We start from the raw sequence: 72089 nt of genomic DNA, 5'->3' as shown, positions 1-72089 counted from the left end.
CGGCTGTGAGGTGGAAAAGCTTGTTTCATTGAGTGGTATTACTAAAGGATGTGAATACTTCTTCTGTCTCTGTCAATCAGATTTGATTTGGGTTGATGGTCCAGCCCAGAGCTGAGGTCAAAGAATCTAAAGAGTTTTTTCTTTCAGGAGCCTGAACAGCCTCCATGATTTGTCCTCTGCAGAGCATCAGTATGCACCTGTAGTATCATATTAATGTGTCCCAGAGTTAATGAAATACCTGCAGACCAAACAAACCAGACAAGCTTTACGTGTGTTTTCCTGCAGCGTCTGAGTTTCATCTTTCGTTCAAACATGTGATCCGTTTTCTTTGGAACGGCCGACTCTCTCCGGTTACACAAACTCCTCTGAAACTCAACCTCAGCTTGTCTATTTACATATTTCACCACACTAAGTACATGTGTGTGTTGTTCTTTCTCTGGGCACAACAAAACAAGCGCTCCCTTCACTTCTCTGTGTCTGTTGACATACTTCCTCCTTTAAATTACCTGAGTGTGTGTGTGTGTGTTTCTCCTTTTCCTCCCTCCACAACACAAACCAAGCGCTCCCTCCCGGTGTACCTGTCAGGCCCCGGCCCCGGCTTGTTTACATACTTTGCGGCTCTAAGTACATGTGTATGTTTTCACAGTGTTTCCTTTCTTTGGGTACAACAAAACAAGCGCTCCTCTCTTGAACATGACAGCTCGCTCTAAAGCTAATGTCGCCCTCGGGGGGCCGAAGAGGAGGAGGAGGAGGAGGAGATGATTCATAACGACCTGCCATCCTGTCAACACACACACAGGCGCGCACACACACACACACACACTCAGCCTGCAGGGACAATAGGTGCTGTTGCTTTTAAGGGTGAGTCCAACCTGGATCGTCTTACCTTCCCTCTCCCTCTCTTCAAGTCATTTGTACTCCCCCCTCCTCCTCCCTCCTCCTCCTCCTCCCCCCTCCACCATCATTAACAGCTAAAGTTACTCCCCCCCACCCCCGTTCACTTCACCTCCCTCCCCTCGACCTGCAGATCCCTCCCCACCTCCCTCCGAGCTAAACACACTCATCACTGTCCTGAGTGTGTGTGTGTGTGTGTCTATAGGTATTTCTGTGTGTGTGTAACATTTGCTGTGTTTTTTTTCCTGGGAAAATCCCACAACTTCCCCAAAACCCTCAAAGTGAAACATGTTTTTAAAGGATCAGTCCGACATTTTTAATTAAATCTTTCTTCCCTGCTCAGTACTTGAGTACAGATTTGAGGTACTTGTACTTTGCTTGAGTATTTCCATTTTACGCCACCTCGTATTTGTTCTCCTCCACATCTCACAGGAAAATATTCTACTTCTAACTGCACTGCATTTGTCTGACAGCTTTAGTTACGGTCAGTTTATACTTTGCATGTCCACGTGGACGCCTGTGATGACGTCCAGGTGCAGCCCAAAATTTTGAGACATGTATACCTGCAGACACAGTCCATTTGCAGCGTATAGGACACGCCCCTGCATACCGTGGGTCGTATTTGATTGTAGCTTCGACTTCTCGCACAGTCAGTCATGTTTCGTCCTGATGATTGAACCAGTATCGATTCATGAAGGTGTTAAAACTGTCTGTAGTTATCATAACTGTTCCTGAGTCTCAGCTGTGTCGCTGTATTCACCAGCCTCCACTATAAATTTGGCTTTTTTTTCTGGTGTGTGATTAAAGCTCAGAGATCTTTATTAATGTTTCCCTGGAATATGTTTGGTGTCATTTGAAAGTGTGCATTCTTGGCTTTCATTGAGTTGTGAGTCTGTGTGACACATAACAGAGCTCTTCGTTGGGTTCCTCGCTGTCGCAGTTACGTACATTTTTACACAATGGTGTTTATTTTAGCACTGTGACAACTGGGAGCTTAAATAGTCAACATCTCCATCTGTGAGGCAACATTTATGCCATCTCGCTTGATTCAGGAAATCAGAGGAGCGGATATATTTCCAACATGAAAATCAGTGAAAACAAAAATACAAACGTCCAACATTTCACTCCTGAGACATACCTGCTCCTCTCTGTGCGGTGTGACGGCACATGTCTTCAGGTGATTCCCTCCTTTATTAATGGCTCAGACCAGCGACCTGCTGCCTCTCTAACCTCTCCTCTGCCTTCACCTTTCCCACCAGCACGCCCCCGGGACCCCCCTGCTCTGTAAACATCAGGTCGGTGGGAAAGTTTGGGTCATCTGTCTCACTTCCTGTCAGGTAAGATGAGACGAGGCGGCTGCAGTCCGCTGATCGATCGTCCTCTGCTGCAGATCACTGTCACACTTCTTCATCTTCGTCTTCGTCTTCTTCACCTGTCCACATGATATGAACTGCTTATATACATACATAAACCAGCAGTGCAGACGATGTAAATCGGGATAGATTTGACATCAGAAGAAGAATGGGCCTTCCTCATTCACCGACCATTAAAAACAAATTTCTTCTTAAAACTCACGTACGCAGTTTTCAAGAAGATTCTGACATTCGCCAATGTTTTCTTATCTGGGATTTGTTCTTAGGTACGAACAGAATCTGCACTTTTATACACATTTTGTGCTGATGTGTCTGTGAAAAGGAATTGGTTATTATATTTTCTTCAATTCTACAGTTGTATCATATTATAGGATTTATATTACAATATATAATATATAAAAAGCATCATGGCCTTTTAGAATGTAAACTACTCTAACACTTCAGTTCTCATCTTAAATTAATGGGAATCGTACCATCTAATAATTAGTGATTGATCATGTTAATAAATATAATGGTGGTTCGAGCTGGTCAGACGGAAAGTGACAAAGCAGCGTTAAAAACATGGTGTTAGATCAGTGGGGGCTCTAGCACGTTTTTATTCAAGTTTCTAACCAAAAACTGCATTTTACAAGATTACATTGAACACATCATGAGAATTTTATAATATACCTTATTAATACTCATTTTTACTGAATAGAGCTTGAACGCTGCTTAGAGGTAACAATAACTAGCTGCTAACTGCTAACAGTTAACTTTAGTGTTGTGTCCTACGCGAACGAATCATTCAAAAGAGTGAATCTGTTGAGTGAACATGCTGAATTGATTGATTCGTTCACTTCTCAGTTCAGTTGAGCTCAGCAGTGAGCGTGCAGGCCGGGAGTTGAACTGCCGATTCGGTCCGTGCAAACAATGAATCACTCGCGAGTTGCGAGGCAGCCAGGGTGCAGGGAGGGACTGCCTACCACGTGACGAATCACTCGGTGAACGAATCACTCGGTGAATGACGTAACCCGATCCCTGAGTGATTCAAATCTTTTCTTCTCAGCGATACACTTTCATAGAGACCGTTTTCTCCAAGCTAACGGCTAATGTAGCCAGGAGTCAAGCCACATGAACACCATCACACACCTCCCCATTGTTTTAACAGACTTAGTTTCCAGATAAACAAACTTAAAACATTAGGCTGGCCAGTGATGAGACTCACCAGTGCAGGGCAGACGCAGCAGCAGCTCAGCCGTGTATCAGTCCAGTGTGTCGGACTACGCAGTACACAGTCAGGGCTCCTCCCGCCAAGAACAATTCGGTGAACGAATCTTTTGAACAAATCTTTTTCATGAACTGATTCTAGAGATTCAGTAACATCTAAAGAACTGCTTTGCCCATCACTAGTTAACTTAACAAGCTCTCCTCCTGTTGATTTCATGCTCTTTCTCTCCACATCCACTCCTGTCAGTAGTGTCGTGGTAGTTGAGTGGGCACCAGAGAGCTTTTGTCGTTTTGACATGATAACGGTACAGCGTGTTTTGGGGTTCATGTAACGTCAGATAACTCGCCCATCTCCCCCACAGAGCAGGTAAAGTGTAACAGCTGTTGTGACCTTATGTCATATTTCAAAATAATAGCAGTAATAGTTTTAGTAAAAATAGTAAAAGAAAACATTTACATTTTTATTTCTCCCTCTATTTGTGGCGCTCCCTGTGGATGACGGTGCCCTTAGCATTCACCTACACTGCCTATGCCACGAGACAGCACTGTGTGAAATTGTCCACGTTCACCTTCTGTCCCCCTCACACACACACACACACACACACACACACACACAGTCAAACCTTGGAAAGCACCACCGTGCTCGTCTCCGTCCTCACTCCTGACAGTTGCTCTGCTGTGATGCGTGCAGTTCGCAGGTCAGGAGGTTTATAAATCTGTATTTTCGCATCATCCAGTCCTTCAAACAAGGTGTGCTTGTCTTTCTCCAGTCGCTCAGTATTATCTTGGCTGCATTAAGGAAGCCTGCAGGAGCCAATCCAAACTGTGGTATGCTGGTAGAAACAGATTTGTCTCAAAGAAGGCAGAAACATAACGTTCTTGGCACAGGCTGTTCCAACTACTCCTAGATTGCCCCGACCACTTGGATCCAAAATGGGGACGCACAGGGACACTCCCACATGAGGTGCAGCACGGTACCTATAGAACCTTCACATTTCCAGCACTTATCACTTTGAATCAGACCGAGTTTTTTCAGTCTGGCTGGAGTCCAGTAACACTTCAGAACTACTGATGGTTTTTGTTGTTGTTGTTTTAGTTTCCTGACACATATTTGAACCTTGTTTTAACACCAGGGAAGTCGCGATACATAAAAATAAAACCTGAATGCAACTTAAAGTGAGTCTGTGAACTTTAGGAGGAAAATATAACCAAATTTTCTGCAACAACAAACAACAAAACAATCATTGGTCGACAGTTACTTGGTTTGGTATGACCATGAGCTAATGGTGGCTAACGTTAGCAAATTTTAGGATGAAGATGTTGTGTAACTGGCATGACTGAGTCAGATCAAGCTGTAACATGAATGTTTTTATCCTGAACTTTAACTTTGCTTATTTAATGATTAAGATGTAATGTTACAGAGAAATACCAAACACAATAGAAACTTCAGATCCTGATTGTGTTTGCTTTTCTGTGTGCAGAGCGGCAGCTGTACTCATGTACAATAACGTCATACTCGTTCCTTTCACACGGCTGCAACACATCTACAGCTCTGTATTAAGTTCATATTTTCATTTCTGTTCCCCGCAGTGTGAACCGTCAGGTGTTTTTGTGTCTCTCAGGTCATGTTGGTGTCAGATCAGCCAGGTGCTGAGGATTAGTGTCGCCAAACTCTCTGTACCTTGAAGAGCAGCCGGAGCTTATCGCCAAAATGGGAGACGAACAAAAACAGATTAAAGCTTCAGTGTGGAGGTAAATATTTAATATGATGATATTTCTACCACGGTGGAGACAGAGAGACGGGCGGACGGGTGGACAGACAGACAGGACGGAGGTCAAACTGAGGGAGACAGTGATGATCAAAACTGTCATGATTTCTTCCCATGATACACTCTGAGTGATCATCAACACCTGAGAGGCCAAACGGAGTTTTGCTGAAAAAAGCATTTGCTGTTTTTCAAACATCCTCTCACTGTCTGTGAAAACTGACTTGACTGACTTGTCAAACAAGAGCTGTGAACTTCTGAAATGTCTTCAGTCTTTTTTGGGGGGACATTTTCCTTTTAATGGACAGGACAGCTAAGTGTGAAAGGGGGAGAGAGAGAGAAAGGGGATGACACGCAGCAAAGGGCCACAGGCCGGACTCGAACCCGGGCTGCTGCGGCAACAGCCTTACACATGGGGCGCCTGCCCTATCCACCAAGCCACTGATGCCCCATTGACTTCAGTCTTGAATGACTCAAAACCTAACTTGGACATGTTACTGAAGTTAACTCAAGATGGACTCATGAGGAGCAATTGGAGTCTTAACTTGGGCAAAATAAAAACTTGTCTCTCTTGGAATGGTCTCGAATATCTGTGACTCGTCTCGCATAACTTTAAACTTAACTTGAACTTGTCTCAACTAACTTGAAACTTAACTTGGGCTTGTCTCAAATAACTTGGACCTGTCTTGAAAAATCTGAAACTTAACTCGAACATGTATTCAATAACTTGAAACGTAACTCGGACATGTCTTCAAAAACGTAAAAGTTAACTTGGACTTGCCTTAAATACCTTTAAACTCGACCTGGCGTTTTTGGATTAACTTAACATTTAACTTGGACTTGTCTTGAATAACTTGAAACTTAATTTGGACATGTCATCAATAACATAAAACATAACAAACATAACAAAAACACTTAGACTTGTTTCAAATAACTGTTACACGTCCTGAATAACTAAACTTAACTTGAACTTGTCTTTGATAACTTAAACCTGTTTTAAAAAGCTTAACTTGGTCTTGTCTTGCATGATTTAACTAAACTAGGACTTGTGTAACTTGGACTTGTCTTTGACTCGTGTCCTGATCGTGTCTTCTATTGACTGCAGTACTTCGATACTGTCGTGTACTCCAGTCACAGACCTGAGTGCCTCTGACACGGCTGCCAAGTGAAGGTTTAAACAGAGATTAACTTTATCAGCCGACTGCTGTGGGCAAACACACACACACACACACACACACGCACACACATGGATATACACAGCTTATAAAAACACACACACAGTGAAAGACATACACAAACAGAGACACAGACTGGTACAGATTAACACACACACACTCAGCTGTTTTTGTTTAAAGTAGAAACTTTGTCTTTGAGTGTTTTTGTTCGCAGTGTGTTTCTGTTTGTGTGTTTTATACACAAATGATATCAGACGTGATGGAAGAATCTTTTTACATCAGGAAAAATAAAATACGGTGTCACCTGGAGGAGCAGCTGCCTCTCCCCCACAGGGCTGTAGGCTACACAGGAGTGTTAAAATGTGTTTGTCTTGTTGTGTTATTGGGAGCCAGAATAGAAGGAGTCATGGCTCAAAACCAGCCGCCACTGCCCGTCAACAAAAACAAAGACAACTATGGTTAAATGTGATAAGACCAAAGGACTGGACGGAGGCCATCATCAAAAATGCTCACATGTGCAGCGCACACTTCATATCAGGTTAGGGAAAAGGTATTTCCTGTTGTAGGGATGAATAACGTTATGTGTATTAAGGGTTATCATGTCCACCTCATCTGTCAGTCTGATCCAGAGAATTAACCCTGTGTTAATGTTAAGATCAGTCAGCCTTTTCAGGAGTATATGTGTCTTCACTGAGACAAAAGCTGAGCGAAAATCTACAAATAAAACCCAGAGTCAACACAGCTTCATCTGTGCCTCTGTTGCTCTTATATACAAACTGGAGTGGATCTAGCAGAGTGGCCACAGTGTTGTTCAGGTGGCTGCCGGGAATTTGTTCCATGGTTTTACACAAAATGGGAGTTATTGCAATAGGCTGTATATCACTGGGTAAACTTGCACCTGTATTTTTTGGCACTGGCCTGATTATTTAAAGTATCTATGATTAAGGCACTGAGCATGTGTCTACATGCTCAGTGCCTTAATCATAGATAAAGGCACTGAGCATGTGTCTACATCAATGACTCGTCTATGATGTGGGATTTATACCTATACCTAGCTTGCGTGCACCTCCCCAGAAATCTAACCACTCGTCACAGTGACGCAGACCTCCTGTCTGTTTCTGTAAGCTGAAACCATTTCCCTCAGTGGAGACAAAGCTTTGATTTACTTTAATTTCACAGATAAGAAACAATAACCTGTGAAGACAGTAAAGCCTCCACAAAAATATCATTTTAAGTCTTGTGTGTGATTTATCCTGGCTTCATATGAGCAGAGGAAATCTCTGCTCGTTGCTAGGCTAATTTATACAATGTAAAATGCCATAGGCTTGTGCTAATAACGTTAGCATGTTGTATTTGTTTGGAAAACGTGTTTAGTATGAGACAGTTGTTTTGTCAGTGAACCTTGTGAGTTGTAATGGAGCTGAATTTTGTAACGTTACCTTTGTTAAATGCTGCTGTTGTTCCTGGCTTTATATGAGTAGAGGAAATGTCTGCTAGCTGCTAGGCTAATTTATACAATGTAAAATGCCAGGGAACTGCCCATTGGTCCGACATCCCATTGTTCCAACCATATTAAACTCATTGTTCCGAAGTCCGTTCCGAAATCATCATGATGCCCTGTGGTTAAGGTCTGGTTAGGTTTAGGCACAAAAACCACTTGGTTAGGGTCAGGAAAAGATCATGGTGTGGGTTAAAATGAAAAAGAAAATGACAAACTCATAAGCTGTGAGCCTGCTCCGCCTCAAGCCGGTCGCGGCGCACCATACGCCCGCCGCGAGCCGTTCAGCACCGCGGACAGTCGGACTAATGGGATGTCGAACCAATGACATGGACCCAAATGCCATAGGCTGGCGCTAATAACGTTAGCATGTTGTATTTGTTTGGAAAACGTGTTTAGTATAAGACAGTTGTTTTGTCAGTGAACCTTGTGAGTTGTAATGGAGCTGAATTTTGTAACGTTACCTTTGTTAAATGTTGCTGTTGTCCCTGTCTTCATATGAGTAGAGGAAAAGTGAGCTAGCTTCTAGGCTAATTTATACAATGTAAAATACCATAGACTTGTGCTAATAATGTTAGCATGTTGTATTTGTGGGGAAAATGTGTCCAGATAAAGACAAGTGTTTGTCTGTGAATGCTGCGAGTTATAGTGAAGCTGATTTGTGTTTGAAACTGTCTCTATTAAGCCATGTTTAATGTGTGTTTAATGTACGTTTGAATCAACTAAACTTTACAGCACTTCAGAGAAACCCCACAGCTGAATGGTGTTTTGGAGGTGTAACTGCAGAGTGACACAGACACACCACCACACAATTATAAATGCTCACAACAGCGTAGGCCACATGTGTATGGTTTGCCACAAATGTATAAATCCCACTTGTAAAATATCTGACTCCCACTGAGCACCAAAAATACAGACATCTGGTGGACGACTGAAACAAGAGGGGAACAATCAGGTGTCCACATACTTTTGACCATGTTATCAACTTAATCTATTTACACACTGCACAGATGATTTAAACTTAATACAGAGATTTTTTTTCTTTTTGGTAAATTTGCTCATATTTCCGTAATTTTCCTGGAAAACGTCTTCCTTCATCAAACTTTCTCCTCGTGGGTCTTCACCTCCTCACCAGCAGACAAAGGGGACAAAACACACACTCACACACACATTCACACACACACACAAGATGGAGGGAAAGAAAGAAGTGAGGAGGGGGGACTTTTAGCTAAGAGGTCAAGGGTCAGGGGCCCTTAAACCAACACTTTGGCCCTCTAAAGCTCACAGCAATTACCTCTTCGACACACACACTCAGAACAGACTTGATTCACCGGCAGCACCAATTAATGGTGGAGGAGACGTCTGAAAGAGAGAGGCCACGGACACAATCACGGTCACTTATACGGAGGGGCCCCGGACCCCTCGCTCGCTTTCTCACCCGAAAACAGAGACAGAGAAAGAAAAGACGAAGGGGCGAATTAAGAGTGCAAATTAACTCTCTTTTTCCTTCTCCCTGTCTCTCCGAGCCGGTCGCTGTCCTTTCAAACGGATAATGAGGCCGTCTTAAACGCGGCGGATCAGACGCACAATGCCACACATCCACGCCATGTGACACACTCGTCTCACCTTCGCCGCGCTAACCGCCAGTAATTGGCTGCTTTGCATAGAAGAGGCTGGTGAACGTTCACACAGACGACTGTTTGTTCAACACACTGTTTTTATCAAACATCAGAGACCTGCAGGACATCTTTATCAGTTTGCATCATCCATTAGTCTTTAGATCGATTTCTGTCCTTCCAGGCTGCCGTTAGTTTCACCTCTTCTTTTGTGTGTGTGTGTGTGTGTGTGTGTGTGTGTGTGTGTCTCTGCTGGAATGTAACTGAGTACATTTACTCAAGTACTAAAGTATACATTTGAGCTACTTTCACTTTACTTGAGTTTTTTAATTTCGTGTCATTTTCTACTTCTCCTTCACGACTCTTCAGCGGGAAACACTTTTTACTCCACTATGATTATTTATTTAGTTACGAGTGATTTTACAAGTTAAACCTTTTGCACACAAACCATATGAAAATTTAACGATGCAGCTACAAAGATCAGTCGATTGATTAGAAAATTAATGAGCAACTTTTTTGATCACACGTCATTTTTGACACGAAAACATTTCATGGTTCCAGCTTCTCAAATGTGAAGATTTACTGCTTTTCTTTTTGATAATTTTAATTTAAATAATTAAATTTTCTGCATTGAGTATTTTACTTTCAATACTTAAATACATTTTGTTAATTGTACTTACATACTTTTACGTGAGTAACATTTTCAATACAGGACTTTTACTAGTAACAGTAAAAGAGTACTTTTACACAACCCGGTCTCCCTCTGAAGTCGTCCAAACAGCGACATACATTGATGTATATATTCATGCTTTTTTACACATTCACACTCTTATATTTGCACTGACACACACATGGTCGCACGAACTCGATGTGTCTGTTTCAGTATTAAAATGTGGGTAAATATCAGACACACACACTGACACACACACCCTTGGGGGCAGGGTGACACAGTGTGTGTCGGCAGTGTTAATGTATTCATGTGACTTCTGTCTGTGTGTAAATTTTAGATTTGCACTCCGTCCGTCCGTCCCTGCTGACACAAACAGATTTTACTCTGAAGATTCGTCAGGTTTAGTGACAGGATACAAAGAACACACAAAGCTTTTAATTTAGCAGATCGTCAACTTCCTGTTTGGGTGTTCTTGTTCTGGTTCTGTATGTTGAGTAAACTTTGGTGCTAACACTTTAGCATTCAGTATGATGAGTGCTAATCATGTCACAGCGCTGTTAACACTGCGGAGCCCAGAGATTAGGAGATCTTTATCTCATCACTGTGAGAAGAGGAAAATGTCTCAGGACCATGATGACACTTCCTGATTTAATTTGATTTAATTTCATGCCTCGATGGAGACACAAGGCCTTTTTACAACACAGAGTTCTCACTTTATTAAGAATTAAAACTTGGCAGGATGAACTCGGGAGTGATCGCAGAAAGTCATATATATAGAAACAGAGTCCAGTCAATACTTTCCTCCTCATGTCTTCAGAAACATCAGATTTTTGTATCTCGACAAATAGTAAATTAAAGCCAGTAGACCTTTTTAGGGCTGATGATGACATCATTTTATTACCTGGAGGCAAAACCTGCCTCTCCCCCACAGGGCTGTAGGCTACATAAGAGTGTTAAAATGTGTTTGTCTTGTTGTGTTATTGGGAGCAACTATGGTTAAATGTGATAAGACCAAAGGACTGGACGGAGGCCATCATCAAAAATGCTCACATGTGCAGCGCACACTTCATATCAGGTTAGGGAAAAAGTATTTCCTGTTGTAGGGATGAATAAGGTTATGTGTATTAAGGGTTATCATGTCCACCTCATCTGTCAGTCTGATCCAGAGAATTAACCCTGTGTTAATGTTAAGATCAGTCAGCCTTTTCAGGAGTATATGTGTCTTCACTGAGACAAAAGCTGAGCGAAAATCTACAAATAAAACCCAGAGTCAACACAGCTTCATCTGTGCCTCTGTTGCTCTTATATACAAACTGGAGTGGATCTAGCAGAGTGGCCACAGTGTTGTTCAGGTGGCTGCCGGGAATTTGTTCCATGGTTTTACACAAAATGGGAGTTATTGCAATAGGCTGTATATCACTGGGTAAACTTGCACCTGTATTTCCTGTTGTAGGGATGAATAACATTATGTGTATTAAAGGGAAATTTCGGTTTATTTCAACCTGTCTCCTATCGTCCTAAATTTGGTTCAAGTGACTAGTGACATACAGATAATAGTTAGCATGTTAGCCGTTAGCCTAGATACAGCCATAGCGTCAGACCTGTTAAAACGTAAGTGAACGGGCAACCTTCAAGTGCAAAGTTAGTCCACTAAACAAGCTTTAAGGATAAATGTCAGAGAACATATAGAAAACGACATGTAAACGTGTTGTCTTACCTTACCGGTGTGCTGCCATGTTTGTTTACCATTTAGCTCTGCTTTCCAAAGCACGGCTGAAATATCGCGAGAACAAGCAGCGATCTCATACCGTGCCTGAACAAGCGGCAACAGCTGGAAGGTAGAACCGGACAGTTGCCTGAACGGAGGAGGAGGAGAGAGAGGCGCAATAGGTAACGTTAGAGGACGAGAAAGGAGGAGTGGCTGCTGCAAGGCTGCGTAGCTCTGGAGATTGGTGGTGTACCTGTGAATGCTGTGCCCCAGTGCCCACAGAAGAGGAATGCCTCTGTTGCAAGGAATGGGACCAGTTGCAGCCTTATTTTCAAGGTCTGGATGTGACCGAGGACGAGACACCTCCACCTGGAGTAGTATCCAGCTGGGCTTTATCTAGAGCTTGCGAGATATATTTCAGCTGCGCTTTGGAAAGCAGAGCTAGATGGTAAACAAACATGGCAGCACACCGGTAAGGTAAGACAACACGTTTACATGTCGTTTTCTATATGTTCTCTGACATTTATCCTAACGATATGAGGCAGTCTTTGTGGAAAAAAAGCTTGTTTAGTGGACTAACTTTGCACTTGAAGGTTGCCCGTTCACTTACGTTTTAACAGGTCTGACGCTATGGCTGTATCTAGGCTAACGGCTAACATGCTAACTATTATCTGTATGTCACTAGTCACTTGAACCAAATTTAGGACGATAGGAGACAGGTTGAAATAAACCGAAATTTCCCTTTAAGGGTTTTCATGTCCACCTCATCAGAAACTGGGGAGGGATTAAGAGGAATATTGGATTTCTCTGGAACGCTAACTTTTTAGCACATTAGCTAACGTTAGCTTCCATAGCAAAACAGACAAGTATGGTCCTCCTTTGTAAGATTGGCTTCCTGTGACATCATCCATCCACTGAGTGAGAGCATACGGGTCGGCCAGTCTGGTCCCGTTGGTCAGTGTTTACTTATTCCAGTAACACTGGCGGTCCCGGAGAGTGAGTGACCTGACATGGTGCGTTGGTAAATTCAGTCTGACGCTCTACACTAAAATGAGAGCCCTGTTGGTGGAAGAAACGGAGCGTTATATTTCTACATGAATGAATCAACGGTTACGTTAATCACACATTCACTCCGCTCGGCGCTCTGCTGCTCCGTCTCCACAGACAGAGTGTCCAGAGTGCGCTCTGTCACTCTGAGAGTGCGCTGCTCTGGATAACTGAATGGAGCAAACATTCATGATCAACAGAGGATGAATCGTCTTGATTTCCTGAGTATATATACCAAGATACATCCAACACATATACACTAATGCCTTTTGTTGTGAAGGATTTTAAATCTGTAATCAGATTCTGCCGTTGTTTCAAACTGACACCACCCAGCAGCGTATCATCGGGAAAGGATAGCTTTTCTCGTCAGTGTCTGATGCACAAATCACTGACCAAGTATTTGACGACTCTGGAATGAAAAGCCAGTCAAAAAAATCACTGATAAATTGGTGAGAACCCAACTCGATTCTAGCCCAGGACAAAAACGAGAAATTACAGACAGGTCCTGCCCAAACCGAGCAAGCTGGGCCCAAAAGCTGAGCTCAATCAGAGAATCTAGAGCTCTTACCTGCAGTAGAAGTGCTCCTCACACACTCTCCTCCCTACAATCAGTCACTGTATTCAAAGCAGATGAGTTGTGTTAAAGGTATAAATGGCAAATGTTTAGAAGTAAAACGTTCATTAGTGGCTCAAAAATACACCTGTTTAAAGAGTAGAAGTTCAGATGAATAATACATGAGAAGTATGTGTTCCTTCAAAAAATGAACTTTGCTAATCATGTGTGTTAGTTGTAATGAGTCACTATCCACCCCTGGGAGCAGTTAAATAACTTTGTCTCTTGGCTGCCCCAGAAGATCAGGATCTTTGCCAACTCTATGTTAAATGATGGTGCATTTTTCAGTATATCTGAGCGTGTTGGATGACAGTGAGTCGTCCACAGTTAGTTGTTTTCAGGGATAAAGTTGGAGAAAAGTTCTTTGTGTAGTATCAGGATGTTTTTCCCGTGTTCTCACTTTGTGTTTGTTTACTTGTTTTTTGTTAGGAAGCTTTAAAGCTGCAGCTCAGCAGTAGTTTATTGTGGCAGTGGTGTGAATATTAGTTGTTCTCACACTTGGCTCTTACATTTTCTCAGAACGTGTGTGTTGTAGTTGTAAGACAGAATATGAACCCCCTCAGCTGATAGATCGGTCTTAATATTTATCACCAGATCTAAATGAGACACAGTTTGTCTGTCTGTTGGTAATCACTCTTCTTCTTCTTCTCCTCTGGCTCGTATCATTAAAGTTTTGGAGCAGAGAGCGGGTCGACCTCCGACTGATCCCTCCGAGTGTTTGGAGTCAAACTTCAGCTCCGTCTGATCTATCGGCCGCAGTGTTTAGGACCAAACCTTCACCGAATCACTCAGCACACACACAATGGATCACACACCGGGGACGACGGGTGTGTGTGTGTGCGTCAGCCATATTCGTCTTCTCCGTCAGCAGCCAATTGGTCAGCTCATTAGAGGATCATACATCAGAGCTGGCCTGACCTCGCTCCTCGCTCTCTCTGTGACTCAGTTCAGGGTTTGAACTGGCGGTACATTCACACAAGTGCTGAGGTACGACTTCATGGCTCTGAGTATTTCCATTTTCTGTACTTGATACTTCGACTCATCTCAGAGACAAATACTGTACTTAATATTCTATAATCCTGCTGATACTATTGTAGCCAAGTGGAACCGACGCTGTGGGAAAGTTCGGACCTGTATCTGGTGCACTGGCAGTAATGAGGTGATAAAGGGCACCTGCTGGCGTGCTGTGGTTGTTCTCCAGTCGTCTTTGGCCCCTCCATGTCAGGCTGGTGCGTTGTGTGCGGCAGGTAAACACGTTGTTGCTGTGAGTAGATCCCAGTGTAGATGTGCGCCGGTCTGTGTCGTTGTCTAGTGTGGAAACAGGCGCCTCATGCTGACTGAAGTTACCCGCGTACCCTGGTGAGAGTTCAGTGTCTGGGACGTGTTCAGGTAACGGCATGTAGTGAGGATCTGCTGCTGTGAGAGCTTCCCCAGCAGTTTTCAGACAAGTAATCAGGGGGATAACCACACAGGGGATTGTTGTGTAGCCACGAGTGGGCCGCTGCTTCAGTGTGTTCTTTTGGTTCTTCTGGTTTCGATTTGGTTTTGATCTGGTTTGATCTGGTTTTGATTTGTTTTTTATTTGGTTTTGATCTGGTTTTTATTTGGTTTTTATTTGGTTTGATTTGGTTTTGATCTGGTTTTGATTTGGTTTTGATTTGGTTTTGATCTGGTTTTGATTTGGTTTTGATCTGGTTTTGATTTGGTTTTGATTTGATTTTGATCTGGTTTTGATTTGGTTTTGATTTGATTTTGATCTGGTTTTGATTTGGTTTTGATCTGGTTTTGATTTGGTTTTGATCTGGTTTCAATTTGGCTTTGGTTTGGTTTGTATTCAATTTAGTTTTGATTTGGTTTCAATTTGGTTTCGACTTGGTTTTGATTTGGTTTTGTCCACCCCAGTTATCTTGATCACCTAAGGTGAAGTTTGTAAACTTGTCTTGCACTATGCTGATGTACTTCTTAGCCTTGTTAACCCACAAATAATGCATGATGTATTATTTAAAGGCTTCGGAGGAAGAAGTAGTCAGATCTTTACTTCAGTGAAAGCAGTGATACCACAGAGTAAAAATATTCTGTATGTTAAGTCCTGCATTCTGAATCTTACTAAAGTGAAAGTACAAAAGTAATATCATCAAAAAATACTTGCAGAATGTCCCATTACAGAATAAAATTAATAAAATACATTTTATAGTCAGATTATAATTATTGATGCATTAATGTTGCAGCTGGTGGAGGTGGAGCTCATCTTAATAACACAAAATGACAAAAGCCTGTAAATAAAGAGAGCTCAAAGTTCAAAGTTACTTCACACTGCTGCAGTTAAATTAACCACTAAATAAATAACCATTGCGATAATAGAAGTGCTGGTCTCATTCAAGGAGGAAGAGCAGGTTCGGCCGTCATGCTCCTCTGAGTCCTCTGAGTCCTCTGAGTCCTCTGAGTCCTCTGATCTGGGACACAGCTGCTGCTTCAATGTAAATGTTGTGCAAATTTTAACCAAATCTCCAAAGAAAGAAAAGAACTTGTGTAAAATGTAAATCAGTGTTTCTACAAACGAATGCAATGTGAATGTTCTCGAGTGGATGTGAAAAGATGATGAGACGTCCAGTAACTCCGCTGAGACTCAGTTATGTCACATTCATGAATTCATTTGTGGTTTTATTTAACCGCTGTTATTTCAGCTTTTTCTTTGATGGAGATCTGGAACCAGTGCATACTGGCATGACGGGCATAACGCGGAACACAACAGCGTCTGCCTCTAATGTGACATCTAACATACACGTTAACAACGCTTTATAAACAAGAACATTGTAGCCTGCAATACTACATGCTAACAGCAGTTGGGGGTAATGTGTTGCAAAAGGCAACAGTTACCATAAAACATGTTATTTCTAGCTATGTTGTTTGTATTTCGTTCTTATCGATGTGTCCACCATGTTGTTTCCCAGGCTTCTTCAGTTGCCGTAGTTACTATCCTGTACATGCATGACGGACTTGTCTGCAGGGGAGGGGCTTTGGAGGCAGAACTGAAAGGAGGAGGAAGCAAAGTCCCTCTTGTCTCAGTCTCACCAACTGCAGCTTTAAAGTAAGGTGTTAACCGATTCTGTTTTGCTTCCACGCTGGTGATAACCATGGCCGAAAGCATTGAGTTTCTGGGTTGTCCGTTTCATTGTTGTGAATGTGATATCTCAAGAACAGCGTTAGGCAATTTCTTCAAATTTGGCACAAACATCCACTTGGACTTAATGATGAACTGATAAGAATTTGATGGTCAAAGGTCAAGGCCTCTGTGACCTTGCCTCCATCTCATCGTCGTGAACATAATATCTCAAGAGGGCCTTGAGGGAATTCAAATTTGGCAAAAACGTGCACTTGGACTCGAGGATGAACTGATTAGATTTTGGTGGTCAAAGATCAAATGTCAAGAGTTCTGTGACCTCATCTGTCTCATTCTCATGAACGTGATATCTCAAGAACACATTGAGGGATTATTTTCAAATTTGGCCCTTAAAGGGATAGTTCAGGTTTTTGGACATGAAGTTGTGTGAAACGCTGACCATCTGTAGCTCTGATGTGACGGTGTCACTACTGTCAACGAGCCTCCTGCTCTGAGAAATGGCCCGTAGCTTACCGGAGAAAAAGTAGTTCTGAAGATGTACGGGGGACACGAACCAAAAGGTTTTAAGCTACAAAAAAGTATGCATGTGTTTTGTTAGACTATTTCAATAATTTTAAAACATCCCCGCATTACGTCAGACCTTGCTATCAATTGGGACTATTTTCTGGCCAGTATCACTCCGCCGTGCAGGCCCGCAAGACAGCACGCCAACAGAAATCAATTAGACAGTTCATCACCGCGCTGTGCAGGTGCGCAGGATAGCAACGGCTAACGAAAACTTCATCAGCTGTTTCCAACAGAGAACCAGTAGGCTATTATTAGTGAGGAAGAAGATGTACTAGCCCTATATATACCTACTACTACAGCACGAACACCGGCTCAGGCTCACAACACACCCTCATCAGCTGCTGTAGGTAAACAGAGGAATATCAAAATGGTGCAAACTTGTGATTTCCCCAGCTGTGGGAATAAAAACATCGCCGGCTCCCAACTCCATCGGTTTCCTGTTACAGATGTAACCCGTAGGCAACTTGGGGTTGTGTCAATTGGGATGAACCTTGCTACCAAGCCGGCGAGGGTGAAGCAACTGCGCGTATGTCAGGCTCACTTCAGCTGCCCACAGATCCCAACGGACAGAGAAAACGCAACTTCCGCACTGCTGTGCCCAAAGAGAGATATATTACCTAATTACCAGTCTATATAACGATGTCTGTAACTGATTGTCTGTAAAACAAAATGTCTGATTGAACTAATAGCCTGTTGTGTTGTGGAGAGAACATTATACGCAGCCTCGTTTTACCGTCGGCATTTAGTTTATTATATTAGGCTAACTGCTAAATCTGTGACATGAGTAATGAATCACATAGAAATGTGAATTCATATGTGATTACGACCAGTCTCTGCTTTGTTCTGGTGGTGGGTTAGCCAAAGTTGCCTACGGGTTACATCTGTAACAGGAAACCGATGGAATTGGGAGCTGGTGATGTTTTTATTCCCACAGCTGGGGAAATCACAAGTTTGCACCATTTTGATATTCCTCTGTTTACCTACAGCAGCTGACGAGGGTGTGTCGTGAGCCTGAGCCGGTGTTTGCGCTGTAGTAGTAGGTATATATGGGGCTAGTACATCTTCTTCCTCACTAATAATACAAAAAACAGCCGATGAAGTTTTCGTTATCCGTTGCTATCCTGCGCACCTGCACGGCGTGGTGATGAACTGTCTAATTGATTTCTGTTGGCGTGCTGTCTTGCGGGCCTGCACGGCGGAGTGATACTGGCCAGAAAATAGTCCCAATTGATAGCAAGGTCTGACATAATGCGGGGATGTTTTAAAATTATTGTAACAGTCTAACAAAACACATGCATACTTTTTTGTAGCTTAAAACCTTTTGGTTACGTGTCCCCGGTACATCTTCAGAACTACTTTTTCTCCGGTAAGCTACAGGCCATTTCTCAGAGCAGGAGGCTCGTTGACAGTAGTGACACTGTCACATCAGAGCTACAGATGGTCAGCGTTTCACACAACTTCATGTCCAAAAACCTGAACTATCACTTTAACGATAACTTGATTTTGATGGTCAAATGTGAAGGTCATTGTGACCTCACAAAAACATGTTTTTGACACATTTTGATAAAGGAAAAAAAAGTCAGTTAACATCACATAATGTGTGTTTATTAATCTGGTGGAAGAATTTTTCAGTCACAGGTGAAACAACAAAGATATGATGGGTTGTAGTGTGATTTGCTGAGCCCGCTCCAAAGACTCCAATAGAACTGATGCCAGAGTCTGTCTCTAATGTAAATTCAAACTTTGTTACTGACATCATGTCCTTTCCTTCTTTGGGGTAATGTATGAATTGTTAATAGCGTTTTTTTCTTGAACTGTCCATGGTGAGTCTGACAGTTTTATAGGAGTGTGAATCTGTGCAGAGCAGAAACAGATAAAATGCTGCAGTGTAAAAAAACATCAGAGACCTTTGGCTCATTAGAGTAAAGTATCACGAGTAAAGAATCACGACTTCCACTGCAGAACAGACTCTTTCTGTCACTGTACACACACACACACACACACACACTCATATATATATTTCCTCCAAAATATACCCACTTAACTCACCCTGACAGCCCCCCCTCACGTCCCCGCTGCTGTTGCTATTGTCCTAATACTCACAAGCCAATTTCAGCAAACCCAGTTAACAGCCTGCAGAACTTCAGCGAGCTGATAGACTGACAGCTCTCTGACAAAAGGCACACAGGAGAAAATCCCCCCGCCGCTAATATCTGCTGTCAGCCCGGACGCATCTAAAACGCCGCTAATGCGTCGCCCTTCTACCGCCGTGCCCCCACCAACCTCCACCCCCTCCACCACCACCACCGCCACCGCCACCTCGCTGCAGCCGACAGACAGAAAAAGAGAGAGTGATATGAATACTCTGAGCATAACAATGCTAAAAAAAAAAATCTGCTCTCTAATGGCGGCGGCAAATAGCGAAACATATTTAGTCTGACAAAAGGAGCTTCTGTGTGACGGGATGTTCAATCTCTCCAGGTGTCAGTGCCTTCACACAGGAGGGGAAATGGGTGCCAGACGGAGAGACATCCAAACCCCAGAAGTGCATCCTAAGTAGGCGTCGTGTTGCAGAGAGAGCGGAGTGATCGTGATAGTAATAGCAGCATGATGATGATGATGATGATGGTGATGATGATAGCGCTGCTATTTGGCCTTGATGGGACGCCGTTTTCTTGCAGCCACACAAACAGTTTGTGTCGCTGCTTCCACTGTTTGGCTGCGTCTCTGAGAGCAAAGCTTGGGAAACAAAAGGAGGTGTTTTACTGTGGCGGGGTGGCAGTTTGAAGGAGGGTTAAAACTCTTTTTTTTTTCCTTTTTTTTTTTTTTTGCAGTTTACGGTCACATTTACCAAATGAATCGTGTGCAGTTTGTCCAGAACGTGCAGCTGATGATTGATAAGCTGAAAGGTCAAAATGTCCTCAAGCAGGTGAAACTATCAGACCGAACGCCCACTGAGAGATTTTCATCTGAAGTTAAGTGAAGAATTTAATTTACACTCTGACTCCAGAAGAGCACATTTTAGGAGTTCGTGAGGATAAACCAGGAATGTAAAGGATAATGATGCCAATGATGAAACCAGGAATGTCCAGGGGGCACCTAGGGCACCTAGGGCACCCTAATCAGATGCCCAAACCACCTCAACTGACCCCTTTCAACAAGAAGGAGCAGCGGCTCTACTCTGAGCTCCCTCCAGATGTCCAGGCTCCTCACCGTATCTCTAAGGCTGAGCCCAGACACCCTACAGGGGAAACTCATTTCACCTGCTTGTACCTACAATCTCATTCTTTTGGTCACTACCCAGAGCTCATGGCCATAGATGAGGGTTGGAATCGAAAGCTTTGCCTTCTGGCTCAGCTCCCTCTTCACCACAACAGACCCTCATCACTGCCGACGCCACACTAAATCGGCGATCCATCTCACACTCCATTCTACCTTGACTTGTGAACAAGACCCCGAGATACTTGAGCTCCTTTGCTTGAGGCAGTAATTCTCTCCCAATCCAGAGGGGGCAGTTCAACGTTTTCCAGCAGAAAGTTGGGAAATCAAATGGTTTATTAAAGCTAGTATGAATATTACTTGTAAAAAGTAATTTATTAACAAATCAGTCACCAAATCATTTTTTTCATCCAGCTCCAACAGACAGCCCGGCAGCCAACCTCATGCACCGAGAGAGTTGCAAAGCTCGTTTTACGGCTCCCGAGGATTAAGACACCTTTCATCTTCTGAAAGTGGAGATGAAACGCTGAACAACATGACTTTGGTTCGTTTGGTTTTTACCTCAGGCCTGAATCAAACTTGATGTCCTCCAGTATATTTCATCTTTTTGCTTGCAGGGTGTAGCCATCCTATAACAAGCTAGCTGGTGAGGTCACTGGGTAAGTTGTTTACTATGTCTGCTGAGTATAACACTGCTATTCAGACTACTTAAACTCATGTTTTAGCTTAATAAGTGCTGATACCTTGGAGTTTTGAGACTTTTGATGAGATACAACGAACCACGGACAAAGTTAAAAACTAGTTGCTGATACTTTTTGAGCCAATAAGACCAAATATAGCAATAAGACCTGTTCACACGGAGTCGAACGACAACACTGAACGTGAAGAGCTGCCTGAACTTGACAAATATTACATTCAATGTTCACTTGCTGCAGCAGACAAACCACAAAAAACACTTCTCCGCACCTAATGTGTGCTCTATCACCATCTCCATCAAGCTGTCAGACCACATCATCAACAGAAGACGCTTATGACATTATATTGTTATGCTGCAGTTAGCATAGCTAACATTAGTTCAACCCAGTGGTGACATCCGCAAGCCATCTTGTATCATGATCAACATCATTCCCAACTAGAAGCTGAGACAAATGTCGGCATTTTCTGCATCGTGAAACATCAGTGAATCAAACAAACTGTATGACTCACCGCCCAACTTGAATGTGTCCCATTTCCTCTGTGTGTCGGATTAGATAGCTAGTAGCTCCTAAATAAGCATTTCAGTCTGTGTTAATTAGTTTCTCACTCATATTCACAAATTTAATACACTGTTTAACCCTCTTTTTCTTGAAAAGCGCCTGGACAAACCCTCAGAAAAACATGTGTAACGTGTTTATTTTCTGTGATATTGTTATCTACTTTAAATTTGGACTATGTGAGGCTTCGTGATATGGCCTGGTTGTGTTTTCCAGCTAGTAACTCCCAGTTGTAGTCATCTGCTATGTCTTTTTTCAAAAAAATATCCATGCGAAGAATATATATATCCACAAACCATAAGAATACAATATATCCAAAAACTGCCATTGCCTTGTTTCAAACGTTCTGTTTGTAAGCAAACCGACCGGCTAGGATCCCGAAATGGAGACGAGCTCCTGGCCTTTCCATTGACACCTCACTTGAGACAATAGGAGCTTCCAGTGCTGTTGCTGTGGCCTCGATAGCCAACCAGGACCTGAGCTGAAGGGACGTAGGTCACTGAAATTTGCTGTACATTAAGCGTATTTAAAGAACAAGTAATTGGGCCACCTCACCCGATTCTGACTATGTGAGGCTTCATGATATGGCTCCATTGTGTTTTCTAGCTAACACCTCCCAGTTCTAGTCATCTGCAGCATCTTTTTTCAAGAAAATATTCAGGTGAAGATTAAAAATAATCTTTTATTTTAGCATGTTGAAACTTCTATAACTGAAAGACAGAAGCATTTACAGTGAAAAAAACCTCTGCGTTACCTTTCAAATGAGACCATGAATGTACGTGAACTAATAAATGGAACAAGAACAGCTTTCAGTTGACGATGGGTTTGACTTGGATCAGCGTTTTAGGTGAGTTCAGGTGCATCTTGTGGGCTGTGTAAGAACACCAACACTGTAAAAACACTTTAGTGCGGTAGCTTTGATGTGAGTGAGTAGAAGTTACTCTGTCTGCCCTGCATCTGTACTGCATCATCATCATCACCACAGCAGTAACCATGGTAACCATCTCCCAACCTGCATGAGCTGCACAGCCTCGGTCCTTACCTACAGACCCACCTGAGAAAACACACACACTCACACACATACACAGGCTTTCAGTACACACTAATACACACTGCGATACACACACCAAACACACACTCTGCTCCCTGTACATCCACCAGCTGGTTTCCTCTCTGCCAAGTCTTGTCAGTGTGTGTGTGTGTGTGTGTGTGTGTGCGTGTGTGCGTGTGTGCGTGAGTGTGCGCATCAGAGCCGGCAGCCTTTTCTTTGTTTAGTTGAAATGACAGCAACAGCTTCTCCCTGTCTGCTGGTGTAGGACGTCAAACACACACACACACACACTGAAACACAAACACACATACAATAATAATCAGGTCGAGAGAGACAGTGAGTCAGAGAGTCAGACAGCAGACTAACACACGTGTGTGCGTGTGTTTATATTTTGTTTATTTTCAAGATCAAGTTCATGTGTTTGTGTTTCTGTTATTGTTTATCCCTGTGTGTGTGTGTGTGTGTGTGTGTGTGTGTGTGTGTGCGCGCGCGGCTAAATGACAGTTTGGCCCCTGCCTGCCTGAGTACCCCCATCACCGCCACCACCACCACATCAGTTGCCTGTTGTCAGCCTGGATACTGTTACCATGGAAACCAGGGACTGGATGATGGAGGGTAGAGAGGAGTTGATTGGCGTCTCTGTGTCTGTGTGTAAACTGTTGAGCAGTTTGATTTATAAGAAGGATAGTTCCGGTCCTTCATTGTGATTGGCTGTGCCGCGTTCGAAGCTCAGTAAACGCACAGCTGTGACCGCATCACAGTTTCAGTATTACTGCGCCAATTAGTCACCGATCATTCATAGTCATTGATCATCCGCCAGGACGATACACAACACTGTCATTCAGTAAATGCACAAAAAACCAAACCCGTTCTTATTCTCAAGTACTGATACTGCTCCACCGCTTAGTCATAGATTTACGTGTCAGACATCGACAAAAAACAGGCATCATTTCCTAACAGTAAGACACGCCACTGGACGCCGTCAGATTGAAACGCCACTGGACAACAACATAATTGAAGCTCTTGGAAAGTCTCTATAAGGCGGGTGGGAGGGGTCTTGTGTGGGTCCAACAACACTGGACTTTCACCTACGAGCCTGGTGTTTGTTTCTTGTGTGAATGTAGCCAAACCTTGATGTTTTTTCTAAACCTAACGACATGCATTTGTTGCCTAATGAAATAAATATAAATTTGTGGTGTTTTAGCAGCGTTGTCAGGTCAGACTTTGACAGAAACTTTGTGGGGTCATGTCGAGTCAGACCTGATTTTTGGGCCTAATCAGAGCTTTATTGCAGATACCAAGTTTCCAGCTGCCTGAAAGAAAAAGAAGCACCACCTGTCTTTGGACCATTACGTGATGATGATGAAGCAAGACCCAGAGCAAGACGCAGCCTCCAGATCCCTGACCACATCTGGCCACGTGTTTACAGAGGTGGGACCAAGTCATTGTTTTGCAAGTCCCAATCCTAAACTTGAGTATTTATTTGTCAAAACAACTTTCTTAAAAAGTTACTTAGCTGTTAAGCTGACGTTAGCTAAGCATTAGCTTGCTAACTATGTTATATTAGCCTTGGCGTACTGTTCTCTGTTCTACTTCAAATGTTGAACGAAGTTTGAAGTTGTGTCTTTCTCTGTCTGCCGGATGGCGTCAGTTTGAAACACCACGACATAATCATAAATAAAAAAACAGGATTCCACTTTACATTCACACAGGAAGTGAACACCAGCTTCCCAAGTTAAAGTCAGTGGTTGTCGGACCCACCACACCTCCCGCCCACCTTACTCTGACTTTTCACCCCCTTAACTTACATTGTTGTCCAGCCGCGTTTCCTCCTGACGCCTTCATTCGCTGTTACGCACTAAGGGGCCGTAGTCATGCCACATGTTTTGGGCCTTCAGATTCATTGGTTTCAATGTAGACATGCGACAGGTGCGCTTACACGCCAGAGCGATGTCACCAAGGCATGCACATGTTCCTGAATGCTTATTTTTCAGGGTGCCATGGCTGCACCCTGAGATAAACTGAGATCAGAGAATCAGAATCAGAATATCTTTATTGTCATTGTAACAGGTACAACGAAATTTCAGTGCATTCCTTGACAGTGCAAAATGAGCTAATAAATAAATAGTAAAAAAAAAAGAGAAGACAAGGAACTCATAAAAACAATTTAAATAAAGAACTAAAGAAATAAACTGAGATCAACTTTTGGAAGGCAGAGGTGCACACTGCATGTCATGTGACCAGCAACAGCCAATCACAGATACCTTTTCCCTATTTTTGTTAATACAGTCTGTGTTAAATATGGAAAATTGTATTGTTTTGGTGCAGGGTTGCCAGAGCTTTATATCTGTCCCATGGAGGATAGGCCTTGTGGAAGATCAGCTCTGCACTCAGGATTTCAGGTAAATAGGCTACGATACGGTGCTCGTTAAGGTTGCTTAGCAACTATAGACGCAAACTGCCGCCATACTCTTGAAAGTTCGTGCAACAAAGGCAGAAGAGTAGCACTCAGCGCCTGACCTTGCATTTTCCGGGAGGTCACAGATGCGGCATGTGTACGACCTCTTATGGCGCCTGGCTTTGGACGATGCTGACGAAAGGACAGATCTTTTCAGTGTCTGCTGTGGAAGTCACTGCCAAGTGACGTTATATGACGACTTTAGAATGAGAAAAGGTTGCCGAAGTTGGTGCGTCAGAGCGGCAACATCAAAGTAGTTTGACATGCCTGATAAAGCTTTAGGTGCTTGTTCAACAGCAGGACTTCAGATGCTTTGAGAGAAGAACAAGAAAGCCGAACCTCCCGACTTTATTTCTGTTGCTCAGACTGCTGAAGCTTCATATTATCTTCAGATGAACATATTTTTAGACAGAACAAGGGCTGAGGATTTTGTCCTAGATCTTTTTACAGTGTAGTCCTGTGATGAGGGCGTCTCTTCCTCCAGTGTGGACAGATGGAACGATCACAGACACTAATCACTTCCTGGAATCACATATGGACCAGTGATCATTGTATTTAGACAGAGCTGAAACTGAAGCGTTAACGGACTCGATTACAGACAAAAAGCAGATTTCTGCAGTGTATCTCTTTTTATCTCTCTCCACCTCCTGCCTCCCAGCAGTCGTCACTCAACAGTCGCCCAACAAACACACACACAAACAAACACAAACACACACAAACAAACACACACATATAATTTCTTCCGCTACATCAGTGCTGTCTTGTCTGGGTCTTTGTGTGAAAGTCTCCTTCTCTTTCTGTCCCTCGCCGGTCTCAACAATAGCATGTTGTCTAAACACACACACACACACACACACACACACACACACAGCGCAAGTGTGTATGTGTGTGTGTTTGTGTTTGTGTTACTTCCAAAGGCATCATGGGAAAAAACAGAGACAAAAAAAGTAAGGATGAAGGACAAGAGAGGAGAAAGAACAAGAAACAAGAAAAGACGAGCTCACGGGGGGAAATGGCGGTCTGTGAAAATTCACACACACACACACACACACACACACACACACACACACAAACAACAGTGGCAAGATTTAATACGGCGTTGAGGGTATTGAGGGTGTGGAGGTGTGATTTGGGGGGAGTGGGAAACGCCACCGCCGCCTCCTCCTTCGCCTCCGGTGAATTGGATCATCAACCACATCCCAAGACGATCTCACCACACACACACACACACACACACATACACACACACACACACACAGTTATTAGGTGGAGCAGGTACAGCTGGGACTTGGATTTAAAGACAACACCACCTGGCCTGATGGTAGTCTGACAGTGATTAACACACACACTCGCCACACAAAGACACAAAGGCACAGATGCGTGTATACACTTTCACTTCACATGTACACAATGATTCACTTCACTTGCACACACATCACAGATTCAAACACTCCACACATTCTTCTTCCTGTTCTGCTGCTGTGACGGCACAGACGGCCATTTGTTGTCTGGTATCTCGTTTTTATGTTAGAGTCATGATTGATGAGTGTGACAGAAAATAAAAGAAGTGTGTGAGATCTTGTTTCAGTCAGATGTTTCAGATCTGTACATTCAGTGTAGAAAAAAGGGTCAAGGATGTGTTAAGCTTAGCCGAACACAAAGACAGGAAACGGAGGGGAAACAGCTAGTTTAGCTTTGTCAGACTGAAAGAATTGAAAAAGTCAGTCTTTGAAAACCTTAAAGCTGAAATATCTCTTATTTTCAGTTACAATAATCACACAAGACTCTGTAAATTCCAGGTGAAAGTACCGAGCATGAAAGACAAATTTTGAACAGTAGAGCGAAGTTTTGCTAAAGTCAGCTGGTGCTAATTTTTCTGTTGTTTTAGACCTGGTTTGGTCCATTGTTCCTTGGTATTTTAGCCTTAGTTTGGTAAGATATTTTCTTTTGTCCTAGCCCTGGTTTGCTCCTTTATTCTTCTGTGGTTTATCCCTGTTTGTTCCAATATTCTCTGGTATTTTAACCTTGGTTTGGCTCAGTAATTACTTCCATTGTAGTCCTAGTTTGGTCCAATATTCTCTGGTGTTTTGGTCCTGGTTTGGTCCAGTATTCTCCTGTATTCAGCCCTATATTGGTTCAGTAATCACTTCAATCTAAACCATGGTTTAGTACAATGTGCCTTGGGATTTTAGCCTTACTTTGGTCAAATATTTTCTTTTGTTTTAAGCCTGGTTTGGCCTTTAATTCTTTGGCAGTTTATCCCTGGTCTTGTCCAGTATTTTCTGGTATTCAGGCCCTGGTTTGGTTTAGAAATCACTTCTATTGTAGTCCTAGTTTAGTCCAATATTCTTTGGTGTTTTAGCTCTTGTTTGATCCACTTTTCCCAGGTGTGTTAGCCCTAGTTTGGTACAATATTTGATAGTGTTTTAGTTCTTGTTTGGTCAAATATTTTCTTGTGTTTTAGCTCTGGTTCAGTCCAACATTCTTAGGCCCAATACTCTCCGATGTTCCAATCCCTGCTTGAATAATCTGAGGTGGGGCGTCATTGGCTTAGTGGGTACAGCAGGTGCCGCATGTACAAGGCTTTTGCCGCAGTGGCCTGGGTTCAACTCCAGCTTGTGGCCCTTTGCTGTGTCAATCCCTCTCTATCAGTTAAAGGCAAAACTGCCCAAAAAATATCTTTAAAAAAAAAGAATAGAATATAGAATATTGTAGTCCAAGTTTGATTCCATATTCATTGGTATTTTACCCCATATCCTCTTGGATGTTTCATTCTTTTTTCGTCCAATATTTTGTGGTATTTTACCCCTAATACTCTCTGGTGTTTTATGTTTTTTTTGGTCCAATATATTCTGTGGTGTTTTGTAATGTTTCCACCATCTGAGGATAAGGAGGGCATCAGACAGAGTGACTGAGCGCAGGGTGAATGGTGTCAGAAACACATTTAAGCTAACAGATGCAGTCTGGCGTCTTTATTTTTAGAACTGATGCTAAATCAGTGATTCTAGATGGTTTTCTGTCCACAAGTCACCAAAGAAAGAATAAAAACACAGTCACCTGTTTGTCCACTCCTTGTCTCTTGTTTGGTTTCATGGGTCATATTTCTGAAGAGGAAATTACTCACCACCTTTTACTTCAACAACAAACTCCTAACTTAAACACGCAGTAACATGATCCAGCAGATTACCAGCAGAGTAATATAATACTTTAGTTATGTTTGCCGCTGTCTGTGTTAACTGGAATTTCTAGTTGATGAGGAACTTTAAAAATTCCCGATCCGACCAGGTCTGACATACAGCATAATAATAATTACTGTCTGAAAGGTCCTACGTGTTGTTAGTGTTTCATTTGGAAATAAACACCATTATGTCTGTGTGCTTACAAGTGCTGACAGAGCTTTGACAGCTTTTATACCACAGTCTTACACAACAGAGAGTGTTAAGTACAAGAGTTATCCCTGGCTTAGTTGAATGCTCTTCATGTTTTAACTCTGGTTTAGTACAGTATTCTTTGGTGTTTTAGCCCTAGTTTACTGTAGTGTTCTTGGGTGTTTTAGAGCAATTTTAGTCCTGGTTTGGCCCAATATTCTTAGGTGTTTAGCCTTAGTTTGATCCAATATTCATTGCTGTTTTAGCCCTGGATTGGTACAGTATTCTTTGGTGTTTAAGTCTTGGTTCAGTCCAGCATTCATTGATGTCTTAGCCCTGGTTTGGTACAATGCTCTTTGGTGTTGTAGCCCTGGATTGGTCCAGCATTCTTTGGTGTTTTAGACCTGGTTTGGTCCAATATTCTTTGGAGTCTTAACCTCAGTTTGATATGGTGGTCTTTTGCATTTTTGCCCTCGTTTAGTCCAGTGGTCTTTGGTGTTTTATCCCTGGATTGTTGTTTTAACTCTGGTTTAGTACAGTGTTCTTCTGTATTTTAGCCCTAGTTTACTCCTGTATTTAACGGTGTTTTACCCCAAGGTTATTCTGCTATTCTTTGGTGTTTTAGCACATGTTTTGTCCTACTTTTCTTGGCATGCTAGCCCTTGTTTGGTCCACTATTGTTTGGTGTTTTAGCCCTGGGTTGGTGCAATGTTCTGTGGTGTTGTAGCCCTGGTTTGGTCCAATATTCCTAGGTCTTTCAGCCTTTGTTTGGTCCAGTTTTCTTTGACATTTCAGCCTTGTATTGGACCAGCATTGTTTGGCGTTTTACCCTTAGTTTTGGCTGGTGTTCTTTGGCATTTTGCTCTGGTTTAGTCCAGTATTCTTTGGTGTTTTATCCCTGGTTTGGTCCAATGTTTTACGGTGTTTTAGTTCTTGTTTGGTCAAATATTTTCTTGTGTTTTAGCTCTGGTTCAGTCCAACATTCTTAGGCCCAATACTCTCTGATGTTTCAACCCTGCGTGAATATTCTGTTGTGTTTTAGCCTGATCTCTCCTATTTTAGCCCAGGTTTGGTCCAATGTTTTTTGTTGTTTTTTTAACCCTGGTTTAGTATAGTATGCTTCTGTCTTTTACTCCTAGTTTGATCTAATATCTCATGGTGTTTTCTAGTTTGTTCCAATACTCTTTGGTGTTTTAGCCCTGGTTTGGGTCCACTGTTTTTTGGTGTTTTAACCTTGGTTTAGTACAGTATTCTAATGCGTTTTAGCCCTAGTTTATTTCTGTTTTCTTTAGTGTTTAAGCAAAGGTTTAGTCCTACTTTTCTTGGCATGTTAGCCCTTGTGTGGTCCAGTTTTATTTGGTGTTTTAGCCCTGGATTGGTCAGGTGTTCTTTGGCATTTTTGCCCTGGTTAAGTTCAGTATTCTTTGGTGTTTAATCCCTGGATTGGTCTATTATTCTTTGATGTTTTAGCCTTAGTACATAGTATATATTAAGTCAGTGAGCCAGGCCTGCTGCTTACATCAGAGCAGACATAGACGTTGGTGTTTGAGGCTATACTAGGCGATTCTACAGTGACCAGCAGTTATATGAAATTACCGAGATTATTTATTTTCTTTCTTTCTATTAATCTTATCCTTTAAGCGGCCCAAAAATATAACTGGACTAAATGTTGGATCAAATATTTAGATATTTTGTGGAGGAAATGAGGAAAAGGGAAAGAGGACATAAACAAAGAGACAAAGAGATAAACAGTGACAGACTGTTGGAGAGTTGCTGAATTCCCCTGATCGCTGACACACCAACACACACACAAAGTCGACACACAAAGAAACAGTGATTTGATGTTTAATATGAAGAACACATAAACCCCAGAGACACCAGGAGCTGAGGGGATTTGATGCAGAAGTCTTTGTGTCTGTAAACTCAGTGAGGCTGTTGGGAAAACAGAAAGCCCAGAGCTCAGACTGACACACACATACACACACGATAAATACAGGAGAAGAAACTAGAAAGACCAGAATAGAGAAGGATCAGACTGAACTCAGTGTATTTAGATTTCCTGTGAAAACAGCAGTTGTTGAGATATCTGAACTCTGAACCAATGTGATGGACAGACAGATGGATGCATTAAATCCAGCAGCATTTTATGGGCGATTTAAAGTACCAGTTTTCATCAGTGGTGGAAGAAGATTTCAGATCCTTTACTGAAGTCAAAGTACTGATACCACACTGTGGAAATACTCCACTAGAAGTAATAAGCCCCGCTTTCAAAATGTTGCTTAAGTAAAAGTATGTAAGTATATTAAACAGAATGTAAAGTAAAAGTGTTCATTGTGCAATGAAATGTTCCAAACTGTCAGTGTTTTAATAGGTGATGTTTTCATGACTCCATGCCGGCCGTAGCCTAAGGCATTATGTTTTTGGGTTGTCCATCCTTTCATCTAGCCATGTTCGTATCTTAAAGGGATAGTGCACCCAAAAAAGAGTCCTCACAACACTTGCGGAGATCCGAGGGGGGAGTGTCGGGGCTTCAGGACACTTGGATCACTACGGACGAGCAGTATGGAGATATTTTGTGGTTTCAATTATGTGTTTTTGGACGTTTGAATCTGGGGCGCCGTCAGCCTCCATTAGGTGGAGTTGTGTTGCTACCTCCTCTCCCCTTGGATCTCTGCAAGTGATGTGAGGACTCTAAAACTTCACCTGAGCCTCCCTCGGCATATGGGTGAGTAGATAATGGCTGAATTTTCATTTTTGGGTGCACTATCCCTTTAAGACTACCTTCAGGAAATTTCTTCAAATTTGGCACAAACGTTCCCTTGGACTCAGTGATGTTCTGATTAGGTTTTGGTAGTCAAAGGGCAACTTGAGCTTGCGTCAATCTCATTCTCGTTAATGTGGTATCTCACGAATGTCTTGAGGGAATATCTTCGAATTTGGCACAAACCTTCCCTTGCACTCAACGATGAACTGATCATGTCACATCTCATTCTTGTGAATGCAATACCTACAGAACACCTCAAGGGAATTTCTTCAAATTCGACACAAACGTCCACTCGGACTGAAGAATAAACTGACTAGAATTTGGTGGTTAAAGGTCAAAGGTCACTGAGACCTTACAAAGCATGGTTTTGGCCATAACCCCAGAAAGAAAACCCTAATTATAACCAAACTTCACAAAAATGTCTAACAGGATAAAATAATGAAGCGATGAAATTTTATATCCAAAAGGTCAAAGGTCAACTTCACTGTGACATCATCATGTTCTGCATTAAACACTTTTCTGTCCATTACTCAGCGTCATATCTCAGGAACAGAAGGGGAGACATTTGGTCAGATACTGATTGTATAGATCTTCTGTGTGTGAAGCATTAGAGCTTAGATTGGGCCCAAAAAATTCAGCCCGACCCGGCCCGACCCCGTGCACGTTATGTCCGGGACTGGCCTGGCCCGTCCAATTAACTGTAATTATGGGCCCGAGCCCGATTTAAACCCAACATTTTTCAATAAGTTGGCTGTTATAATTAACGCTAAGGACACACCGAGCGCGTTAGTGACGCGGAAGTCCTGCGAGTGTACTCGCAGGCGCTTGACTGTCCACAGAGGCAGCACATTTCTCCTGCGCTCTCCACGCTGGTTAAACATCGACTCCACTCGTCTGTTCCCGTCAGTACTCGTTTTTTCACTTCAACGGGTAATTTTAAACATGGGTAAGTCCATATTTTAATTGTTTTTTATAACATAACAAGTTAATGACAATTTGTCATTGCATGTCCATGTATTGAGCGTGTTGGGTAAACACTGAATGAATAGGGCATATTTTTTGGAGGCACGGAAAGCCGCTGTCCCTCCCACTTACCTCTACCCCCCCCCTCTCTCTCTCTCTCTTTCTGTATGTGTGAATTGCAACCCCCAACCTGTAGCCATTTCTCTCTCTCTCATATCTGACTCTCTCTCTCTCTCTCATATCTGACTCTCTCTCTCTCTCTCATATCTGACCGGGCCCGGCCTGGGCCCGTCAAAGGGGTGAGGGGTCCCGGCCCGACCCGGCTTGGGCCCGCGGGCCGGGTCAGGCCAGGCTCGGGCAGAGAATCTAAGCTCTATGAAGCATCCATGTTTCCACTGACATGGATGGAGACTGTAACTGTAACTTACCTTGTTCGTGGAGGCATACAACCACGAGGTGGTAATAGTTTTAAGGAAACCTTGGCTCAGACTTTAAGGATAAGCTCAACTCAAGGTGTTTTCACTGGACAGGAAGGGGATTTAAAAACAGTCATCTAAAAAGTATCGGACAGACGTAGTGGAGTAAAAGGTACAATATTTACCTCTGAGATGTCGCGTAGTACAACTATTACATAGCAGAAAATGGAAATACTCAAACAGCTACCTCGAATTTGTACAAATACATTACTTGAGTAAATGTACTTTCAAATGTTTTCATTGACTAAAAATAAAAGGGATGAAGTTGATAAGTAGGACTAAAACTTTCATGGACTTTTGGTCTCAGAGCCATAACTAAAGTGAAAACTGGCTGACATAATTACAACCCGTCACCTTCCTTTACGAGTCAAACTTTGGGTTTGTTGACTTCCTGATCCAGCGGAGCTGCTTCAGCATCAGGCTGGTTGTACTGGGCAGCTCCCAGTCTCAGCCCAACCTTTACTGGATAAACAAAGGCGTATGAAAACAATAATACAATAATATTGATTTGAGGAAAGATGTCAGCTCTGAGCGTGATGCTGACAGTGATGCTGCTCTGTTTGTTTCAGCTGAACAAAGCAGAGAGCAGCAGCATCAGCTGGCTGATTAGCATGGAAAACAAAAGCACACACACTGCAGTCATTCTCTTTATTAACGTGCTGTTGTCTTGTTGTAATGACACCTAGACACAAACAGGAGGACGCTTTCTCACACTGTGACAATGACAGACAGCCGCACACACACAGGATTACACTGATATATGAGGCCGATAACAGGTTTTTACCCTGCCAGCTCTGATGGCTCTGACACTTTGGTCCAGAGTGAGACATCAACACAACCTGACAAAGACGGGACAAAGTTTACAGCTGGTACGTGACAGACTTCATTTCAGTTTTATGTTTTAGCCATTTGGTTATTGGAGCCACATTTTCATTGTGCCTTTTTCATCTCTTTGTCTTCTAAGTACTTTGGAAGGATTAATATACAACACATTCTCAGTCTGACCTCGTCACATTGACATTGGTCATGGACTTTCCACGTCCACATACGACATGCAAGGTACCCTGGGTGCATTGGTTGTTGACGTTCTGGGACATCCTGTCAAGCTCTGCCTGTTACATGCATTGTCTTCTGTTAACACATACTTCATAGGAAATTTACATTGGTACAACACCGCAAATTGACATTTTTTTTTCCTTCAACAACAATCACACGTGGTTAAGTTCAGTAAAAAAGAACAGGGTTTGGCTTTAGATTACGTTACAGATCAGAAGCACAGAGAGTTGTTGACTAGAGATGATACGCCGTCTCATGGCGGTCACTTCCTGTCAACGTTATGGATCAGAAGCACAGAGAGTTGTTGACTAGAGATGATACGCCGTCTCATGGTGGTCACTTCCTGTCAACGTTACAGATCAGAAGCACAGAGAGTTGTTGACTAGAGATGATACGCCGTCTCATGGTGGTCACTTCCTGTCAACGTTACAGATCAGAAGCACAGAGAGTTGTTGACTAGAGATGATACGCCGTCTCATGGTGGTCACTTCCTGTTTCAACTCGTCTTGTTGCGAATCTTTGGTCTGAACTTGGCGTTAGACAGCATGCTGGCGTTCCGGAAGCAATAGAGACTCGACCGTTGCCTTCCTCCTGTGTTTTTAAAGGAAATCAAGCCAATTTGCTCAAGTTTTAAAGGATTAAAAATCATCAATAAAATAAATACAAAATACAACCATTTATATTTATATGCCCCTCCCCTAACCCAAATTAAAAACATAAGTTCCTCCCTAGTGCTTAAAAATGTATTTGACACACCCCCTGTTTTTGCACCACCTCCTCCCCTCTCATAACTAACAAACAGTCCCTTACTGAATACAGCTGTAACAAACACTAATGTCTGAATGACAGAGAGCTGTTACCCTAACAGATGAATTATGTGATGTGTGATTCCACATCAGAAAAAATCTGAAGAGAGACAAGAAAAAATTAAAATGCAAAACAAATAAATAAGAAATGTTGTTTCTGACAGTAAATGTGTTTTCCTTTCGTCATCTCTTCACACAGACTCCTGCTGCGTTTGTGTAGGGGTGTGTGTGTGTGTGTGTGTGTGTGTGTGTGTGTGTGAATGTAAATGAAATAGCACCTTCACAACGTAAAGACACAACACTTGCATGGACTCTGATTACTGAGGTAAATACACAGCATGGGTGAGGTAACTCGCTGCACAGTGTGTGTGTGTGTGTGTGTGTGTGTGTGTCAGTGTGTATGTGTGTGTGTGTGTGTGTTGCAGTTGAAGGAGGGAACAAAGACAATGACAAATCTAGTTGAAGTCTCTCTCGCCGTGGGATTGTTTTAGTGGAGCAGGGGTTTGTGGGTAAACACTGATGCTGTTGGGAGTTAAATATGTTGTTAAAACACACTGAGAGATGTAGATTTATTGTGAAGCACCTTTTACACTCCCTCTTAAGGCGGGAATTTTACGCCACCTCACTGGGAATGAGTGTTCTCACCTTTAAAGAGGGATTTATGCTTATGCATCAGCTCTACACACGTGGCCTACACTTTTGTGAGCATTTATACTTGTGCAGTGGTGTGTCTGTGTCACGCTGCTGTTACACCTCCAAAACACTAGTCTGTGCTGGGGTTTCTGTGAAGTGCTGTAAAGTTTAGTTGATTCAAAACACACATTAAACACACATTAAACATGGCTTAATAGAGACAGTTTCAAACACAAGTACACAAATCAGCTTCACTATAACTCGCAGCATTCACAGACAAACACTTGTCTTTATCTGGATACATTTTCCCCACAAATACAACATGCTAACGTTATTAGCACAAGTCTATGGCATTTTACATTGTATAAATTAGCCTAGCAGCTAGCAGACTTTTCCTCTACTCATATGAAGCCAGGGACAACAGCAACATTTAACAAAGGTAACGTTACAAAATTCAGCTCCATTACAGCTCACAAGGTTCACTGACAAAACAACTGTCTTATACTAAACATGTTTTCCAAACAAATACAACATGCTAACGTTATTAGCACAAGTCTATGGCATTTTACATTGTATAAATTAGCCTAGTGACTCCTCTGCTCATATGAAGCCAGGATAAATCACACACAAGACTCAAAATGTTATTTTTGTGGAGGCTTTATTGTCTTCACAGTTTATTGTTTCTTATCTGTGAAGTTAAATCAAATAAATGTTTTGTTTCCACTGAGGGAAATGATTTCAACTTACAGAAACAGACAGGTCTGCGTTGCCGCAACGTGTAGTTACATGTTTTTGGGGAGGTGTACGTCAGGCTACGGTGTAGGCTATGGCAGAGGGTACAGCATAGGGTACGGCAAAGAGTATAGGTGTAGGCTCTACTTGGACACAGATGTATAAATCCCACTTAAGCCAGCATGGGAGGTAATAACTAGTTAGCTAGTAAATGTTAAATGTTGTGGAAATATCCTCTCAGTGCTGGTCGGAGGTTTGGAGGTTGTTTCGGGGCTTTAATGAATTAGGTTTGAACTCCTCCAGGAGACGCTGCCTCGGTGGTTTCTCTGTGTTTGTGGCTTTACAGGAACACAAAGATGTGAAAATGCCATCACATCATAATAATGACTTCATGTTAATGTGGCTTTCTGCAGAGATGTGATACATTTAATAAAACCAGCAGCAGCAGCAGCAGCAGCTGGACGTGACAGTTTCTCACATTGAGCTTCTCTTTCTGTAGGAACACAGATGTGAAAAAGACGACACGTCTACATGTTAAACTGGATTTAATGTGTCGATGACCACTGCATACAACTGGACTGCAATATTCATCTTTTACACATACAGCTGGATTCATTATCTGACTGCTGGAGGATCTCTTTTCCCAAAATGTTTTAGTTTATTTGTTACTTTTTTTTTTTCATTGCTCTTTCTCTAAAAAAAAATCCCAATATGGATAACTTTTTATTTTAAATAAAAAGAGTTTAGTAAGTGACAAAAAGGTAAAAAAAAAAAAAAAAAGTAAATAAATAAAAAGTAAAAATATTAATGAAGATAATGAAAAAAAAACATTTTATCCTTTTAAATACTTTGAGTTAATAATACACTGAAATAATACATAAATAAATTAAAAAAATTAAGTCATTTAATAGAAGATAATAAAATCACATCAAAGTTTCCCAATCAGGACATCTTTTTCAATTTAAATAAAAAAACGTGACAGCAACAGTAAAGTAAGTGATAAAGAGTGGAAAAAAATCTGAGTGAAAATTATTTTAAAAACAATGTATTTTTAAAAAGTATAATTCAATATTACACTGAAATAACACATGAATAAATTAAAAAAATATTTCTAATTTAATTAATAATAAATTAAACAATGTATTCATGAAAAAGATTTAATGATACGTTGATATAATACATTAATAAATTAAATAAGTTACTTAGAATTTAATTGATTTAATGGAAGATCACAAAGTACAGTAAACAAAATCACATCAAAGAAAGTTTCTTAATTAAGACAAATTTCTGAATCATGACAGTGCAGCTTTAGTGACAACAGAACAATTTACACACAATTTATTTTTTAAAAAATCAATTAAATCATACACTGGTAGCTGGAGAGGTGCCAGTTGGCCTCCTTGACACTGCCAAGGCTCCCTTGAGCAAGGCACCGAACCCCCAACTGCTCAGAGCACCTGTTCATGGGCATTCCCCTCACTCTGACATCTCTCCATTTAATGCATGTATGCAGTAGGTCCTGTTTTTGCATGTGTCCATCTCAGCCTGGCGCTGTGCCTCAGAATAAGTTGCATCAACAAAAATTTAGAATATCAATCAAATTAAAGAAAAAAAAGTGCTCTTTATTATTTAAGATGCAACAGAGTTTTTAGCTTAATTTTAATACCAAAAATTAGTTTTCCATTTCATTGTTTGGGAAATTCTCATCTCTGTTAATAAGATGTTGAGTCCTTCACTTTAATGTTAATACTGAAACACAAGTCCTCAGTTTTTATTCCCTTCAAGGGTCCAAATATTATTTTTGGAAGGAACAATGTCGCGGAGGCCTTTCAAGATTCACCGGATATTTTAATTCCTTCCCTGCCTCTCTCTTGTCCTCTTCTCACCCAGATGAAAAACTGGAGGCAACAACGATGACGGCGATGGCAGTATGACACGTTCCCTCGCCCAGCAATAAATCTCTCAGCTGTGTAACACGATCCCGGCGGTGTGATACCTGCTCCAACTCAAATACAGACCTGTTGTCTGAGACCGAGGATGAACACAGGAATAACTGGCCCGGACAGACAAACTGCTGTCTGTGTTTGTTTGAGACGCTGACAGAGTGCTGAATCACTGAGGAGGAAGAAGTAAGAAGACAACCAACATTTTGTCTGCTTGACACTTCAACACAACATGTCACAACATGACGACAAACACAGAGACAGAACTACAACCAAGTCAGTTACCACTTTATTAGGTACCTAGCTAAAACTACTGCAGTCTAACACAACGGTCCTGTGCTTTACAGTTTCATTCTTTTGGTCACTTCTCAAAGTTCATGAGCATAGGTAAAGGTCTGAATGGCAAATCAAGAGCTTCGCAATCCGCATTCTTTATGTTAACAGACCGGCACAGCGCCAAAAACACTGCTGATGCTGCACCAGTCCTCCTGTCCATCTCACACTCCATGTTACCCTCACTCGTGAAAAAGACCTTGGCCCATGGCCTAAGACTTGTAGTTACTGACACTCATCCGACCCTCTTCACACACAGCTTCAAAATAGCCCCAGGAGTGCATGATGAAGCGATCAGAACCACATCATCTGCATAGAGTAGATATTCTGATGCCCCCAAACCAGACACTCTCCTCTTCCTGGCTGCATCCTGAGATCCTGTCCATATCAAAAACATAATCAGTGACAAGGGACAACCCTGGCAGAGGCCGACACCCACTGAAAATGTATTTGACTTTGTACCAAATAGACACAGCTTGTACATTGGTTATACAAGGACAAGATGACTCATAGCAACAGCCCCAGTACCTCTTAATCCCACAGTAGCCCTTATGTTGTGTTCACACCATGTCATTCATGTCGCGTATTCCTAGAGTTTGAACACAAGAATACTTTGTGTTGACTTGCTACATACCCGCAAATAACTCATGTCATACTTGGGTGAAGTCACTGAATCAATGAATGAACTTCGGCTGGTACATGTCGGCACAAATCGGTTACTGAAGTTCAGATTTAACAACTCTAGTGAAAAAGCGTATGACACGAAATCACGCTATTCATTTAATTCGCGTATTTCGCATCATTCGTGTCACATCCATCACGCCAACCAGCAGGAATTCGCGTCTAATCGCATCTTTACATTGACTTTACATGTAATGCTCTCATGCAAATTGTGTTATTCACACCTGGTGTGAATACAACATTACAGCACTTTTAGAAGGACTTCTCCATGTCCACAAAGCACATGTAGTGGGGATCGGCAAACTGTGTAAGAAGATGCCACTGGGTCCGCATTGAATATCTCTCAAATATCCAACTTAAAACAAACTTTTGCAAGATGTGGCAGCTTTCTTTCAAAAACATGGGAAAAAGGAAATCAGCAATTTAACAAGAAGTGGCTGAGAAATAAGAAGAAATACGAAGAAATAACTTAAAGTTAAAGAAAATTCCCTGAAAATAAGCAGAAAAAGAGAAGTTAAAAAAAAAACAAGCAAATGACCTGAAAAAGTGCAAAAAAATAATAAACATATATTTACTATTTCTATATTATTGTTTAAACATGTAGCTAAATATATTTTACAATAATATTAAATAATTGACATAGTTTTTTAAAAGAAATTCATGCTGAACTTTCCAAGGCTTAAATGCTGTTGAAAGGTGTCCCAATTTTAAAAGGGACTGGTTTAAAAGGGTTAAACGTCACAAGGTTATGAGTTCTAAATTTGTTTTGCACTGTGTTAGATAATGGATCTCTGTGTGTGTGTGTCAGTTGCGTGAGTTTACTTGATGATCAATGTGTGAGTTGGCAGCTGTACCAAGTATCATGCACTGGTGCATGCAGAGCTGTGAATTGCGAGCTCAAAGTTTTTGTGCAGTAAAGCAAAACTACTTATCAAACATTTTAAAGAAGAGATGTGACTGTGTTTATTGTTGTCTTAGTAAGGTTCATGATAGAAATACACAAGTACACAGACACACAGTGAGGGAGTTCGTTGTTTGATGATGATGATGTTGACGATGATGATGATGATGATGGTGGTGGTGTTTTCTAGTGTCACTCCCTGCTCTCCAAAATGAACCACTCCCAGACCCACAACAGCATGCACACCTGAGGACAGGTGAGACTTTGACCATTATATTCACCCTGTGTTGCTGAGTTTTTGGCACCACAAATGTGTTGGGTTGTTACAACCCGTGTTGCTACAAAATTGTTGTGACAGACTATGATATGACCTTTTTGAATTTTTTGGCATTATTCTGCATTATTCTATGTTAACTTTTTATGGCATACTACTTTATACCTTTATAATGAAATTCTTCGGTCATACTATACAGTGATTTTTACTGTGATTTTCATTTTGGACTGACTTTACTTGCTATGATTGTGTTTTACGTTTTTGTGGTAAATTATATTATGAGATTAAAGATTAAATTTTTGTGACATACTACACTATGACTGAAAGTTCAAGACGTAGTATACAATTACTATTTTACAAAGATTCGATGACATACTATACTTTGACATTTATAATGACGTTATTGACGACATACTAAACTTTGATGTTTTTTTGACGTTTATGACGACATATTATACTTTGACAAATTTTTCACATTTTTGACGACATACTATACAATGACATTTTTCATGACATTTTGACTACATACTATACTATGACAAATTTTTCACAATTTGACAACATACTATACTATGATGATTTTTATAATATCTTTGATGACATACTAGCTATACCATGACAAATTTTTAACGACATAGCATACTATGACATTTTTCTGACATTTTTGATGACATACTATACTATGACGTTTTTCATGACGTTTTGACTACATACTATACTATGGCAAATTTAACACATTTTTGATGACACACTATACTATGATGTTTTCCATAACATTTTTGACGACACACTATACTATGACGTTTTTCATAACATTTTTGACGACATTTTATAGTAGTATATTTTTCTGACACTTTTGATGGCATACTGCACTGTGACGTTTTTCATGACATTTTGACGACATACTATACTATGACAAATTTTTCACAATTTGACGACATACTATACTATGATGATTTTTATAATATCTTTGATGACATACTATACTTTGACGTTTTTCATGACGTTTTGACTACATACTATACTATGGCAAATTTAACACATTTTTGACAACATACTATACTATGATGATTTTTATATCTTTGACGACATACTATACTGTGACAAATTCTTGACGACATAGCATACTATGATATTTTTATGACATTTCTGATGACATATTATACTATGACATATTTTTTCATGTTTTTGACGACATACGATGCTGTGATGTTTTTTTATACCATTTTTGACAACATTTCATACTAGTACATTTTTCCAACACTTTTGATGGCATACTGCACTGACGTTTTTGATGACATTTTTGATGACATACTATACTATGACGTTTTTCATGATGTTTTGACTACATACTATACTATGGCAAATTTAACACATTTTTGATGACATACTATACTATCATGTTTTCCATAACATTTTTGACAACACACTATACTATGACGTTTTTCGTGACGTATTGACGACGTACTATACTATGACAAATTTTTCACATTTTTGACGACATACCATACTATGACAAATTTTTCACATTTTTGATAACATACTATACTATGATGATTTTTATATATCTTTGACGACATATTATACTATGACAAATTTTTCACATTTTTGACGACATACCATACTATGACAAATTTTTCACATTTTTGATAACATACTATACTATGATGATTTTTATATATCTTTGACGACATATTATACTATGACAAATTTTTCACATTTTTGATGACATGCTATCCTATGATGATTTTTATATATCTTTGACGACATATTATACTATGACAAATTTTTCACATTTTTGATGACATGCTATCCTATGATGATTTTCATGATGTTTTGACTACATACTATACTATAACAAATTTTTCACGTTTTTGACGACATACTATGCTATGATGTTTTTTATACCATTTTTTATACTAGTACATTTTTCTGACACTTTTGATGGCATACTGCACTGTGACGTTTTTGATGACATTTTTGATGACATACTATACTATGACAAATTTTTCACATTTTTGATGACATACTATACTATGATGATTTTTATATCTTTGACGATATACTATACTATGACAAATTTTTGACGACATAGCATACTATGACATTTTTGATGACATATTATACTATGACAAATTTTTTCACGTTTTGATGACATACTATGCTATGATGTTTTTTATACCATTTTTGACAACATTTTATACTAGTACATTTTTCTGACATTTTGATGGCATACTGCACTGTGACGTTTTTGATGACATTTTTGATGACATACTATACTATGACAAATTTTTGACGACATACTATACTATGACATATTTATGACAGTTTTGACGACATACTATACTATGACAAATGTTTCACATTTTTGACAATATCTATACTATGATGGTTTTATAACATTCTTGACGACATACTATAGTATGATTTTTTTTTGATGATTGGACGACATACTATATTATGACTTGTTTCATGACATTTTAATACATTCTGTATTATAACTTAATGATTCTTTTAGGACACTACTGCTGCCGATGATGATGATGATGATGATGATGATGACGACGACGACGACGACGACAGTGGTGGTGGTGATGATGACGATGACATTTTCCAGTCTTGCTTCCTCTTCTCCAAAGTGAACCTCTCCCAGACCCACAACAACGTACACCTGGGGATATGTTAAACTTTGACCAATGGAATAACTGTGTTGCTACGAGATGTGTTGTGTTGCTAAGACAGGTGATCGAAATACACGTTGCTATGAGACATGTTGCTATGAGAATTTTTTCTACATTATGTGTTGCCATGAGATGCCATGCAGGTGTTTATGGATCACCTGAATAAACTGGCCTCAACCTCACCTGACCCCTCACCTGACCACTCTGTGTTTATTATTTTGTTTTGCATTTGGTTCCCATGACAACCAGTTGACCATTTCATGAACAGGCCAGCACAGCCCGTCAACCTCCAAGCCTCAGCCAATCAGCAGCGGGATCAGAAGAACCAATTGTGACACGTTAAACATCCTGTTAGCTTATCCTTGTGTGAAGACTGAGGCCTGCTGCTGTGACACGTTTGTTTCTGATGTTTTTAAAATCTTGAAACAATAATTATTATGTTCTTTCAGTGTCTTCTACATCATTATTTCATCCCTCAGTCAGCCGCAGTGAGTGATATAAGTCCCAATAATCTCTTCTGAACAGCTGTAGTCATGACAAACAAAAATAAAAAACACATCAAAGAAACAAATGTCTTGTGGAAACTTGGACTGATTTTGAAGCATCACAGTATTTATTTTTTAACCTTCATGTTGTCGTTGGTGTTTTGTGATGATTAACATGTTTCAGCATTTGTACTCAGCATTAATAACTAATCAAATTTATTGGAAGATTCTCCAGTTGATTCTGAGAGATGCTATTAATTTTGTGATCACAGTGATGTTTGTTCATGATTCTCCTTACATTACAATTCTGGAATAAGAGTGTGAAGAGAACTCATCCCATGACTTTATACGCAGTCTTGGTTGTTGTTGACTGTTGTTGAACACTGAATGTCCCACAGGAAAAAGACTGATTCATGTTTTCATTGAGATATGACATTGTGTCTTTATTGTCATGTTTCTAATAAAGTTCTGGTTGGGACGCACTTCAATGTGATTGTGTTATTTCCTACTTAAACAAGCAGATAATTTTAAACAACATACTAAACTATGACGTTTTTATGATGATAATGACATCATACTATACTATAATGACTTTTTGACAATATACTATACTATGATGATTTTTTGACGATTTTGACAACATACTATACTGTGATGATTTTTTAACATTTTTGACGACATACTATACTATGACAATTTTTTACGTTTTTGACGACATACTATACTATGATGATTTTTTGAAGTTTTTGACGACATACTAAACTATGATGTTTTTATGATGATAATGATGACATACTATACAATAATGACTTTTTGATGTTTTTAACAACATACTATACTATGATGATTTTTTGACGTTTTTGTCGACATACTATACTATGACGATTTTTTGACAATTTTGATGACATACTATACTATGATGATTTTTTAACATTTTTGATGACATACTATACTATAATGACTTTTTGATGTTTTTAACGACATGCTATACTATGATGATTTTTTGAAGTTTTTGTCAACATGCTATACTATAATGACTTTTTGATGTTTTTAACGACATACTATACTATGATGATTTTTTTGACGTTTTTGACAACATACTATGATGATTTAATGACGATTTTGATGATATGCTACACTATGATGATTTAATGACGATTTTGACGACATACTATACTATGATGATTTTTTAACATTTTTGATGACATACTATACTATGATGATTTTTTGACGATTTTGACGACATACTATACTATGATGATTTTTTGACGTTTTTGACGACATACTATACTATGATGAATTTTGGAGTTTTGGACGACATACTATACTATGATGATTTTTTAACATTTCTGACGACATACTATACTATGATGATTTTTTGACGATTTTGATGACATACTATACTATGATGATTTTTTGACATTTTTGATGACATACTATACTATGATGATTTTTTGACGATTTTGACGACATACTATACTATGATGATTTTTTGACGATTTTGTCAACATACTCTAGTATGATGACTTTTTGACGTTTTTGACGACATATTATACTATGATGATTTTTTTGACGTTTTTGACGACCTGTTATACTATGGCCATTTTTGGACATTTTTGACGACATACTATACTGTAAAGATTTTTTGAAGTTTTTGACAACATACTAAACTATGACGTTTTTATGATGATATACTATACTATGGCGATTTTTGCACATTTTTGACGACATACTATACTATGATGATTTTTTAACATTTTTGACGACCTATTATACTATGACCATTTTTGGACATTTTGACGACATACTATACTATGGCCATTTTTGGACATTTTTTACGACATACTATACTGTAAAGATTTTTTGATGATTTTGACGACATACTATACTATGATGATTTTTTAAACATTTTTGACGACATACTATACTATGATGATTTTTTGACGTTTTTGACGACATACTATACTATGATGATTTTTTTGACGCTTTTGACGACATACTATGCTATGATGATTTTTTTAACATTTTTGATGACATACTATACTATGATGATTTTTTAACATTTTTGACGACCTGTTATACAAAGGCCATTTTTGGACATTTTTGACGACATACTATACTATGATGATTTTTTAACATTTTTGATGACATACTATACTATGATGATTTTTTAACATTTTTGACGACCTGTTATACTATGGCCATTTTTGGACATTTTTGACGACATACTATACTGTAAAGATTTTTTGAAGTTTTTGACGACATACTAAACTATGACGTTTTTATGATGATATACTATACTATGGCGATTTTTGCACATTTTTGACGACATACTATACTATGATGATTTTTTAACATTTTTGACGACCTATTATACTATGACCATTTTTGGACATTTTGACGACATACTATACTATGGCCATTTTTGGACATTTTTTACGACATACTATACTGTAATGGTTTTTTGACGTTTTTGACGACATCCTAAACTATGACGTTTTTATGATGATTATGATGACATACTATACTATAATGATTTTGTAATGTTTTTGACGGCATACTATACTATGATGATTTTTTGACGTTTTTGACGGCATACTATACTATGATGATTTTTTGACGACTATGATGATTTTTTTTTTTTTAAGATATTTTTTGGGCCATTTTGCCTTGGATGGACAGGACAGGTAAGCATGGGGGGCGGGGGGGGGGATGACATGCAGCAAAGGGCCACAGGCTGGATTCGAACCCGGCCCGCTGCCGCAACAGCCTTGTACATGGGGCACCTGCTCTACCACTCAGCCACTGACGCCCCATAGTATGATGATTTTATGACGATTTTGACGACATACTATACTATGATGATTTTTTAACATTTTTGATGACATACTATACTATGATGATTTTTTGACGATTTTGACGACATACTATACTATGATGATTTTTTGACGTTTTTGACGACATACTATACTATGATGAATTTTGGAGTTTTGGACGACATACTATACTATGATGATTTTTTAACATTTCTGACGACATACTATACTATGATGATTTTTTGACGATTTTGACGACATACTATACTATGATGATTTTTTAACATTTCTGACGACATACTATACTATGATGATTTTTTGACGATTTTGATGACATACTATACTATGATGATTTTTTGACATTTTTGATGACATACTATACTATGATGATTTTTTGACGATTTTGACGACATACTATACTATGATGATTTTTTGACGATTTTGTCAACATACTCTAGTATGATGACTTTTTGACGTTTTTGACGACATACTATACTATGATGATTTTTTTGACGTTTTTGACGACCTGTTATACTATGGCCATTTTTGGACATTTTTGACGACATACTATACTGTAAAGATTTTTTGAAGTTTTTGACAACATACTAAACTATGACGTTTTTATGATGATATACTATACTATGGCGATTTTTGCACATTTTTGACGACATACTATACTATGATGATTTTTTAACATTTTTGACGACCTATTATACTATGACCATTTTTGGACATTTTGACGACATACTATACTATGGCCATTTTTGGACATTTTTTACGACATACTATACTGTAAAGATTTTTTGATGATTTTGACGACATACTATACTATGATGATTTTTTTAACATTTTTGACGACATACTATACTATGATGATTTTTTGACGTTTTTGACGACATACTATACTATGATGATTTTTTTGACGTTTTTGACGACATACTATGCTATGATGATTTTTTTAACATTTTTGATGACATACTATACTATGATGATTTTTTAACATTTTTGACGACCTGTTATACAAAGGCCATTTTTGGACATTTTTGACGACATACTATACTATGATGATTTTTTAACATTTTTGATGACATACTATACTACGATGATTTTTTAACATTTTTGACGACCTGTTATACTATGGCCATTTTTGGACATTTTTGACGACATACTATACTGTAAAGATTTTTTGAAGTTTTTGACGACATACTAAACTATGACGTTTTTATGATGATATACTATACTATGGCGATTTTTGCACATTTTTGACGACATATTATACTATGATGATTTTTTAACATTTTTGACGACCTATTATACTATGACCATTTTTGGACATTTTGACGACATACTATACTATGGCCATTTTTGGACATTTTTTACGACATACTATACTGTAATGGTTTTTTGACGTTTTTGACGACATCCTAAACTATGACGTTTTTATGATGATTATGATGACATACTATACTATAATGATTTTGTAATGTTTTTGACGGCATACTATACTATGATGATTTTTTGACGTTTTTGACGGCATACTATACTATGATGATTTTTTGACGACTATGATGATTTTTTTTTTTTTAAGATATTTTTTGGGCCATTTTGCCTTGGATGGACAGGACAGGTAAGCATGGGGGGCGGGGGGCGGGGGATGACATGCAGCAAAGGGCCACAGGCTGGATTCGAACCCGGCCCGCTGCCGCAACAGCCTTGTACATGGGGCACCTGCTCTACCACTCAGCCACTGACGCCCCATAGTATGATGATTTTATGACGATTTTGACGACATACTATATTATGACGTTTTTATGACATTTTTGAATACATACTATACTATGACGTTCTTAATGATGTTTTGTTGACATAATACACTATGACGTTTTTTTATCAGGTTTTTACGACATACTATAGTATGATGTTTACATGACGATTTTGACAACATACTATACTATAAAAAATTTTTTGCGTCATTCTATACTATGATGTGTTTCATAATGTTTTGATGACATACTACAGTGTGACGTTTTTATGACATTTTTAATGACATACTATACTACTATACATATATAGTTTTTGTCATTTTTGACGGCATACTATAGTATGACGATTTTTATCATGTGTTTACGGCATACTAAACATGATGGTTTTTTTTATGTTTTTAAGACATACTATAAAATTACGTTTTTCTGACATTTTTGAGGACATTCTACACTATGATGTTACAACGATTTTTACGACATACTATATTATGACGTTTTTTATAACTTTTTTGATGACGTCCTATACTATGACCCTTTTTTGACATTTTTTACAACATACTATACAATCATGTTTTTATGTCATTTTGACAGATTTTGACAACATAATATACTATGTTTTTTATGACGTTCTTGAAGACATACTGTACAATGATGTTTGTTTATGATGTTTTTGACGACTACAGTATGTCATAAAAATGTCATCAGTGATTTTTATGACATACTGTAACAGGAGTTCTCAAAGTTATTTAGATTGAGCGTGAATTTAGGGAGCCAGAATTTGATTAATATATAATATATGAATATGAGGACCACACTGTAAAAGTGCACGCATAAACCAAAATACATTTCACGTCTCACTTCCACATTAAGCTGCTGAAATTAGCATTGATGTTAGCCTGCTGGAGAAGCTAACATTGATTTTAGCTCCATAAAACCATGTGAAACAGATTGTAATATTTATATTTGGTGTTGAAATTTTTTAATTTAAATGTTATTATTGAACATTGTTTAACCATTGTAAAATATTTTTTGTTACAGAGATGTCCTAAATATGATGACATCAAAACACTGCAGTTGTTATGTGTAACATCACATACAATTCGGTTTCATTCAGCTTTAAAGGTTTAGTATAAACCAAACCCGGTCTCACTCCAAATTCGTCGAAAACTGATGCTTCTTCAGTCACTTCCAGCGTCAGACGTAAAAGCTGTCCTTTCACGTCTGCATGATATGCAGCTGATCGCCATTATTGCTATTAATGGCGCCCTGCGGTGTCAGGGGAAAACACAGCGGGACAACAACAAAAGTTAAGGCCACGGAAGTCCAAGTAAGGTGGACTTGAGGGGTGGTGGATGGGTCCAACAACCACTGACTTTCATCCAGGAGGCCGGTGTTCACTTGCTGTGAGATTGTAAAGCCAAACCCTGATTCTTTTTTTGTAAACCCAACCACATGCGTGTGTTGGTGAAATGTAACCATGTTTGTTGGCTGTTGAAGGGAAAAAACATAATGCAGCGTAGTGCTTTTATTTTGAAAGACAATGTATGTAAACTGTACATTTCCTGTGAAAACAGAAGTGTATTTTGAAAACAGACAATGCATGTAACAGGCTGAAGTTGACACGGCGTCCCAGAACGTCAACCAACAAACCCAGGGTACCTTGGACGTTGTATCAAGTCTATGACCAAACGTCAATATGTGACGAGGTCAGAGTGAGAATGTGTTGATAATTCTAGAGAGAGATAGTTGAACTCATTCCCAAGTTGACCAATACCAACAACTTTGGGATTCATAGTCTGCTCAAACCACCAACCCAAAGCATTCGGAATGAGACTTAACTATCAACTATCAGCTATCATTCCCAGGAATTACACTGCACCAGAAGTACATTTTGCTAATGATATTTTTTTAATTTTACATGAAATGCAGGACTTTTACTTGCAATTAAGTATTTTCAAAGTTTTCCCTTTTCCTCTGCTGTTTGTTTGTTTGTTTGTTTCTAACAAAAGAGATGCATGCTCCACAAGCTGTTTATACAACATTTATAACACATTAATAATTCATCCATAACATTTGTACACCGACCTCTCAGTGAACGTTCACGTTGAATTTTCTGCTGTGACACAAACTGAACACAAAGTTTGTTCTGAATCAAATCTGTGTCTCTGTGCCTCCTGCAGCCGGGCAGCCACAAGAAGCGTGTGTGTGTGTGTGTGTGTGTGTGTGTGTGTGTGTGACGACATGTGTGTGTGATAAAATGTGCGTGCATGTGTGTGGTGTTTGCAGGCTGCAGCCATCCAACAGGGCTAGTTGAAACTAATCTTGATATGTTGAACAAGCAAACCGAAGCACCAGCATCAACCCCCTCCTCCTCCTCCTCCTCCTCCTCCTCCCCCCTCTCCTCCCCCCTCCGTCACCCACTCTGATAAATAATAAACGACCTTTGAGTGGCTCCAATTTATGAGCCGGTGAGAGCAGGGGCCCGATAATGGACTAATTAGTTGTATCTCACATTAACTGATATCGGACACTCGGCTCCTCAATGCTAACTTTTATGTCTGGGATCTGCCCCGGGGGCCCCGATTTGGGACACCCAAAATGGAAGAGGGTAAATGGGGTAATTTTCTGTTCCGGTGGAGGCGAAGGGGAGGGTGGAGGTATTTGGGAGGAAAGAAAAAAAGGATTGACAACTACTAACAGGTATTTCTGTGTATCAAAGCTTCCACAATTCCCGACGGAAACAAAACCAGAGACAAAATGCACAAACTGACAAAGTGGATTCAGAGTGTGGTGGTGCAGCAGCAGCAGCAGCAGCAGCGGTGGTGGAGGAGGAAGAGGTGGAAGAGGTGGTGGAGGAGGAACAAGGCAGGGCAGTGAAAACAGGTGAGGCTTTGTTTGGCTGAGTTTTCTGAGGTAGATCCATATCAGGAATCCTCTCCCGCTCTGCCTCGCGCTCTCTCCGAGGCGGATCGGTTTACGGCGTGGAGACTTGCTGTCGCCTCTCCGTCGGCTGACAGACAGGCAGGAAGGAAGGCACGGGAGGGAGAAGAAGAAGAAGAAGAAGAAGGAGGAGAGAACATCTCAGTCATGAAAACACAACAAGATGGCTCATCAAAAAAGAGGATTAGATGAGATTAGATAAAAGTTTTATGACTCCTGAGGGGACTCATGTCACAGCCCTCGTCACCGACTCACTGCTGGACCCATTTATTTATACACTCTGATATAAATCTATATATATTATATTATATTTAGTATCTATTTCACAATATACTATATTGTTATTATAAATGTATTACAATATAGCACATACACACAGACCACTAAACTGAAGAACAGTTTCTTTCCTGTGCCATAAGAATGCTTAACTCCAACAAGACGTCTTGCCACAGGATAACTTTTTTGGGCAAAACTACTTGATGTTGTGCGATAATTACGTATATTCTAAAGCAATAATTCACAGTACTAATGTAATAATTTACCCATTCTTGAGAAATCATGTCCTACCATTAAAGATGACCTTGTTTGTTTGGACTCTTGTGACGCCTGTTACCATCTCACAAAGTCGGCTTATAGTTAAAGAGTGAAAAAATGGCACAAGACAAAGAATCATATTAGTCAGGATAGGACACGATTAAACTTCTGGAGGAATACGATCATAGAAAGTACAAAATACAAACTAAATTTGCAACTGCAACAAAAATTATTTCAGTCAAATCTAAAGTGTAAAATCTTTAAAATTATAACTTAGCAACAGACTAATTCTGTTTGTGGGGTGAAACATTATTTTTCAACGGATTTATCTCTACAGAATAAATATTATTTAAAAAATAATTTGATCTGCTTCCATTTCTTAACTTCCAAAGTTGCCTTGTGTCAGAAAACAGCCTCGTCCCAGACAAAGATTCTCAACTTTAAACTATTAAAAATTTGTTAAAAGCCTTTAAAATCTAAAACTAAATAATGTACTGATAACATCTGTGTCAAAATGTACTGATATAGTCGGCTTTGTTTTAAAATATAGTCTTTATGAAAATGTTGTCCCAGATTTTTGTCAATTCCGTAAGATTTCTACAAAAACATAATTTAATCAGGAATAAAAGACATTAGCTATATCCTAAACACTCCTGTCTCATTTCCTGGTTTCCAAAAAGGCAATAAAGCTGCTCAAGTACTGGTCAAATTTCTATTTTTTTTTATAAAATCATTAAACAATATTGCTATCAGGTGTGTCTCAGCCATGACAGGTCAACTCCCGTCTAAATCCACACTAAAAAGATTTATGGTTTAGAAATGAGTGTTTTGTTGTTGTTGTTGTTCTTGCTTAACGTTAAGAGAACTCTCAGCAGCTTTGAAAAATAAAATGGCTGAATCACTCATCATTACAGCTGCTGTGACGTTAATAAATATATAACTTTATGTCATCTCCGTCAGATCTCACCTCTGACATCCATCATGCTATTAAAAAATAACATTACAAGGTTTAATAGTCAAGACTGATCCACCTTAATGCATATTTGTGCTTTATAATAAAAGTAACACAGCCTTTAAGGTTTAATCTGCCTGTCTGTATCACTAACAGTTCTCCATTAGCATTCATTAATATATTTTAGCACAAGGTGGCTCCTCTGCAGTGAGCTATTTATGGTTATTTGGTACTTGTTGCAGCGTTGACGGTGAAAGCAAAGAAATCTGTCCACCTACTATTACATTTCTTTTTCGAGGGAGGGAAACTCCACCGCTTACTAGCCAACACTATCAAGGCTCCCCAAAATTTAGGAGAAGGCACCAGGTTGTGGATGTATGATGCACTTTAGTTGATGGAATGCTAATTTTTTTTATTAACTAAATTTTGTGTGTGTGTGTGTGTGTGCGTGTGTATAGGTTACACATTTTTACAACATTGCCGACCCAGCCTTATTGAGGAAAAAAAAATGTTGTCATAAATGATTAAATTACGTTTATTCTGGTGCAATAAATACTCAGAATGCAAGTTGCGCTGTATTTATTTGTTTTAGTTATTATCTTTGAACATGTGACGTCACCTTGGATGGTTGCTCGCTAAAGCTGTTTTGTTTTGTCGTGTTTTTCCATGTTTTTTATGCACTGATGTAAAACACGGCTCATGTTCTGTACAGTGACGATAAAGGCTTTAAATTCTATTGTATTTATATATTACACTTTACTGTACTGTGCTGTAACACACCATATTACATCTGATATACTGTTTGACTGCTGTAATGTTATACTATAACTTATACCATATATCATACCTCATACTGTAGTACCACATATAATATATTATATTTTCTGTATTAATACACTGAGTATCATTACCTGATCACAGTAAATATTATTCTAGTGTACACTGTTAATATGATACTAAAACCTCTGCTATGACTCAAACCTCATACCTAGCAGCTGTTTATCTTTTATTTTAATATTCTTACATATTTGTGTTCTTGTGCTGCTGCAACATCTGAACTTCTCCTCTGGAAATCACTACAGGTTCATCTTATCCCAAACTGGGATGGTGTGCAGCGGTGGAGAACTGGGTACTGATAAGACCCGAGTACAGTGCAAACAGAGAGTGTTGAAGATAATGCAGCGTGTACAAACAATAATAAAGTGTATGAAAATAGAACAAGTGCAACAAAAGCCCAGGATAATACTGTGTGCAGCATGTGAAGATAAACCCACAGATAGTGTGACCCCGGGATTAGAGAGGAAGCCGCTCCATGATAGAGGAGGAATCAAATGCTCGGCGTTAACAATGGCGGCAGCGAGTTACAACATGAACATGTGAAAAACCAGACGAGTAAAGTGATATCAGATGATCACAAATAACAGACATCATGTGAATCTCTCAGGAGTTTTGTATCATCATATTAAAGGTCTACAGTCATGACAGCAGCTCTGTGCAGCTGCAGCTACATCAGCACAGCTAGTTCTCAGCTAAATGCTAACGTCAGCAGGACAGCACGAGTTATTCAAGAGATGCTTCTGTCGCCTAATTTAGACTTTTGTCTCATATCTACTATGAAGCGCTTTCTGTCCATCGCAGCAGCTTGTTTAAACACAAACGCTATGATCATTGATCGCGCTGATGCCATGGAAACCGGGTTATTTTTGACAGGCAGCAACATTGTGGACTCATGAGGGACTGGGACCAGTTGCACAAAACACCTTAAATATGACCCTTAAGGCTTAATTTCTCCTTAGCTGAGGGACTTACACAGTTGCACAGAATCCCTTGATCCCAATCACTGTGTTGAAAGAGATTTTACAGCGGTACAAGTCTCCATGGAGATTGTTTGTTTGTTTGTTTGTTTGTTTAGACTCACGCTTGTGACGCCTGTTATCGCCTCACCAAGTCGGCTTACAGGTAGATAGTGAAGAAATGGCAGAAGAAAAGAAAATCACGTATGTCAGAGGAGGAGAAGATTAAACTTCTGGAGGAATAAAATCATAGAACGCACAAACTACAAAGTAAATTTAATCCTCAAACACCAGAAAACAGAAAACGACTGCAGGAAGAAGCAACAAAAATGAAACGAAAAAAAGTGTCAAACCAAAAGCGTAACTGTGGGTTCTCCTGGTCGCTGAACACTCTCCTCAGGGTGTGTTCGTTTTTTTATTTATCATCATAAACTCGGTCATGGTGCAGTTAAGACAGAGTCAGAGGTACCTTAAGATTTCTTTTTTCTTTTTTTTACTCTACTTTGGTTGCTAAGGTCTTTTGTCACTGTAGAGATTCCTTTAGTACAAGAATTAGACAAAGAGAGAACCATTAATACTTAAGTGAACATAAGGAAACCTTAAAGAGAAGACTTAAGGGTGTTTCGTGCAACTGATTTTGTTTTGAGGGAAACCTTAACTTAAGGTGTTTTGTGCAACCTGCTCCTGATCTTTATTAATCAGAGGAGGTGGTGGCTGGAGTGTGACTTCATTTTTGGTGTGTTCTTTTGTTTGTTTGTTTTGTGTTGGGTATTTTATTTTTATGTTTTTTACCCTCCCTGTAGCTACACAAACACGGCTCTCCCGGGTGAAAGTCTGGGTTTGTTGGACCCACCTTACCTACTCATCCAATTTGGATTTTCCCTACCTATATTTTTGTTCTTGTCCCGCCGCATTTCCTGAGTGCTGTTATAGGGAAATTTCGGTTTATTTCAACCTGTCTCCTATCGTCCTAAATTTGTTTCAAGTGACTAGTGACATAGAAATAATAGTTAGCATGTTAGCCGTTAGCCTAGATACAGCCAGGGCGCATAGTAGCGTCAGACCTGTTAAAACGTAAGTGAGCGGGCAACCTTCAAGTGCAAAGTTAGTCCACTAAACAAGCTTTTTTTCCACAAAGACCGCCTCATATCGTTAGGATAAATGTCAGAGAACATATAGAAAACGACATGTAAACATGTTGTCTTACCTTACCGGTGTGCTGCCATGTTTGTTGTTTACCATTTAGCTCCGCTTTCCAAAGCGCGGTGTGTCCTTTAAGAAAAAAGAGATCTAAAATGAAATCAAAATTAAAGAAAATGAACTCTTAACCAAATAGTCTCATTATTGTTATCTGATGAAAGTGGAGCCAATCAACTCTGTTGCTCACTAAATATTAAAAGATGAACAAAGCTGAGGTGTCACTTTACACAGATGTTACACGACAGGTTACACAGTGAGTTTGAAGGACATAGAATATGATCTGTCAGATATGCTGTAAGTTATTATATAATTCTCCTGAACACGGAACGTTATATTGGCATTATAATAGACAATAGTTAGTTTCTGTAATTTGATGTATTTCCCTGATAAAATGTAAAATCTGAGAGATGTTGATGCATAAATTCTGAAAAATAAGGAGTAAAACTTAATGAATAAACGTATGTTCACACTGACAAAGTAACTGTAAATTCTAAACAACAAAAAAGACATTTTATTTATATACATGTCGCTGCTGATTGAGCAACACCTCTGACACACCCACCAAATGAGAGAAAACACACCTCAAACTCTGCTGCACATCGTTTCACACCATTTTGAGGAAACGTGTCAGTGCAAATCATTTGAGACTGAACGTGCACCTGATGGTTTTTGTTCGTCAAACACATTGAAAATTTGAAAATCCAATGATAATTTAAAGCATGTCTTTTCTTTAGAAATCTGTGGTTTACAAAATTATTTGACATGCCCCCCCCCCCGCTCCTTTTCTGCACCACCCCCTCCCCTCTCATAAATAAGGAACAGTCCCTCATTAAAACACATGACATAAAGCACCACACCTTTCTTCTTCATCTTCTTCTCTGATTGACTAAACAGTGTCAGTTCGGGAGTTAATCCCTGACATGACGCCTCGTTTCTGCTCCGACACCGAAAGTAATCCAGTCAGTCCACCACACAAAGAGGAACGGGGTGGGAGAGGCGGAGGGGAGTAAAACTGAACAGTAAGTGAGAGGTAGAGCAGGTTTGGATAATTAGTCACTTCATTTTCAATTAATTAACACAGAACCATACAGCTCCCTAACCTGGGATGCAGGTAGGTGTGTGTGTGTGTGTGTGTGTGTGTGTGTGTTACGTGATACGTTGGCTGAAGTGTTTAACAAATGACATTTCTGTTCAGGCATGTTGCAGCCTCCTCCCTGCTGATACAGAAATCTGAGAATCCATCACATAATAATGTTTCTACACTATTAACAATAATAACAGTTGAGTCTTAAGGCTCTCAATATTTTGGGTAAACGCCTCTGCTTATTCTCTGACTTGTTGAGAGACGTACTCAGATCTTTAACTGAAGTCAAACTAGTACAAAGGTAGGTCAGCAACATGCACTTCATGGCACCTCGGGTCAAGTAGCAGAGAGACGTTAAATAAATGGGTATTAAATATTATACAGAAATAATTAGCTACCATTGTTTGGTAAGAAAATAAGCTCACTATACATGTGCTCAGATTCTTCTTATCTTATATTTGACATCAGCTGACGTAGCTGTTATCGCCACCTACTGGAGTCGTTCTTGCATTCTAGCGTGGGCGGGCATATTTCGTAGAGCAGTCAAAAGGTCACGTGGACGGGGCCTAAATCTAACCGTCTCCATCCCTTCCCCTAAAAACTCACCATCTGACAGGCCGTCATCTTGTCGGCTTGTTTCCCCGCTGCTGTACATACTTGTCAGGACATCTTCCAGCTGCTAAAACCAGCATGTCCTCCAGCACTGGCACTGGTCCCAGTATGTCAGAGCACAGGGGCCGGATGAAGAGAGCCGCTCCAGGCGGAGTGACACTGATACTCTGAGCTGCCTCCTCTTTCAGCTCCGGTTAACTCGAGCAGAAACCTGCAAAACTGCTGCTGATGATTCACATTTTACTGTTTGTCATGTATTTCAGCTTTAAACACCCGACGTCCTTTAGCTGCTTTAGCTCTGGCTACCTAATATCCTTTAGCTTCTTAAGCTTTAGCCACTTGATGTCCTTTAGCATCTGGTGTCCACTATCTGCTCCAACCTTAGCTGTCAAACATCATTTAGCTACTTAGGTTTAACTACCAGGCCTCTCGACTTTATATTAGATAGCTAATGTCCTTAGCTATTTTAGCTTAGCTACCTAATACCCTTTCACTAATTTAGCTTTAGCTAGCTAGTGTCTTTTAGTTACCTTAGCTCTAGTTATTAACACCCTGTTGCTACTTTAGCTTTAGCTAATTCAGCTGTACTGCATGCTGTGGCTACTTTAGGAGCACGGTCTCACTCCAAAGTCGTCCAAACCAAACGAAAAATGGCATCCTTTAATGTTGGCATGATACATGGCCAGTTGCTGTTATAGTTAACAGCGCCCAGCGACGTCAGGGGGCAACGCAGTGGGACAAGAACAAACTCCAACTTTCACCTGGGAGAGCGGTGTTCGCATTCCGTTAGAATCTAAAGCCAAACTCTATTCTTTTTTCCTAAACCTAAACACTTCGTTTTGTGGCCAGGAAAAGTCTTTTTGGGTAACAGGGCATCACATGACAGACCCCAGAAATTGCAGTAGCACGGTTTTGCCACTACGAAAATGGGCTTCAAAGCCTGGCAGGTTTATAAAAGTTGTCATGTTCCCCACCATGTTTCTAGAGTAAACCAGACAAACCAAGCACTAGCTTGTCACGTTAGCCTACAGAAAAACATCTTCCCTGGAGCACTCTATAACTTCTTTGTTGTTTCCTCCTTTGTAATCCGCAGAGACACTCACACTACTTCCTGTAAAATACAAACACAAGTTGGTCATCAAGCAAAAGAAAACATTCATTACACAAATGTACCTGTGTTCCAGTAATGCATCATAAAGATGCTGGCCAAAGTTTTTCTCCTTAAATGTCCTAAAAATTCTTGAAAAAAACCACTTGCTCTCACTCCGAAGTCGTCGAAATCCAGCACTGACAAAAAAGTCGTCTTCAACATTGGCGTGATACGTTAGCCGTTAAAGTTTAAGGGCGCCCAGCTGCATAATTCACTTTGTTTTACCAACGTAGTGCATTTATTTTGAAAGAGACTGTATGTAAAAGGTGAATTTCCTGTGAAAACGCAAGTGTAAGACAATGAACGCAATAGGCAGAACTTGACACAGCGTCCCAGAACGCCAACATCCAATGCACCCAGGGTACCTTTGACATCGTATCTGCATGTGGAAAGTCCAGGACCAAACGTGGACATGTGACGAGGTCGGAGTGAGGGTGTGTTGAAAAGACAGACATGATAAACACCTAATTTAAAACAATTGTTACGACCTCTTTACACATGCAGGGTCACATGTAACAACAATATACTCACCATCTGTCTGTCATCTGACTGTCGACAGATTCCATTGTGTTGTTTTTTAAAGCCTACTTTTTCTATAGCTTATATATATGATAAATGTTTATGTTTATCTTGTCCAGCTTTGTTGCCCTTGCTGTCAGCTGATATGTCGACACATGTCTACACACAAACCGGAGTCAGATTCCTCGGATGTGTACACGCTTACTTTGCCAGTAACGCTGATTCTTATTCTGAAAACAAACATTAGCTTTTTATTTACAGGTTGTTCTTTCACTCGCAGAAGCATTGATCCTTCAGCGCTGCTTTGTTTCAGAGAAGATCTGTGTCTAATGGTTTTATTTAATGGACGAAGAGACAGAGATCCCGTTGGTCCCCTCCTCTGCAGGCCCAGCGAGGTTCATCTCCAGCTGATCATCTTACAGACAGAGACAGGAAACCACAAACCTGCCCACTTGGCAAAAAAAAAAGCATTCTGAACTCAGCACATACTTTTAGAAATTAGCCTGTTAGCATGATTAGCATGATTATTATGACACTGTGACTGTGTCATGAGTCAACTAGGTAAAAATAAGAATGACCCAGAAAAAGACTGCAGTTGTTAAATTTGTTTCCTTCAGGAGATAAAACAAAACTTTTGGATTCTACGTTCACACCAAACTCGTTTTATATTCTGAATGCTTTTGCGTGTGATTGATTTTTAACCGATGAGGAGCTGTTTCATAACCAGCAACAGCAGCAGCAGCGTTACAGCTGATTGACTGCAGTGTAAAAATAATAAAATAAATCACCCTACAAGTCGAGTATGATTTTAAAACAGCAGATTTTTTCCCCCTTAAATCATTCAGCGTTCATGTGAACATGTTGGTGTATTTTTATCTGCAGGTTGTGAAACCCAAATCCAGGCTGAATAGAAGCTGGTATGAATTAATGAACGGCATATGCGGCTCTCCTTTCTGCACACCGACGATGGTTAAGTCGATTTTGACAGGCAATTAGGAAAAAGGGCCACAGAAATATTTTCAAAACAAAAGCTCTTGATAGCTTAATGGTTGGTAAATCCAGGCCTCCTGCAGAAGGAGCCAGGTGGGTGGTTCAGGGAGGTGAAACATGGTCATCTGCGGTCACAGACAGACCTCCAGGAACCAGGACTTGGGAACTGAACCAGATCAGACCAGACTAGACCAGACCAGACCAGGGAATTTATATTTAGATTTACAGAAAACACACATATGGGCAGTGGTGCAATGTAAGTATATTTACTCAAGTACAAATTTGAGATACTTAAGTTTTTTCATACTTTGTACTTCTACTCCGCCACATTAATCTGGCAGTTTTAGTTACTTACAAAGATTTTTGCTCACAAAACATATGAAGAGTTTTAAAAATACGATATAGATGAAACCACCCAACATTACAACACAGCTGAAACGATTAGTCGATTAATAGAAAAGCAAATTTCGGTGGTTGATGCCATTTTTCATGTTCCAGCTTTACAAACCCTTTCTCTTAATAATGTTTATTATTGAAATGTATTAGTAAGACTGTTGAGGTGTCTACAAACCAAACCATCAGTCCACTGAATGAGAAAATAATTAGCAGATTAATCCTTGATGAAAATGATCATTAGTTAATTCAAAATGAGCTCCAGTTCAACCAACTACAACAGTAAAATCCTGATTTTACATTAATACATGAGTCAGAATCATCCAATGACATCATATTCAATAGAACAACAGTCACAGGGGACAGTTTGATCTTTTTAATACTTTAACTACAATGTACTGATTATAGTTACATACTTTTACCGAAGGAACATTTTCAGTGCAGGTCTTTTACTGTAACAGAGTATGTTTATCGCGTGGTCTTAGTACTCTTGTTTTAGTAAAGGATCTAATTTCTTCCTCCACCCCTGAAGAACTGAGTCATTGGTTGTGATTTTGTACAGAGAGATAACTTTCTACTTTTGATATCTATGATTTTGTCTGTATTGTTTATAGATCATAGGATCCCACTTTTAGGTTTTATGAGTTTTTGGTTGATCATATATTTGGAGTGTATTCATCCCCAATTAACATTTCCCAGACAACACATCCCCAGCCTTTCTTGTCTCATGTTCAAAAAGTCATTTACGGTGTGGATTCAAGTCACGTGACTTGGACTCGAATCAGACTCAAGTCACAAATTTGATGACTTGAGACTTGACAAAATCGACTTGCAACTCAACTTGGAGTTTGTCTTGTAAACCACTTTGACTTGAGTCTTAAAAATACATGACACCTTCCCCTCAAGTCCAAAGATTAAAAAGTATGTTATTTCAAAAATGCGCCACAAATAAATTTCGTAAATCTACGATACTTATTCCCAGCAAGTCGAAACTAAATTCCCCAGATCCAATTTGTTTGAACCAATCAATATCCAGTCAAGTTGCAGGAGCGAACCATAAAGAACTAACATTACATTACTGAGCAACAGTTGGAAAAAAATTACATCAAACGTTAGTTATTTTGCGCACAAAAACTACGTGGAGGATGAAAAACAAATAAAAGTATGCAAAACATGTCGGCTCAAAAAATTACAGATGGAGACGCAGCAACGTCTAATTTTGTTTGACATTTAAGTTGCACAAAGAACGGTAAGTTGAAGCAAATATTACCATGGTTAGCAAGCTAATGCTTAGCTAATGTTAGCTTAACAGCTAGGTAACTTTTTGACAAAATTGTTAATTTTCTTAAGGCAATCTTTTTTTTTTTTAATCACATATATTATTACTCTGTTGGTAAGATGGCATTGAATTTGGTGATGAGTGCATTATGACTTGTGTAGCACTCAAAACTCAAGGTTAGGACTCAGCACTTAACTAGGGACTTGTCAGTCTTGATTTGGGACTTGCAAAACTGTGACTTGGTCCCACCTCTGGTGATTTGTCAGACCACAGACTGTCTGATTTTTACTGCTAAATACATTTTTTTTTTAAATTATGATAAGGTGCAGAAATCCCCGGATGACTTCTTGAGGTTCTGGATTTTGGAGTTTCTGTCCTTTGATATTTCTGTTTGAACATGAACTACTTCAAACTGGAGCTAAAACAATTCAACACAACAAATAAATACACCACAAAATGTATTTAGACTTATATTTTTCCTCCTTTGAAACAACATTCTTGTTGACTTACTGAGAAAACCCTCTCAAACCGAAGCCTCCAGACGCTTTCCAGCAATCGCAGGAAGCAGCATTAAACTGAGACAAAACAGCCGTCATCGCTGCAGGTCTGAACTGTCAGAAACATTTATCTTTACAAAGGAGAGCACAGTAATATCACCAGAGACTTGTTTGGAAGCCATGTCTGAAAAAGCATTTGTTCCCTCCAAGTGAAGCACTAACATTTTTTATACACAGGTTTGGACGTTTTAGTTTGAGAACAACAAAAGAAGATTTTTGCCGTGACTTCTGATTCAGCTCGTAATTGCACCTGGACACAGGAAAAGAAAACTGGAATAGTTTAGACCCTGTTGCTGTGAAAACTACAGATACTGAAAATGGCAATACTTGAGATTGGCCACGTTGCTTAATGGGAAATTTGACTAAATTGCTGCTTTTGTTAAAAGTGACACATTGCGTTTCCTGGCGTCAGCCACATAGAAAACAATGGGGTGGATTTTGTTCCATCTTCTTACACAGCTGACTTCAACACAACATGAAGTATTGTATATTTACAGCCTTTTGGGTTGTATATGTTTATAATTCAACATTGAGTTTAAGTTTCATATGGGACATGAACACCGGTCTCCTGAGTCAAGGTCCTGTGCTTGTTGGGGCCATCCACCTTCCTTCCTGCTGCCCAAGGTCGACCTTTTCAATATGTGTCCTACAGTCGTTGCTCATTGCTCAACTAATAATGAAACGGATGGGTCTTTATTGGAGTTGGTTGGAAGTGTCTTGTTTATAAAACAGTGTGTAGGATCCATACTTAAAATGTATGTACGAACAAAAGCCAAAAATGGTGTGCACCAAAAAATATTTAACAATTCCTACGCCTCACCATCTGCGTCATCAATGTCCCGTCTCCAAAATGTTTGTAAGCATGGGTTAAAGTTTCTTCCATCAAGTCTGTTTTTGTGCATCACAACTGTCGCATGGAAAGTGGCGTACACCTCTTCCAAGCCTCAGAGAATGTTTATAAATGAGACCCCTGATACGTCTCAAACAGACGCTAAAGGGTGTCACTGCCCACGCAGCATATTTCGACAGCCTGGGAGTAAAACCAGGCCGAGCCGATGGCCTAAAAAGAAGAAGGCTGTACAGTGGTGGAAAAAGTGCTCAGATACTTTTTTCTAAAAGTACTCCAAGTTAAATTACATGTAAAAGTCTTGAATTCAAAATGTTACTGACGTAAAAATACAGAAGTGTTATCAACAAAATCTACTTACAGTATGAAAAGTAAAAGTACTAATTATACAGAATGGCTCCTTTCACAGTGTCGTATAGCAGCGTAGCCTCATAGAACAGTTCATATGATATCCGACGAAAAAGCACACACAAAAATTTGTATGATATCCTATAAACTAGCACCTCACAAATGATGTTTAGTCCTTAAGGTAAAGTTACCTAATTAACATAAAGTTACATATGTTAGGTTTAGGGAAAAAACATGGTGGGGACATCATTAAAATGTCTCAGAGTTTACACAGTTCCAAACACACGTCTCTCGAGAAAAACCCTTTTAAAAATAAATACGACTTCACGTTGTGTCAATCATGTTTGCACACTGAGTCTGAAACTTTCATCCATCATTAAAATTTGTTGGTTGTTGACGTTCTGGGACGCCGTGTCAACTTCAGCCTGTTACATGTGTTGTCTGTTTTCAACATACACTTCTGTTTTCACAGGAAGTATACAGTTTGCATACAGTCGCTTTCAAAATAAAAGCACTACATTGGTGCAACACCATGAATTGAAGTTTTTTTTTCCTTCAACAACAAACATGTGGTTAGGTTTAGGAAAAAAGGGTTTGGCTTTATAATGTTACACGCCATTAACACTGGCCTCCCGGGTGAAAGTCGGTGGTTGTTGGACCCATCACCACCGCTCCCACCCTAATCAGACTTTCGCCACCTTAACTTTTGCTCTTGTCCCGCCATGTTTCCCCCTGACGCTGCTGACTGCATTTAACTACATTGGCGAGTGGCCACATTTCATGCCTACATTAAAGGACAGGTTTTTCGTCAGTGTCTGACTCCGCAAGTCACTGCCCAAGGATCAGATTTCGACGACTTCAGAGTGAGACCAGGTTGTCTTAGCATGTTATCGCCACCACCTGTGGTTCAGTGGAACAGCATGAAAGTATCAGCACATTTCATACAAACAAAACAGGGACGCACTATTAAAAGCATCAGTGGTTACAAACTCCATGAACAAAGTAGTTTTAGGTACCAAAACCATACAGCTGGCAAATCCCAAAACTACGGTGGCCCTGAGGGCTCAGCACACTGCAAATTAAGACAACATCTTCACCAATTTACAACACAAAGCTGCAAATACAGAAAGCAAAACTGAAACGTGCTGCACCACACAACAACTGAAACTGTTTCCAGGGAACACTTAAAAGTGTTGCACACGGCTGGGACACGCTTGTTGCCATGGTGTTGAAGTTATGAAGTCGTCTCTGCCTCAGTGGTGTTGGAAAAGGAGCCAAACTGCAGTTATGTTTTTGCAGCTTCCTGTCAGAAAACGCTCCTGTGGGTCACTTTGGAAGCTAGACTGCGTATTTGATGGTTTAGTTTGGAGGACTTGTTGGAAAGCAAACAGCGCTCTGCTTCCCATCATCCTCTCTGTTTTCATATATCAGGACACCTCTCCGTGTAACCGTCACTTCCATACACTCTGTGCAGCTTTTTGCTGTTCACACGCAGCAGATCAACATTAAATGTGGGCATGATGAGCAGCAGAGAGGCGAGTGTGTGTGTGTGTGTGTGTGTGTGTGTGTGTGTGTGGACTGTCAGCTGCAGTGTGAACAGAGCCCGACTCTCTGCAGCCTGATCAGCACTGTGGAGACGCCTGATGCCAAACAGATCAATGATGGTCCCTGTCTGGCCAGGCGGACGCTCCTTCTGGAGAACCAAGTCTTCCATCACAACATATTGAGGGCAACAAACCACCACCCATCACCCTCCTCCATCTCCATCCCCCCCTCCCCTCCCCCACAGAGAGGCAGGAGAAAATAGACTGCAGACAAAGGCTGGCAGAGAGAAACGCTGCTGCTCGTCAGAAGAGACAGGATTTCAGTTGTGAATTAAGAAGTTCAGGCGCTGCAACGGTCACCAAAATGTCCCGTCACAACCAGTTCATCCAGTTTTAAATGTACCTGCTCCATATATATTTGATAAACAAAATCCAACAGTTTGCCAGCTGTTTTTCCTGCAGCTGTGGACAGTTCGGTTTCATATCAGAGCTGGATGATATCAGCTATCAGATAAAATGACACCATCAGCTTAGTCGTAATATTTTAAGTTAATTACCAGCAGATTAAAAGCTTCAGTAAAATGGTTTTCAAGGAAGAATATAAAAGCAAATATCTTTCTGAGGGCTTGATTGGTCCAATTATTTGCAAGATACAGGATCTCTGTCTCGACTAAATGATGCAACTAAAATTCTGCAGCTTTTAAAGTAGTGGCAGCTTGAAAATTTGAAACTACACAGATTAATTTAAGACATTTGAAACAGTATTACAACATACTGCTCTGTGATTGTGTGACCCTGTGGAGTGATGTATGCGGACATATGTGTGACATATAAAGACTTTATTATTAATTTTTCTTTATGTACTGCAGCCCACCTCCATATTATAAAAAACACGGGCCTTGTATTGTTGTATGCCCGTGAAATAATATGTGTAAACCATGTAGCGAGCCTTTCAAACCAATAAAAACTTGAATTATAAAAGAAAATAAGAAACAAAATGAAGGCCTCTGTAAACATGCCATTATTGTCAATTTCTACTTAATAAAACTACAAAATTCTGGTCATAAGTTTAAAAAGAAAAAAGCTTAAAAAAGATGAAGAATAAAGGTAGAAAAGGGAATTTTAAAGGTATATCACAGAAATAGTTAAACTGTATATTTATATAAATTGTATCTTTGTCAATATATATGTGATGTATGTTTTTGATATTGATGTTTTTATATATATTTTTATTATGTATTTTGACAGTATTTATATATATATATATATATATATATATATACACTTTAATTGGCTGTTAAACAAATTACTCCCTCTGTCACATATATGGTTTTTTATATATATTTACATATATGACAGTTAAATAAATTTCTGTAGGGTGATAATTATTTAATATCAATTAAAATTCTGTGTGAATATGTGTGAAAATTGCCACATTTTTTAAGTAAAACACATCACTGTGTAAAATTAAATTGCTGAATGGTTCTGTCAGTGTTTGGTTATTAATTCATATAAAATTAAATTATGGGTATTTGGATTGTTTGGATGAATAATCCAAAAGCTTCTACTGGTAATTTATTTATTTATTTATACATTTATTAATCTTCTCAATTATCTGTCAGTGTTTCCTGTTTACTGTTTTGTCATCACTTTATTTTTTATGCATTAAAGCTGTCATTAATTACAGGCTGTTGACCAACATCAAATATTAGACATTAATCCTATTTTATAAATATTAGTTTTATAAAATATTCTAAGGCAAACGATATTATTATTTAACTATGGAAATAAGGCTGTGGCTGCTGTTGAGGTTACAACACAACACTGATTTGAAAAAGTAGGAGCCATGGTTGAATTCATGTTTACTGCCTGAATATTGTAATATATACATTTCTTATCTTATATTTTGTCCTTTATCTGTTTCCGTCCTCTTCGGACTGTTGTAGCTGCTACATGATGATTTTTGTCTCCATGGATCAATAGCCTCATATTATATTGATTACCTGTTATGAATGTTATGTTTCCCCATTAAAGGTTTTTTTTGGGGAGTTTTTCCTTATCCGCTGTGACAGAGGAATGTCGTATGCTGTAAAGCCCTGTGAGGCAAATTGTGATTTGTGATATTGGGCTTTATAAATAAAATTGATTGATTGATTGATTGAATACTGAAACAGAAACAAAATGAATAATGCAGTTAAATCTTTCTACATGATATAAAGTACAGAGTAATCAAAGTGTTGATGGCCTGATGTGTCACAGCATTTATAGGCCACATATGCTGCTGAATAGAGCACATGTTTTATACATTACCAACGACTCCATTCACGATGTGTTCACACTGTTATAATTACACTCAATTACAGTAAAGAATCTACAACAGGAAGTCTATAGGAGGAGAAGTGTCAGCGCCTGCAGAGGACCACCCTCTTCTCTTTTCTTTGCTGCTGACACACAGGGGAGCCCAACAGCAGGAGGGGCAGAAATAAAGCGAAATGTCCCTTTAATGAAATGGCTTCATGCACCTGCAGCGTCCGTGAGCTGCTGATGGAGTTTGAAATGTTTTACCTGCTGTTTCCATTTACAGGAGCAAAGTTTATGGTGTCGGTGCAGAGGAATCACAGACGCACATTTTGCTTTCACTGTAGTGTTAGTTTTATATTTATATATTATATTTATATTTAGTTTATAGAATGTAAAACAGACAGATATGCACACTGCTCTTTACAATCCTGCTCTTAAAAATTACACTCATATAGCCTCATTTTATTTATTCATTTATTTAGTATTTTTCCGCAATGTTTTTCATTCCTATTGTCATTCCCCATTTTAATACCAATTACAAATTTAATTTTGGATCTCAATTGGCAAAAGCTGTAGAAATGTATAGTTTAGAAATCTATTTTAAAATAAAAGGACATGTGAAATTTAATCATTTAAATGTGGAATGTCTAAAAACAATGTTTGTTTGTTTCTTCATTTTATTTGTTTCATTTTGCTATGCTTTGTGTTAATAAAATAGTAAAAAATGGATAAATAAATATAATACTGACAAAAATAAATAATAAAATAGTAATAGAAAATCATTACAAATAGATAAATACTATAAAATATAATATAAAACATATATTTGGAACTATATTTACATGGTTATATAATAAAACCATAAAACTCTACATTTTACATATGGAAATCTATAATATAAGACATTTTAAATTTCCCCTATAAAACAAGCACATGTGAAATTCATGTTTTCATGTGAAACATACTTCATATAAAATGTCCCAGACCACATAAAGGCCTGTGTGTGAATCCAACACATGTGAAATGCTGTTTTACATGTGTGATAAACCACATTTGCCTGTTAATGATAATTTAATGTCGTTTTATGTATGATTTTAATATGAAACTGCTGTTTCACCATGTGTGAATGTGATGTTTTACATTTTGTAATATCCAAAAATCACAAGTGGAGTGGAATTTTCTCAGCTCATACAGGAACAAGCTACTTAATCCTTCAGTTTGTCTAAATAAATAATTAGAAATCAACAAATTTGGAGCTACATGACAGCCATCATGTGCTTTTTTTGCAAGGGAAGGATGTTTTAAATCGTAAAATAAATCCATAATCTGACTATTAATTTAAAAATAAACCCCCTACTACTTATAGACTTTACTTATAGTCTTAAAGTTTACAGATTATTTTGGATCTTAAGACAAATTGTGTTTTTAAATGTGTAAAAACTGTTTAACTGTTGTAAATATCTGCGTGTGTGTGTTTGTATCTCTGTGTATGTGTTTGGTGTACTCCACCATATTGGTCACAGGATACACACTGAGCCCTGCTTAGCTAAAAATACACACTTAAACACACCAGGCCTTGTTTAGCCATACAGTCGGCAAACACAACGACAACACAGAGACACAAACACACACACACGCATACACACACACAGTCAGCCAGTACTATAGAGCAGGCAGAGGCTGCTGGTGTGTGTTGGCAGATTTATATTACACCTCATTATATCTGCTGTTGGTTTCTGTGTCACATCGACCGGCTGCTTTACTGCTGATCCTCTGTCTGACTTTTCTGTTTGAAAACTCTCTGGATGTTAATCTGGTGTTGATTCTGTGGTCAGATTATTTCAGCGTCTCGTTTTATATCAAACAAGAAATTAATTCTCTCTCCATTATGGAAAAACACAGTGCAGATCCAGTTGGTAGGTAATGGATGATGGACAAATCTAATGTGGCAGACAGGCTACTGATGGTTTTATAATAGTTTATATTTCATGTCTGAAAAATTTGACCATTTATTTATTAACTTATTGGCATTTTTTTAACGCTTTATTAATAGTGACAGACAGGCCGGTCTTTGTGACTCAGCCTTACGCTCTTGACCTGGAGGGATACTGGGGCACCCCCCAAAAATATTTGACCAATTTGACTTGCAAACCCAAAGTAAACATTTCACCCAGCGGGCCACCGGCATTGTTAGTCACTGATATTTGGCTAAATTTAGGTTGTGACCTCGGGGGACCAAAATTCAATGTCTGGACACGACTAATGCCAATGTCAATTTGACATAAAATACTGATGGCAGATGATGTTGATATTTTGTTACCTTTTAAAGCGAGTGCTAGCTATATTTATTGGAAAAGAAATTGGCAACACTGCTCAGGAATGTTGACTGCTAGATTTAGTTTAGTTTAGTTCAGTTTAGTTTAGTCATTTTCAAACTTATAAAACTCTAATACTCAATAGGTTGACAATAAATAAGCAGTAGATTAATGTTTTTTAGCATTTAAAAAAAGATTTTTAAAAGAAGGTTAGCAGCTAACCCAGTTTGGTGAAATGTGAGCTAATAGCTCAGGTTAGCAGCTAAAATAGTTTGGTGGAATGTTAGCTAAAAGTTCAGGTTAGCCGCTAACACAGTGTGGTGGAATGTTAGCTTAAAGATCAGGTTAGCAGCTAACACAGTTTGGTGAAATGTTAGCTAAAAGATCAGGTTAGTAGCTAACACAGTTTGGTGAAATGTTAGCTAAAAGATCAGGTTAGCAGCTAACACAGTTTGGTGGAATGTTAGCTAAAATATCAGGTTAGCTGCTAACACAGTGTGGTGGAATGCTAGCTAAAAGGTCAGGTTAGCAGCTAACACAGTGTGGTGGAATGCCAGCTAAGAGATCAGGTTAGCAGCTAACACAGTTTGGTGAAATGTTAGCTAAAAGATCAGGTTAGCAGCTAACACACTTTGGTGAAATGTGAGCTAAAAGATCAGGTTAGCCGCTAACACAGTGTGGTGGAATGTTAGCTAAAAGTTCAGGTTAGCAGCTAACACAGTGTGGTGGGATGTTAGCTAAAAGATCAGGTTAGCCGCTAACACAGTGTGGTGAAATGTTAGCTAAAAGATCAGGTAAGCAGCTAACACGGTGTGGTGGAATGTTAGCTAAGAGATCAGGTTAGCAGCTAACACAGTTTGGTGGAATGTTAGCTAAAAGATCAGGTAAGCAGCTAACACAGTGTGGTGGAATGTTAGCTAAAAGATCAGGTAAGCAGCTAACACAGTGTGGTGGAATGTTAGCTAAAAGATCAGGTTAGCAGCTAACACAGTTTGGTGAAATGTTAGCTAAAATATCAGGTTAGCAGCTAACACAGTTTGGTGGAATGTTAGCTAAAAGATCAGGTTAGCCGCTAACACAGTTTGGTGGAATGTTAGCTAAAAGTTCAGGTTAGCAGCTAACACAGTGTGGTGAAATGTTAGCTAAAAGATCAGGTAAGCAGCTAACACGGTGTTGTGGAATGTTAGCTAAGAGATCAGGTTAGCAGCTAACACAGTGTGGTGGAATGTTAGCTAAAAGATCAGGTAAGCAGCTAACACAGTTTGGTGGAATGTTAGCTAAAAGATCAGGTAAGCAGCTAACACAGTTTGGTGAAATGTTAGTTAAAATATCAGGTTAGCAGCTAACACAGTTTGGTGGAATGTTAGCTAAAAGATCAGGTTAGCCGCTAACACAGTTTGGTGGAATGTTAGCTAAAAGTTCAGGTTAGCAGCTAACACAGTGTGGTGAAATGTTAGCTAAAAGATCAGGTAAGCAGCTAACACGGTGTGGTGGAATGTTAGCTAAGAGATCAGGTTAGCAGCTAACACAGTGTGGTGGAATGTTAGCTAAAAGATCAGGTAAGCAGCTAAAACAGTTTGGTGGAATGTTAGCTAAAAGATCAGGTAAGCAGCTAACACAGTTTGGTGAAATGTTAGTTAAAATATCAGGTTAGCAGCTAACACAGTTTGGTGGAATGTTAGCTAAAAGATCAGGTTAGCCACTAACACAGTGTGGTGGAATGTTAGCTAAAAGTTCAGGTTAGCAGCTAACACAGTGTGGTGGAATGTTAGCTAAAAGATCAGGTTAGCAGCTAACACAGTGTGGTGGAATGTTAGCTAAAAGATCAGGTTAGCAGCTAACACAGTGTGGTGGAATGTTAGCTAAAAGATCAGGTAAGCAGCTAAAACAGGTTGGTGGCATGTTAGCTGTATTGATATGACAAGTACATGCAGTATCAGTTCATGTTGTAATACTGCTGCACCAGTAGGTGGCAGTAGCGTAAGGTTGTCAAGCCATCCTAGTGACATATGTGGAAAGAGCCACGAATAAAAACACTCTGAATCAAGATTCCAGTGTGCAAGCCTCGTCAATAAATGGTACCAGGAGAATATGAACTCCCTTCGTCAGCCAGACAAGTTAAAGTTGACTGGGAATGTTGATGAAAACTGGAAAGCTTTCAAGCAAAGTTTTGAACTGTATACTCTTGCTATGGGTCTAAAAGACGACGAAGAAAAGCGGAAAATAGCATTGTTGCTAACGGTAGCAGGACGCGCCACACTGGATGTGTACAACACGTTTGATTTTGCGGACGCGGAAAAAGACAGCTATGAGGCTGTAATAACAAAATTTGACTAGTACTGCACACTGAGGAAAAATGTGATCTACGAAAGGTATGTTTTCAAAAGTCGTCTCCAAAAGGAGTCGGAGTCAATTGAACAGTATGTCATGGATTTAGGGCTAAAAAGTCATTCGTGTAACTTCGGGACATTATGTGAATCCCTGATCAGAGATCAAATAGTGATTAGAGTGAGGGACAAGAACATGAGGATGCAACTTCTTAAAGACACGGATGTTAGACGTGAGAGAAGGCAATAAAAATTTGCCAAATGTTTGAAAGCACAAGGATGCAAATAAAAACTTTTGACAACGGCGCCGCGCCCGAAACAGCTGAGGTGGATGCTGTACGGCTGAAAGGAAAGAGAAAAAGCAACGTCAAGTCTAACAGAAAAGCGCTTCAACAGCAAGAGAGCTTGGGCTGCAATTGATGTGGCAACAGGCACACGCCTAAACAGTGCCCAGCCTTCGGGAAGGACTGCAGAAAGTGCAGAGGTAAAAATCA

The 72089-nt window shown here is 39.6% G+C and overlaps 2 long non-coding RNA genes across 3 annotated transcripts; one reads left to right on the top strand and one right to left on the bottom strand.

Annotated features, from left to right (window-relative positions):
* Positions 1–37380: 37380 nt before the first annotated feature.
* LOC117267531 (uncharacterized) lies at positions 37381–44128 on the top strand. The gene is made up of 3 exons (XR_004502574.2): positions 37381–38162; positions 40082–40147; positions 42684–44128. It is a non-coding gene; the product is annotated as an uncharacterized LOC117267531 (long non-coding RNA).
* Positions 44129–48864: 4736 nt separating this feature from the next.
* LOC144467050 (uncharacterized) lies at positions 48865–65625 on the bottom strand. Of its 2 annotated transcripts, XR_013493419.1 has the most exons (3): positions 56187–65625; positions 55337–55401; positions 48865–50920 (listed from the first exon to the last, which is right to left on the bottom strand). It is a non-coding gene; the product is annotated as an uncharacterized LOC144467050 (long non-coding RNA). The 2 variants fall into 2 exon arrangements; XR_013493418.1 differs by lacking the exon at positions 56187–65625 and having other exon boundaries at positions 55337–56064.
* Between the last annotated feature and the right edge of the window lie 6464 nt (positions 65626–72089).

Source organism: Epinephelus lanceolatus, chromosome 15 (assembly GCF_041903045.1).
Source record: "Epinephelus lanceolatus isolate andai-2023 chromosome 15, ASM4190304v1, whole genome shotgun sequence".
In the NCBI taxonomy this organism is placed as follows: domain Eukaryota; kingdom Metazoa; phylum Chordata; class Actinopteri; order Perciformes; family Serranidae; genus Epinephelus; species Epinephelus lanceolatus.
The sequence above is the reverse complement of the archived record's forward strand: the minus strand, read 5'-3'. Positions and strand labels throughout refer to the sequence as shown.